This window comes from Schistocerca americana, chromosome 6 (assembly GCF_021461395.2).
Source record: "Schistocerca americana isolate TAMUIC-IGC-003095 chromosome 6, iqSchAmer2.1, whole genome shotgun sequence".
In the NCBI taxonomy this organism is placed as follows: Eukaryota; Metazoa; Arthropoda; class Insecta; order Orthoptera; family Acrididae; genus Schistocerca; species Schistocerca americana.
Window position 1 is genome coordinate 198829434 of NC_060124.1, and position 72089 is coordinate 198901522.

The following is a 72089-nucleotide window of genomic DNA, read 5'->3' on the forward strand; positions in this document are numbered from 1 at the left end:
TAAGACCGGCCTTTTCACTTTCGTCTTTCACCTTCAGCAAGATTGTTCTCAATTCTTCTTCACTTTCTGCCAACAGGATCGTATCATCTGTGTACCTGAGGTTGTTAACATTTATTCCAGCTATTTTAATTCCTGTTTCTCCTTAATCTAGTCTCGCATTCCTCATAACATGTTCTCCATACAGATCGAATACGTATGGTGACAGTATGCTGCCTTGCCGGACCCCTTTCTGAATCTTTATGCATTTCGTTGTTCCATACATAGTTCTCACCATGGCTTCTTGGTCAAGGTATAAACTCCGTATCAGATGAATGAGGTGATCTGGTACACCCACGTTTTTCAGTATGTTCCATAATTTGTTGTGATCGACGCAGTCAAAGGCTTTGGCATAGTCAATAAAGCAGAGGTACACATCTCTCTGGAATTCTCTTGCTTTTTCCATAATCCACTGAATGTTAGCAATTTGATCTCTAGTTCCTCTTCCTTTCCTAAATCCTGCTTGTTCTTCTGGTAGCTCTCGATCTAGATATTGGTGTAGTCTAGAGATAAGTGCGATTGTTCGGTAATCTGAGCATTCTTTAGAACTTCTCTTCTTTGGAATGGGGATGAATACTGATCTTTTCCAGTCTTCTGGCCACTGCTGCATGATCCATATTTTTTGACATATTGAGTGCAGCACTTTCACTGCATCCTTTCCAGTGACTTTAAACAATTCTACTGGTATTTCATCATGTCCACTAGTTTTGTTATCAGCCATATTTACAAGGGCCCACTGGATTTTGCTCTCCAAAATATCTGGCTCTAGTTCTAAATTAACATTAACATCATATTCTGCCCATCTTTCCTTAACATCCTCTGCTACACTCAGATCTTTCCTGTTTCTATCTGTTATCATTCCAATTTTTGCCTGGAATTTTCCTTTAATTTCTCTAATTTTCTAATAAAGATCTCTTGTCTTCCCCATTCTGTTACTATCATCAACTTCCTTGCACTGTTCATTAAAGAATGTATTTTTATCTCTTCAGCTAATTTCTGAAAATCTTTATTTAATTCAAACATGGCTGATCTATCTCCCTTGATTTTTGCTTTCCTTCATTCTTCTGCAACTTGCAGTGCCTCAACTGATAGCCATCTAGCCTTCTTGCTGTTCCTTTTCTTGGGAATGTGTTTCTCTGCGGCCTCCTTGACAGTATTAGCTACTTCTGTCCATATCTCTTGTGAGCTTTTGTCCTCCAGCTCTAATACATTAAATCTGTTTTGCGCCTCTACAGTGTAGTCAGAGGGTATAAGAGTTAAGGTCATATCTGCAAGTTGGGATACTTTTTGCTACATTCTGAAGTTTCAGCCGAAATTTTGCAATCAGGAGCTCATGATCTGACCTGCAGTCAGCCCCAGGTCTTGTTGTAGCTGACTGAATGGCGCTCATCCACCTCTGATTACAAAGTATGAGATCAATTTGGTTCCAGTGTTGGCCATCTGGTGAAGTCCAGGTATATAGGTGTCGTTTTGGTAGTTGAAACAGTGTATTAGTAATTATAAATGAATTTTCTTGGCAGAATTCTAGGAGTCTCTGCCCTGCTTCATTTGTTGTACCAAGACCATATTTCCCTGTTATACCTTCTACAGCTTGATTTCCCACTTTTGCATTCCAATCTCCAACTATGAAGACGATATACTTTTTTGGTGTTGACAGTAGTAATTCTTGTAAATCTCCATAGAACTGGTCAATAATTTCCTTTACAGCATCAGTTGTTGGCGCATAAACTCGAATTACTGTGATGTTGAAGGGCTGACCTAGAAGTCTGATGGACATCATTCTATCATTTTTATATTTGCATCCCATTACAGCTTTTCTCACTTTATCACTAACTATGAAGGCTACTCCATTACTTCTGTTGTTATCGTGCCCAGAGTAATACACCATATAGCCATCCGAAGCAAATTCTCCCATGCCAGTCCACCTCATTTCACTTATTCCCAATATGTCGATGTTAATTTTCTCCATTTCTCTTTTCACTATGTCTAGTTTTCCTTGATACATGGATCTTACATTCCATGTTCCTATGAAGTGCTTCTCTTTGCACCATCTTACTCTTCGTGAAGCTCCTCTCAACCTGGTTCCCCCCGGAGATCCGATCGGGGAACTTGAAACTCCGGAACATTTTGAGCTGAGCGAAGCCATGGGGTTTTCTTGGGATAGTTCAGTGGTGGTTTCCCGTTGTCTTCCACTGTCCTCCAACTCCTATCTGCTCACCAACTCAGTTTCCCGCTGGGGTTGGTTACCCAACCTTCCGCTGAGTTGCTCGGCTTAACAGGGGCACTACGTGTAGGTAGGAAGTTGGAGAATTGAGGTGACAGAGGCTGTGAGAACTCTCTTGCTGAGTTCTTGTAATCATGTATCATGCCCATTTTATGCCAGAGTCTCATGGTGTCTGCATAGATCCCCCCCCCCCCCCCCAGGTCATTTCCTTGGCCCCCTATTTTCTCTACAACACTTAAAAATAATTATTAAAAATGTTTTCTAATTCTGACTTCTTGTTAACTAATTTTTCATTGTGTTTGATAGAAATACAGTCTTCCTGTGCCCTCGGTTGCCCTGTTTCCCTTTTAACAATATTCCAAATTGTTTTAATTTTATTATCAGATGTGCTAATCTCAGACATAATGTACATACTTCTGGACTTTTTAATAACTTTTCTAACACAGTGCAGTAGTTTTTATAATGTTTCACTGTTTTGGGATCATTACCCCTCCCAGCTATAAGATACATTTCCCTTTTCTGTTTACAAGAAATGTTTATCCCTTTAGTATGCCACGGCCTTTTACATGGTTTCTTACGATTATATTTCACTGTTTTCTTAGGGAAACTGTTTCCAAATATACTCACAAAGGTATCATGAAACAGGTTAAATTTTAAATTAGCATCATTTTCCCTGTACACCTCATCCCAGTCTAACTGTTGCAAGCTTTCCCTAAAATATTTAATTGTTAACTGAACACATTATTTTGGAGGACTGTTTTGCATTACTGTATGGAGCTATGTCATATACTGTAACTAGTTGTGCATATGATCAGACAGACCTTTCTTAACATGAAAAGTTTTTATTTGATTGAATTTATCTTGGTCTATGAAAACGTTATCTATCAGTGTGCTGCTTTCCTGTACCACCTGTGTAGGAAAATCAATAACTGATGTCAAATTTAAAGAACCAAGTAATACTTCAAGGTCAAGCTTCCTATTAGACTCTTTCAGAAAATCTACATTGAAATCCCCACAAACAATAACTTGCTTTCCTCTGTCTGACAGATAGCACAACAAAGAGTCCAAGTTTTTAAAAAATTGTTGAAAATTTCCCATTCGGGACCTTTACACGGCTACAATTATAAAAGTGCCATTATTTAGTTTAAGCTCACACGCACATGCTTCTATATGTTGCTCTATGCAAAATTTTTTAGTTTCCATATTTTTCACACTGTGACAGATTTTGACACATATGGCAACTCCTCCTCTCTCCATAGTGTCTCTATTTACATGTGCTGAAAGCTTATATCCACCTACTTTTACCATTTCCCTACCTTTGACTATATGATGTTCAGACAGGCATAGTACATCTGTTCCAAACAAGAAGCTCATCTACTTTGTTTTTTAATCCCCTGATATTCTGATGCAATATACTAACATTATTTTTCACTGTGCTTTTATATAAACACCCCCCCCCCCCCCCCCCCGTAAAGATTTTGCAATCATCCCAGCCAGTTTACCCTTCCCATTCCTACTGAGATGCAAGCCATGTCTTGTGAGTCCCACCTACCAATACCACCAACAGGTACCAAATCTATGCCTGACAAAGTAACTGCTGAGGCAGCTGATGTAGCTCCATATTGACCCTCCTGATAGAGCTGTTCAATTGGGGCTGATCATATTGCATGAAAGCAGGAAACAAGGATCATTTATAGTGTTGTCCTCACTTTTAATAACAATGTTGATGTTTTTTGCTTTGCTTTAGCCTAAGTTTGTATTTATCACATTCGAAATTGATTGTAACTTTTTTGTTGCCCTTGTTTGTAATGATGTATGAATCACTGAATTTTGTTTACTGCTGTAATGACTTTCTTGTAAGCTTTTCTGTAACGTAGTACCGACTTATGTTTGTAACAATCTATACATGACTCAAACTTCATATCTGCATTGTCATATTTATCCAAATTGACAACTTGAATTTCTTAACAAAGAATCAAAAATCATAAAGTTGTCCACATTTAAACATCTTCTATAGTATTTCTCACTTTTCCTAGAATTTGTTCTGAATACGCTATTTACACTAAATTTTATTGCTTCATGATCTGAGTATCCGGTGTCAATTACTTCTACATTATTATCATGTGTTTGCGACTCAAAAGATATTTTATCAATTGTAGTTTTAGAAGTCTCTCCAAATCTACCATATTCACAGACAATTGGCGATAAAGTATGTGAATATAACAAATTATTCAGTTTAGATATGTTTTGACAGATTATTTTAAAATTTACACAAAAATCTCCAACTACAATTACGTTTTCTTTGAAATTCCTTAATCCACTAAAGAGTATTTCTACACTGTCTAAAAACGCCATAAAGGATAGGGAATGGCCTACTATGACTCGAAGACAAATATGGAGGACTTTAAACCACCTAATACGAAAATATGAGAAAGGATCGATAAACCTGCAGTGCTCCAAGTTGACTTGCAGTAGAAAAAGGGCAAGTCATGAGAAGTCCTTATCAGTTTCATCCCCCTGGTTCTCATATAAAGGTCACCTTTGGCCATGCACAAAATTGGTTGAAATTATCCATCCCTTTTCTTATTGATCGTTTTGCTTTATCGGCTTTCTTTTGTGTGGTTAAAGTTACTGTAATTGATTTCTCTTTTAGAAATTACCAGTACACCCTTATTCTTTAAACAATTGAAAGCATCCATGTATAGAACAGCTTCAAACTTCTGTTTACATTATAAATGAGTCAACGTTTGAAATATTTGCCATTAAGCGTGTAAGTGTGAAAAAGTTCAGAAAAGGTTGGAAATAAAATTTAACTTTTGTTGGATGTTGCTAAGTTCTCTCATTGTCAAACAGTGGTTGAGTATCAGCATAGTCTGGGTAACTTGCACTCTATTTTAAGAAAAAGCCAGTTTTTCATGCATCTCAATGTGTACGGTGCTGTATCGCTTAAACTGTTTGTTGTAGAATGATATAATTTTGCAGGTAGATTCAGTGGTATATGTGGATGTCTGCTAAATGTGTTGCAAGTAGAATTAGTAGTAAAGAAGCAATAAATTAAAATGTCACGTCTGATGTTGAAGTTGTAGTGCTTGAAAAGCGAAAATGTAGTAAGCAATAAACTTTTTTCCTTTCAGTCAGTGAGGAATATTTCTGCAAAGTTTTCAAATTATGTCTTAAGTTTGTTGGAAGTGTCCATGTGTTCTCATTCTCAAATAGTCTGGGTAACTTGCAGACTGCAAGTTACTCTGCATCAAGATATATACAGATATAAACAAAGATTTTACATTGATTAGCACTGTCAGCTTCAGAGATGATAAGGACAAAGTAAGAAACAAAGGCAGATTTGAGGGAAGAGAAAGGTATAGTGCAATTAAGAGTTATGGGAGGAAAAAAGTCATAATATGTAACTGCTACTCAGAATGGCATCAAACCTGAATGGAATATTACCAAAGAAGTGGGGAAATGTTATACAAACAAACAAAATTTAGAAAAGAAAATTCCCACTTGACGGCACTGTAAGCATCGTAACATAAATGGGTTCATCTACAAAAGACGGGTGAATCTCAATAGACAGCTATGGTGTGAGTTGCATCTTAAATCACTATGCAATGTGAATGGCCACACAAGTTTGTCACTCAACAACTGTGGCACAGTTAGGTAAGCCCATGCACCGCAGCATTACCATACTACACTAGATGGGAAAAATAAGGGCAAAATTGGTTGTTAATTGTGCTGAAGCCGAAAAGCAACAATGAAACCAGTTTCTAATTGGCCAGAGGCCAAAACCCGCATAAAAAGTAACAATGAAATCAGTTTTTAATTGTCGTGAAACTGGTGCAAGATGGGTTCAATATGCTGGCCACCATTCACTGCTGCAAGTTGAAACTGAGATGTGGCATGTTCTACAACAGATCCGAGTGTCTCAGGGGTCACGTTTTACATTTACATCTACAGACATACTCCACAACAATGGTGCCCACAAGTTGATAGTTTGTAGGGGGAAAAGGAGGAACAGGCTCTACCTGAGGGTATGGAGTATTTTTAATATTTTGGAAGACCAACAACTAGCAAGCAGCTAACTAAAAGCTCCTGTTCTGACCCCATTAAAAACTTGCATAATATCAGCTTTTAAATTATTTTCTTGAAAGAAAAACACCTGACTACACTATATTTTTTCCTTTACCTGAGAATGTGGGGGGGAGAGAGGGGAGGGGTTTACAACCCCCTCTTGCCAATGGGTAGGGGTGCCCACATTCGCAAGCCACCATATGGTGGACGATACAACGCACCACTACTAGTCATATCCTTTCCAGTTTGACTTGCAAATAAAACGAGGGAAAAATGACTGTCTAAAAGCCTCTGTACGAGCCCTTATTTCTCAGATCTTATCTTCATTGTCCTTAGGTAAAATGAACACTAGCGGCAGTAGAATTGTTCTGCAGTCACCCTCAAATGCCAGGTCTCTAAATCTTCACAATAATGCCTCATGAAAATTACATTGTCTTGTCTCCAGGGATTTATATTTGAATTCACAAAGCTTCTGCATAGTACTTGTGTGCTGATCGAACCTACTGGTAAGAAATGTAGCAGCACACCTGTATTGATACATCCCATTCCCTGAACGAGAGGGATAATGTCCTTAAATACATATGTCAGAGAAAAGATGTTCAAGTTAGAGTAGTTGATAAGTTGTGAGCACCCCAGTGTCAGAAGGTGTTTTAAATTGTAGGTGCTGATACCAGAGCTAATGATCCAGTGACTGCACGGAAGTGGATAGCAGTCAGATGACCCTACCTGCCTGAGTTGGTGGCAAGAGTTCATGGAGTGGGTGGTGTGGAGGAAAAAGCTCCATGAAATCCAAGAACGCAAAATTTCAAAGATAATAAATGTATTGTAATTTTTAGTTATGAAGTTGAATAGCAGATCTGTTATGTACTGGGTGATCAAAAAGTCAGTATAAATTTGAAAACTTAATAAACCACGGAATAATGTAGATAGAGAGGTAAAAATTGATACCCATGCTTGGAATGACATGGGGTTTTATTAAAAAAAAAAAAAAATTCACAAAATGTCTGACAGATGGCGCTGGACAGTAAAATGTCAGTGACTGCGCATGACAATCTTGTATAAAAGGAGCTGTAATGAGAGAGAGAATCAGATGTGCCAGCAGTCGCAGCATGTTGACGTTACCTGAAGAGGCGCTTTTAGTGAAGCTGTATTATTAGAATGGGGAATGTGCTAGTTCAGCGTTACGATCCTATCGTCATAGGAAGGGGATTCGACCGGGTAAAGGTCAGTTATATGCAGCTGTGGCGAGAATAATTTCAAAGTCCGAAGCCATGGGTTGTTTAGACGATAGACCCCTTAGTGGCCGACTGAGCACAAGGCGTGATGCTGCTGAGACAGTTGAGGAGGAAATGGGAGACTATAGCGGGTTTGTCTATGCACGGGGAAGTCAGCGCTCGTGCAGTCTCACGTCACACCGGCATTCCATACACTACTGTTTGGGTGGCACTTAGGCGTACCCTGTGATGCTATCCGTACAAAATCCATTGGCATCATGAACTGTTATCTGGCGATTTAGTGAAGCGGAGGGCATTTGCGGTGTGGGCATTTGAAAAGATGGCGGAAGATGACAATTGGTTGAGTAACGTGTTGTGGACCGACGAAGCTCATTTCACGCTCCGAGGGCCTGTCAACGCCCACAACTGCAGAATTAGGGCAACCGAAAATCCTAGAACTGTCGTGGAAACTCCATTGCACGACGAGAAAGTCACGGTATGGATTGGATTTACTACATCTACCATTATCAGGCCTTTTTTCTTCGAGGAAATGCGTGATTCTGGTTTTGTAACTGCTACTGTGACGGGCGAGAGGTACGCTGATATGTTACAGAATCGCATCATCCCCAGCCTGGCTGATAAACACCTGCTGGAATGTATGATGTTCATGCAGGATGGCGCTCCACCCCATATTGCTCGACACGTGAAAGATCTCTCGCGGAAGTCATTTGGTGATGCTCTTGTGCTCAGCCGCCACTTTCGTCATGCTTGGCCTCCAAGGTCCCCAGGCCTCAGTCTGTGTGATTATTGGCTTTGGGGTTACCTGAAGTCGCAAGTGTATCGTGATCGACCGACATCTCTAGGGATGCTGAAAGACAACATCCCACGCCAATGCCTCACCATAACTCCAGACATGCTTTACAGTGCTGTTCACAACATTATTCCTTGATTACAGCTATTGTTGAGGAATGATGGTGGACATATTGAGCATTTCCTGTAAAGAACATCATCTTTGCTTTGTCTTACTTTGTTACGCTAATTATTGCTATTCTGATCAGATGAAGCGTCATCTGACGGACATTTTTTGAACTTTGGTATTTTTTTTTTATTTTTTTTTTTGTTCTAATAAAACCCCATGTCATTCCAAGCATGTGTGTCAATTTGGACCTCTCTATCTACATTATTCCGTGATTTATTCAGTTTTCAAATTTATACTGACTTTTTGATCACCCGGTACATAGCACTCAGAGGCAGTATACAAAAGTTGGTAGTTAACCCTTATTTATCATGTAGGCCTATTGGATTGTAATTTTGTAGATAATATAAGAAGGTGAATTTCAGCTTCATCTGCAGCCTGCAAGGAGGCGAAGTCTGAGCTAAGTTGGAGAAAGAAGGCACACGGATTCGGGGCAAAGACTAGCTGGACCCTGATTAATTATACTTAATGGTGGCCAAATATTCAGTAAGCAACATTCATGATACATAAAAGGAGTGTTCAGGTGGCAACTTATTTAAGTGTTTGGTGTAACAAACAACTGTGCAGAGCAAGCCAATGTGAAACACTTCACACCTCCGAATTGCTCCGATGTCTTCCTTTAATTCAACCTAGTGAAGATCCCAAACACTCAAATGGTACTCAAGAATGGGCTGCAGTAGCATTCAGTATGCCACCTCCTTTATCGATGAGATACACTTCCCCAAAATTCTCCCAATAAAATGATGTTCAGCATTCGGCTTCCCTATTGCCAACCTGACATGCTCATTGCACTTCATATCACTTTGAAACATTATGCCTAAATAGTTAATAGGTGTGACTGTGTCGAGCAGCACTCTACTAATGCTGTATTCAAATATTACAGGAGTGTTTCTCCTACTCATCTGCATTAACTTACTCCTACAGTTACTCACTCACTGATGGCACCTTCCCATATACTGCAAACTCATGTTAAGGATGATGTAGGTCTGCAGTTTTGTGCGCCTGTTCTTTTACCTTTATTGTATACACGAGTAACTTTTACTTTTTTCAGTCACATGGGACTTTGGACAAGCGATTCATGATAAACGCAAGCTAAGCAAGGGGCCAATGCCACAGAGGACTCTCTACAATACTGAATTTGGATTTCATGTGGATCAGGCAACTTACTTATTTTCATCTCTTTCAGTTACTCGTCTACACCACAGATGTCTATTTCTACGTCCTCCAGGCTGCAGTCTGTACGACTGTATTTTGTATGATCCTCCTATGTGAAAAATTTCTTAAATGTGAAATTTAAAACTTCAGCTTTCCATTTGCTGTCTTCCACTGCCACCCCAGACTGGACAAAGCAATTTTGTATATGACCACAATTTTCTTGGCTAGATCATTCATTAAGGTAAGATGGCAGACATACTTGTATTTTTACATATTGATCATCTTGCCGATGCACAAGTTTCTACTCAATTTTGCCATCAACATTTGCACATTCTTTTTTATCTGGGAGTCTAACAATCTCTGTTTCCTCAGAATCTTCCAAATTTGATTATTGACCTACTTACTTGCCACACACATCTCCAGATTGTGATTTACAATCAGTTTAAACTTTTCCCCAAATCATCTATATCTGTCATATTGCAACTCCATGATGTCCGTTCATTGTCTAAGTGGGATGCTAACAACTGCTTATCTGCTTTCTTTGGCATAAATTCTCTCCTAGCCTTCTTGATGAATTTATCAACTTAAGTGACCAGCATCACTATGATGACATCATGATCACTAATCCCTGACGCTACACTTACACTGTCAGTAAGGTCAGGCCTGTTTGTAGCATTCAGAATTGTAGCGCAATGTGTGGCTTTGGTTCACCTATATTTGTATTTGGAGCACTGAACACAACATCTTTCAGATAAGCCCACAGCCAGGAGTCACACTGATTAAGATCGGGTGATTTGGATGGCCAGGCTGTAAGGAAATGATGGCTGATAATTCTAGCATTTCCAGAATGCCTCTGCAAAAGCTGCTTCACTGGCTGTGCAGTGTGAGGAAGAACACCATCTTGCATAAAACTGATCCTACCCCACATTCACGCTGTTGAAGGGTTGGACTAACACTGTGCACAAAAGACTCTCATTATGTTTCCCAGTAATGGTACAGATAATAGAACCTCCAGGATCTGTCTCCTTGAGAAAATATGGCCCTATGGTAAACAGTGCTGTCAACCTCCACCACACAGTTACCTCAGCAGAATGGAGAGATATTAGTTGAAGTGGGGGCAGATTTTCCATTGCCCATATTCTAATATTCTGTGTATTGACATGCCCTTGGAGATGGAAATGGGCTTCGTTTGTCCACCTCCATGTGATTAATAAATTGTAGAGCAAACATTTTTCTTAAGGGCAGGTCAGCATGAAGCAGCTCCTGAACATGGGTACTTTTGTATGGGAAATAATGCAGAATGTTCCATAGAATTTTATGCACCGTGCTCACAGACATGTCCAAAGTTCAGTCTATTCTCCATGCACTGTATGTTTGCAGACCACCACTTGACCCCTCCTGCAATATTGTGGCCATATCTACTGACGTCAGATCAATTGTTTCCCTCCCTCTGCCACACTGCACTTCAAAAGAACCAGTCTTTTCAAATTTCATAAAAGATGAACATCAACAAAAGCAAAATGAGGATAATGGAATGTAGTCAAATTAATTCGGGTGATGCTGAGGGAATTAGATTAGGAAATGAAACACTTAAAGTAGTGAAGGAGTTTTACTATTTGGGGAGCAAAATAACTGATGATGGTCGAAGTAGAGAGGATATAAAATGTAGACTGGTAATGGCAAGGAAAGCGTTTCTGAAAAAGATAAATTTGTTAGCATCGAGTATAGATTTAAGTGTCAGGAAGTCCTTTCTGAAAGTATTTGTATAGAGTGTACCCATGTACGGAAGTGAAACATGGACGATAAATAGCTTGGACAAGAAGAGAATAGAAGCTTTTGAAATGTGGTGCTACAGAAGAATGCTGAAGATTAGATGGGTAGATCACATAACTAATGAGGAGGTATTGAATAGGATTGGGGAGAAGAGGAGTTTGTGGCACAACTTGACTAGAAGAAGGGATCGGTTGGTAGGACATGTTCTGATGCATCAAGGGATCACCAATTTAGTATTGGAGGGCAGCATGGAGGGTAAAAATCGTAGAGGGAGACCAAGAGATGAATACACTAAGCAGATTCAGACAGATGTAGGTTGCAGTAGGTACTGGGAGATGAAGAAGCTTGCACAGGTTAGAGTAGCATGGATAGCTGCATCGAACCAGTCTCAAGACTGAAGACCACAGCAACAATCATTTTCTCCAGATCCTTGGCAGACATCGGACAAATACCTCTTTTTTTTTTTTTTTTTTTCTTCATACCCATGAGAGTCCACAGAGCTACTGGTGTGCACTCACCGCTCTTGTAAAAGAGCTTTACCAACAGTGAGCGATCCTGCATTGAGATGGTTATACCAAGCATCTCTGACACAAACTGAGGAACAGCCGTGTAGTGCACCCCACTTCTCATTTCGCATATTCTGCCAGTTGCAGTGCTATCTAGTGGTAACATTTTCATTTTTTGTTTTGTTTTTTGTTTCCATAACATTTCCCCCTTCTTTGTTAACGTAATGTTCAAATTTGACATCATTCTGAGCAGTGGTTGTTCTTTTCTGACACTGTTTTGAAACTGAAACTTTAATTATAATCAGCCTGTATAAAATAAGAGAGGGTATGTGTGAACCAGAATTTAGTCCAGTAGGGCGTCCAGATGTAAGAATGTGTTGGAGAGCACATTCCCATCTCTGCAGTTCAGGGAACTAGTACTGGGTGGGAAGGTCCAAACAGCCTGTGTGGTGTAGAAAGCACTCAAGTCCCTTGAGTCATGCTGTAGAGAGTAGAGCATGTTCAGCAACTGGGTAATGGGTGGCAGTTTTTTTATGCCTATTCATGCGCACAGGCATTTTTGTGGTGGTCCTGACCATATAGAATGCTGTGCAGTGTACACGAGCTAGTTGCTAACCAATACGCATGGTTTCACAAGCCATTGAAACGGTAGGATATATCAGTTGTGGTCTGGAGTGAGTTGTATTGGGCGGGTACATGGAGCAGGTTTTACGGCAGGGGTGAGAGCATAGGTAGGAATACTGTGGTAGGGATAATGGTTTGAAAAGTCATATCTCGTTTCAGGGCTTGACTTTAAAAGATCATAGTCTTGGCACAGTCACATTTTGAGATATTCAAGGTCTGGGGAGTACTGCGTGACAGAGGAGGGCAACTGTGATTCTGGGGAACAGTATTTGTCAGAGGGTGAGACAAGGATGCTGCTCATTAGATTTCTTTGTGGAGTGCGACCAAAATTTTTGATCACTTATCCAGTGATACAAAATGTCTGACAGACAGGAAAGTAAAATTTGAAAACAAACTGAAGAGGTTTCTCCTTGATAACTCCTATTCCATAGAAGAATTTCTATTATTACAATGTGTACAAGGCAGCGGGCAGGAGTTACCAGTTCACATCAGTACTTAAATAAAAAGAAGTTATACATGATCAGCATGCAGACGCATTTAGAAAGCAATTTACGATGCAACTCTAAAATAACTTGTTCCAAATCATTATGATTAATCTTGCAAATGATCCATGGAACCTGAAACTAACTAATTAACATCTGTAAGGTAGATGGAGGAGAGGAAAGGCTGAGAGAGTGATTGCTGTAGTTGTTGAGGTATATGCTTGATTGAGGCTGAGTTCAACAACATCAAGGAAGATGGCTTTGTGTTTAAAGAAGGACCAGACAAATTCGAGCTAGGAAAAGGCATTAAGTTTTTACAGGAAGTAGAGGAATTCTTCTTTGCCCCGAGTCCAGACCACAAAGATGTAATTGATACCAAGCCAACAGGGCTTAGTTTTTGGGTTGCGAGTAATGACTGTTCTGTGTGAAAATGCTGACACGGGTTAGAATCATCCCCCTGATTTGTTTGTAAGTCTGGCACACAAACATAGAACAGTTATGGGTAAGAATGAAGTTAATAGGTTGACAATAAATGTGGTTTTAGAAAGGCTTTGAAGTGGCCATTTAGAAAAGTAGTGTTCTGAGGCTGAGTGGCTGTGTGTATGTCTTTGTAAAGCATGGTTGCACTGAAGGTGAGAAGGAGGGTTCGAGGTGGGTGAGAGTGGAAGGAATCTGAGCTGTTCCAGGAAGTGATTGGTGTGTTCTGTCTACTTTATGGGGCTGCATACGTGGGGATGGAGGTGCTGGTCAACCATGGTTGAAGTGTGTATAGTGGGTACTTTCAAGCCACCTACCATGGGATGGCCACGATGGTTGCATATGTGTATTTTGGGAAGTAGGTAGAAAGTGCAGGGGGGGGGGGGGGGGGGTATACAGTACTAAGGAAGCAGTTGAGAGTCCTTTTGAGGGGCCAAGGCTCTTCAGGGTTTCCTGCAGCTCAGTGTGAATGGAAGAAAAACAAAATAATTCTTTATGACCCTATTTTTTCCGTCCAGACTGAGCTGCAGAAAATCTTGACGATCCTAGGACCCTCGAAAAGGCTTATAGCTACTTCACAGAACTCAGGTCCCTCGTTTCAAATTAAGTCTTTCAGTACTGACAGGCTTTTTTCCAGTATTGCATCCTCCATCTTGTCTTCATCTACTTCCTCTTTGCTTTTAATAATGTTGCATTCCAACTGTCGAGCAACTAAGACGGGCCAACCAAAATATACACAGAAAGAGTAAATATATCAAGGCACAGTTTTTACTAAATTATAGTTGACAACATGACTACTTTTCTGTTATACATAAGTAATTAAAACATCTATAGGTGCCAAATTATGACACCAGATTTTCTTTGAATGCAGTATACTACATTGTGCTAATACATGTTTTCTCACATTGTGCAGTATATTTTACCAGACATTAATCATTCTTGCACAGTGTGCGCTCGTTGCATTATATACTGCATTGGAAGTTGAACTTTATAAACTATTCACTTTATAGCAAGCAAATGTCTATTGAAATTACCTGCTGATAACTCAATTGGTTACCTAGGAACTACCATTGCCTTTCAATTCTAAATGATGCGAGGTGCTGTTAGGTGAACTTTTTGATACCGTAGAGCTGGTTTCAGTTCTATTCCTCTTCAAGTTATACAAAAACTAGTTATTTTACAGCAAAGTTGTTGAGATGTCAGGAACTGGACAGCAGACCATAAGTAAAATGTTTTTTGGCTATTCTCTAGTTACCATCAAAAGTTTTGTCCCACTAGCCCTTGTGTGGAGAGAGAGAGAGAGAGAGAGAGAGAGAGAGAGAGAGAGAGAGAGAGAGGTGTGTGTGTGTGTGTGTGTGTGTGTGTGTGTGTGTGTGTGTGTGTGTGTGTGAGAGAGAGAGAGAGAGAGAGAGAGAGAGAGAGAGAGAGAGAGAGAGAGAGAGTCAGTCTTACTCAAAAGGTCCTCATTTTCAAAGCATGTGTACCCAAATTTCATGATCCAAGTTTATCTGTCTTGACTCAGAATGTTGAGTGGTATGGGCCTATTAACCAGTCACTGGCTAAAATTAAAATAAATTTGTATCTGACATGTCAGTGAACTGAGTGTATGGGATCAGCCACCAGCCAATCACAAGTTTTTGCTGTGTGGCATGTGCTCATTGTGATTATGTTTTTAGCTACATGCAGAGCCTTGCAAAGCTGAAGACTGCACCTAACTGTTTCCGACTGTCATTAACAAAGTTATTTTATTCTTGTTATACTCCCAGCCATGAATTCCCTGGAAGTCTGTGACAATGAGTCTTTTAAAAAGAAGTATCATGCGATTTTCAATTGCAGGTACAGGGCAATATTGATCATCACAATACTATTGAGCACGAATCATTCTATTCACGATTATATGGCAATTTCTCACCAGATAAGTTTCATAAAAACCAAACGTATATCTGAATCCTTTTTAGGTTAAAAAATACTTCTGTGTACCAAAAATGAATGCTTTATCTATTACAACGTGTAATCTTTTTTTTTCTTTCTATTTTTATGTTCATGACACTAGAGAATTCCTCCATTCCCTGCTCACCACTTTTGCGGACAAGCGCTTTTATAACATCCAGGTACATAATATAACTCGATACTCTATAATATTTCCTCACGGCAATATTATTTTCAAATGAATTATTGTTTTGAAGTCAATGTCAATTCCCATTTTTTTTACAAACTGGAAATACACAGATTTCTTTGTTTGATCAACTACTTCTGCGCCACTTGTTTTTAATAGCACTGATAACAGCTGCTGCTTAAAGTAATGAAACTGGAAAAAAACCACCACTTTTACTATCCCCACCTTGTGTTCATTCTTAGAATGAGCGTCACTGAAGTTAGTTTTGATAAAGGTACTCAACTTTTTGCTACCTTATCTGGCTATCCTGGGCCAGAAAAGAATATAAGACATAAAAGTTTTTTGGGTGTGGAACCGCATCATTGGTATAAAACTACTGCTGCTGGAGAAAAAAACAATGTTTCAGCCACAGTTGCAGTAGCCTTCTTCTGCATCTACTGGTGCGTTCTAGCTATGCAGTGGCCCTTATATTTGTTGTTATTGTTCACTGCGCATGCCATAACGTCATAATATTAAAAAGATAGTTTGTTTTATTGGTCACTTTTATGTCGACTGACTCTGGCCGCGGAAGCCTACGCAATTATATTATAGAATATAATACTTTTACATGACATCTTTTATACTTTTACATTGAATCAAACAATGGAAACTCCAGGTAGGAATATCAACGATGCAGGAAAAGACAGATTGCTACTCACCGTAAAGAAGACACGTCAGGTTGCAGACAGGCACAATTAAAGCGGTAATCTTGAAAGGGGGGAGGAGGGGGTAGTGATAGTAGTGTAGGGGCAGGGAGAAAAACTAATGCTGTCTGGTGTAGTGTGCAGGGACTATACTGTGAACACGCACAGCATCAGGAAGTTGTGGGGCACGGAGATGGGAAAAAAAGAGCAATAAAAGGGGAGGAGTGGGAAAAGATGGGCAGATGCGTTGGCAGAGGCCTGCAAATAAACAGTCTCCACTCAATCCATTTCCCTCCTCACCCCTATGACACCCCGCACCCCCACCTCCTACATGCTCCATAAAATCGCAAACTCAACAATTCTCATTTGAAGGGATGGTATACAAACGAATCTGCTGAAAAGACATGGGCACCTGCATGGAACCCTCCTATGCCAGCCTTTTTATGGGCCATCTAGAGGAGTCCTCCATAGACTTCCAAAACACCAAATCCCTAGTCTGGTTCAGGTTCATTGATGATATCTTCATGATCTAGATTCAGGGCCAAGACACCTTATCTTTGTTCCTTCAGAACCTCAACATCTCCCCCCCCCCCCCCCCTTCGGCTTCACGTGGTCCACCTCAACAAAAAAATCCCTCTCCTGGCTACCCAGGGACAGTTTATCTGCAGTGACAAAAACTAACTTGCTCAATATGCTCAGGGTCTCACCAATGCCTTCACAGACAAGAACTATCCTCCAGACTAGTCTGCAAACAGATCGTCTGTGCCATTTCCCCTCAAACTCCTAATACCCTCAAGAACCAACCACAAAGGAGTGTCCCCTTCATCATTCAGTACCAACCCAGACTGGAACAACTAAACCACACCCTTCATCATGCCGAGAAGTGAGGGAAATCCTACCCAAGATACTTTCCACCCTTCCAAAAGTGGTGTTTCGTCACCCACCCAACCTCCACAACATCCAAGTTCATCCCTAAGCCACTCCCAATCCCAACCCCTTTCTACAGGGATCATATCCCTGTGGAAGGTCCAGATGCAAAACCTGCCCAATCCACCCACTCAGCACTTCCTATTCCAGTCCTATCACAGGTTTGTCCTAAACCATCAACGGCCAGGCCACTTGTGAAAGCAGCTGTGTCATTTACCAGCTCTGCTGCAATCATTGCACAGCTTTTTATATTGGTATGACTACCAACCAGCTGTCCACCTGGATGAACGGCCACTGCTGAACTGTGGCCAAGAGCAAAATAGACCACCCTGTAGCACAACATGCAGCTGAAGATAATACACTTGATTTCAATGAGCGCTTCATTACCCGAGTGATCTGGATCCTTCCCTTCACTACCAGCTTTTTTTAACTGCACAAATGGGAGTTATCCTTATAACAAATTCTCTGCTCCCATAATTATCCCAGCCTCGACTTACGGTAGTTATACTATCCTCACACCCTCCACTCAATAGTTTCCACCCCCTCTGTCCCCATTCTCATATCCCACCCGTTTATTTGCAGCGCTCTGCCAATGCATCTGCCTGTCTTTCCTTGGTCCTCTCCCTTTTTGCTCTTTTTTTCCACTTTCCTGCCCCACGACCTCCTGACACTACACCTGTTGGCAGTCTAGTCCCTGCACACTCCTCCAGACAATGTTCGTCTCTCTTCCCACCTGTACACTACTATCGCTTCCCCTTCCTCACCCACTCCAGATTGCTGCTTGCACCCTAAGTGTGATGTTGCATGCTGGCCCGAGATGCTGGAGTTAGCAGTTGTGTGTCCATGAGGTTTTGTGTGTGGTGTTTTTTTTTGCAGACAAAGGCTGTGGCCAAAAACTATATATGAGTTTCTTAATTGTGCCCGACTGCAACTTGACAAGTCTTCTTTGCGTTAAGCTGCAATCTGTCTTTTCCTACATTGTTGACACTTTTACATTGGATGTAAGTGAATGAAACAAGGTGAAACAAAGATCAACTGCATTAACAAATTTATTCCCAAAGTGAAATAACAAATTTATATACATATAAACTTTAACAAGATTTTAAACAAACATTTTCTTTCCAATGTTTAACATCATTTTAAAACAAAAATATGGAACTGATTCTACCTGAGTATTCATATTACCTAGGTGTATCTCACTAGCTACAGCTCATAACTAGCTTGCACAATGGACCCTGGAAAGGTGTGATGTGAGGCTGTCAGCGAGTACATTAACACAAGAATAACACAGTAGGGAAACACACAGCCTCTGGCAGTGGGTGAGAATTGTCAAAACGAGTATCACAATCTTCAGTTATATAACAGCTTCTTAATCTAGTGAAGAACCTAGGAACCTTTGTAAAATCTCATACAAATTGCACCATGTTTTATGAAAGGAAGTTCATTTTATATACATAAAAATAGTTTCTAATCTGTAACATAACAGGTGGTTATTTTTCCTCTGACATTTATAAAACAACATTACATTTTCATCCATCAAAATGGGGGGGGTGGGAGGTTAAGCTACACTGATTCGCACAGCAATAATTAAAAGGCAAAAAAAAAAAACTGGAGTATAAAAGAGAAAGCAATGTGAAATCGTATTACCGATGCACATAAAAAGTAACCATATAAGCAAGTTTTTCAGCACTGGAATGCCCACTGAACTGCAAATATATACTGATAAAGCAGTGTCAATCTTATTAAAAGCTGCGAGTATAGTATCACTGATGTAACACTACCTTAGTTTACTCTTCCTTGAGCCAATAAGCTGGGAATGAGAAACAAGAAAATGCAATAACTTACATATTCCTTTCACTATCTTTGGCACTAAATATAATGAAAAGCAATGTAATCCTTTTACTAGTGGTCTGACTCACTGATCCAGAGACCTCACTGCGCTTCCCTCATTACTAATTCGTCCTGCAATTCCCTACAGATTGCAAGATTCACATACGGCAAGTGCTTCAGTGCGTTCCTCCAGTAGCTCCTTGCCAGTAATCGCCAATTTTTCTTTACCAAAATCATCCAGTGGCAGTCCCTGTATCATAAATACAAACATTTAAATTTGCATTTGAATGGACTACAACTCTTACATTAAGGTAAATTGCACAATAAATAAAATATACCTACAGGAACTGTTTTGTGCCTCCTTAGATGACAATCTGACAGTCAAAACTACAACAGTAACATCTCATATCTAGGCATCCAGTCATTTATTTCTAAAATTGCAATTTATCTTAAAGTGCCATTGATTTTAATCTTAGATATGCGACTTTCTACATTAGAACTGTACACAAAGGCAACACATTTTCTAAAAGTATTTCATTCTTTGAATAAACAGCACTTCTCTATAAAAAGTTACTTTCTTTGTTGCCTGAAACCACAGATGGGAATGGTTTACAGCAGTTTCTTATCAAACAGAGTTCTGTATCATAAATGTTTTTTGAAGTGAAAATTGTATCTATTAATAAAGGTTTTCTTGCACTCTTATTTTTGAAGAAATTCCTAAGTTGTATTACAACAAGATCCAAACAGTGACAAATCCCAGCATCTCATCTCAATCTTATTCTAAATTCAGATGTGAGATACTGAAATATAACGTTCTGTCACATGATTCCCTAAATAGAATTATAAATATGAAGTGTCTGAAGTTTGTTGCTCAAAATCTCAGGTGTGTTTTAACTCACTGCCTTGATTTATTAAGTTTTCCCTTGAATCTGATGGTAAGAGTTTGGTTACAGTGTACAAAGTAATGTGTTCAGAACACACACACACCCACAATTCACTCTGTAAATGGTCCAAATCTGATCAGAATGAAAATCGAATAAATAAAGATGTTATCTCGGGAATTTGGCACCTGCTAGGGAATAATGATTTTTTAAGTCATTTGGTAGCATTAGCAGCATTCAGTTACTGCTCAAGTGTGATTCACTGTTCTTTCATCTCTTCTTGACAGTTTGTTTAAAAATGACAAGCCACGATCAAAACAAAACTGCAATTTCTTTTGATACATTCACCAAATCTTTTGAAAAACTAGTGTCAACAAAATATGCATACATACAGTTTGAAGTTATAGAGAGAGTACTCAAATAGTTTATAGCGTAATGGAAACTCCAGGTTGGAGTATCAACAATATCTTCTCCGTTTCTCCCCCCCCCCCCCCCCCCAGGCCCCCACCTCCTAATACCTAGGCCCTGAATGGCCTGGCAGACAGTGCTTTTCTCTTCCCCTATCTGTACTCTGCTATCCCTCTCCCTTACCCCAACCACTCCAGATTGCTACTTACTTGACAGTCACATTCCGGTTGGAGATGCTGGTGGTAGTGGTTGTATGAATGTGTGCACATTTTCTTTGCTGAAAAAGGCTTTGGCTGAAAGCTCTAACGTGTAGCAGTCTTTTCATTGTGCCTGTCTGCAACTTGAGGCGTCATCTTTATGGTAAGTAGCGCTATCATTTTTGTAGTACAGTTTATAAGTATAGTAAGTGGGAGTGAGAATGAAAGATTGGGAAAGTAACTTTTTTATACTTCATCTAGCATTAATGTGTTCAAGCAAGTATTAAAGTGGGAGATTCATAGTAACCAACAGCACTGTTTCACGGTCCAGTGCAATCTCGTGACAATCACAGAAATGAAATACAAACAATGGTAGAGTATGTGGGAGAGCACATGTGTGAAGACTTTCTTGTATATAATTTTGTCACACATTAATAAACTGTTTTAAAGGAATTGTAACCACTCTGATAAAATGATTAATTTTTTTCCCATTTCTTTATTAAAAGAAATGAATGCACTGCATTAATAGAATTTTAAAAATCAATAAAATCTGGAAGTTAATTTTGTGCAGCAAACATACAATGCAATTTTATTCACTAAACTATACACAGACCAGGAATACCAAATGCATAATATGCTTAACTTGATAAAATACTTCTATGTATAAACATATCCCTAATGATCAAATGAATATGAGCCAACTACTCAACTTTCAATGATTTCTATGGATTCTTCTGAATGTGGAAAGTCACCATTTCATTTCAGCCAACTGTGTAAAGCTATAGTAATGACAACAGAGGGAAGCGAAGATGGTATATTTATTACCAGCTTCCTCAAAATAAAATAAGTATCTAGCTCTGCAAATTTATGGAAACCTACTTTTCACAATTATAAATGCATCTAATAATATTTATTCATCTCGATTTCAGTTTTAGTCGAAGTTGTTAACTAAGTGTGTTTCTCTACAAACAGTGCCAAATTGCAAGATATGATATTAACTCTTTCGCTGCTACAGATGTGCGCTCGGCATTTCGTGCTGAGGCATCTTTGGCTATGGCTGCACTGCTTGCCAAATGCTGGTGCCTGTGCTGAGAGATGGCATTGTGGCAATATGAAATACTTAATCTGTTATTTCAAAAACTATTAGACAAAAAAATGATTTTTGCACATCTTGCAGTCCAATACCTTCACTCATAAATAATTGAATTTCTTTTGTTATCTGCCAAAATTAAAGCAGTACATCAAATTAGGTAAAACACTGCACAGAAAGTTGAAGAGTTTGCAAAGGTAAAAAAAAAAAGCACCACAAACTTTGCATATGGTTGATTTTAGCTCATACATTGGACGGAATGAAATGTAGCTAACATATCGAAATTTCAGTTAAAATTGAGAGTAGAAGAGTATCTCATTTCAGTCTCAAGTTACTGGATTTTGTATCTGATGGACGATCGCACGTGATATGCCCAGTTCTGTCAATGTGGACTTGCTCGCTGCTTCGATATACGTATCAGATTTGAACCTCCATTGTATGCAATTGGCCTGACAGGCACAGCTGACATGGTCTTACACCCACCTCCCCAATTAGGTTGTGTGGGTTGCAGAAGGATGTCAAACTATGAATGTAAAAGCTGGGACTTTTGAGTGAGTGCAAAAGACACCAGCAAAAAATAGTGACTTAAAATTGGAGTTTTCTTGCACAAATTTACTGCTCAGTAAAATTTATGTACTGGAAACCAACCATTCAGTAATGGTTTCAAAATTTCTATCCTTTACATTTTGTTTCCTGTGTGTTTGTGAGAAGGTGCTTTAAGCATCCATTTTGATATCTTCTGTTTTTACACATTCCCATGAAAGCCACTGATTATATTTAGGGCACTAAAGTTGGAAATATGAGATATAACAGGCGATTTCAAAATCTGTGCCCGTAAGGCTTGTTGCGCTCTCTCAGAGGATTCTCAGAAATGGGTTAAGAAAACTATTAGGTCGAAAAATTTCCTTTTTCTGTACATCTTACAGTCTGATATCTTTGCTTGATAAAGGACCATTTCTTTTCGTTATACACCATAGTTAGTGTGCTGCATCAAATTAACTGAAACACTGCACGAACGTTTATAAAGATTTTGCAGAGGTATAAACACATTGCGTAAACTTTGTGTATGGTTGTTACTAGCTCATACAGTGCACGAGATGCAGGTAAGATATCGAAAGTTTATTTAAAACAGAGCAGAACAATATCTCATTTGCACTTGAGTTATTGGGTTTTATATTCAAATGAGGGTCGTGCGCTACGCACCCATTCCTGTCCTTGCACATCAGAAATCACATTATCACAATCTTCATACCTAATAAATGATTCAAGATATCTAAATGACACTTCTTGGACATGATAGAATGCAATGAGGCACATACATTGCATGATAAATACTCTAAGCTTTAACTCGTCTGTAGCAGTGACAGGTCGGCAGCTCAGAAAGCATACAGACATTCATAGCACTGTAGGGAAACCAAACCGACACGCTTATATATATCCATAGCACCTGAGGAATGGTGGAGCAGGATGTGTACAAATGCCCACAGCAGCCAAAGGGTAAATCCAAATTCTTCAATTCTTTAATTATTACCTCTACCACCCCCATTATATCTGTTTTATTTTTAGCCATAATTGAGAAAAGAAAGTGTATTATCAAACAAAGGTACACTGTTCAAGCTTGGTAAGAAAGACACAGATAACTTAACCCTAGCACCACTAACGGGTGGCAAAAATTGCCCGCAGTATTTGTTTTATTTGTGTACTATATCTATTTGTTGGAGTGAAGAAGCAAGAATTTAGGTAGTTTTAGAAAAATATCTAGAGTATGTGCTGTCATGGTTTTATAATTTTTGCAAATTATTGAAATCTGCCCATTATATTTTATTTAAGTATGGGCAGTTTTTGTATGCACTATTTTATCAGTTAATTTCTACTGTTCCCTTTTCGTGTCAAGTCAGAAGAATGACAATACAGTTCTTCAGACTGGACCTGTGATACATACCTGAGCAATTTCCCATTGTTTGTTTTTTATAGTAACAGGAAAGGAGAAAACAACATCTGGTGGAGCTCCATATGATCCATCGCTGATAACACCCATGGATACAACTTCGCCAGGTGCTGTGCCAAACCACAAGTCATGCATGTGGTCAGCAGCAGCTTTTGCAGCAGACATTGCAGAGGACATCTTACGAGCTGAAATGACAGCTGCTCCACGCTTCTGAACTGTCTAAAATACCAAAAGCAGAAATTCAGAACAAGGGATGCAATTCGTTGTAGAATATATAAAACAAACAGGTAAAAATTTTAAATCACTGAAAAAAAAAAAAAAATTATATATGTACATAATTCAGCAACAAATAATTTGTCTAGATTGACTCACAAAGCCTACAGTGATGAAGGAAAGGATAACAGACTGGATGGATGTGAAAATGAAACAGAATTTCCTTAAATACAAATGCTGTACATTCAAGTGTTTGTCACAAAGGTTAACATATTTAAGATATCTCAAAATAATACCTCACAGGCTTTAACAACAATGACAACAACAAACAAACACCATGAAGTGGTAATTTTATTTGAATAAAAATAGGAATGGGAAAACAGCCACTAAAAACAATTTTGCACTTTACCCACTTTAGAGGTTTAAATGAAATTTGGATATTCCTACAGAGTGCAGGAGTCTGTCAAGAACAAAGCCTTCAACTTTGGTTTGAAATTTCAGTTTCAATTTTTGCAGCAGTGAGTTGAAATGGACATGCTCCCTATATGTATATCATTTCTAATACTCATTTCTAATACTCATCATCGTCAGTATCTATATCTTTCAAATACAGGCATGTTGTTAAATAATATCAAGAAATAGATGCATGTCAGTGTCAACATAAGAATCCTCAACTTCTTACACAGTGGAATACATGACATTCACAAATGACAACTACATATTTATCTATTGGTCCTTTTTATCTACAACTAGCTTTTGTCTGCAACTTTGTTCCCATGGATTTTGAATCCATACAAATTTTTAAAAATCCTGAAGCTTATTATTGGTGAGATACACGGATATAAGAAAACTGAAGATGAAGCTATCAAATGGGCACATCGGTTAACAACTGATGTGTTTGTATATTCGAAGTATGAAATACCAAGGAAGGCATTACTACTCCTCGACAAACTTATCTATGATAATAGTTGCATTTATTCAAGAATGAATTCAAGAATGTTTATGGATCACAGGATTTAGCTGTTAACATCATTATCATGATAAAAAATATCCTGATTTATTTAGTTTAGTTTTATAAAACTTCTGCTGTTCCAATTTTTTCTTCGCCTATAATGAAATGATTCTTACACAAAACTGAGTCGATTTGTATAGAAATTTTTTTGCCAGTTTTCTCATTTTCATGGACAACTCATGCTTGACCAAAAATTTGATTATGGTCAAATTACTTTTCACAGAAAAGCACCTAAAGATTCCTAAGACAGTTTCCCTGTATCTCCTAGGATTCTGATTTCCCCTTACTGACCCAAGTTAAAGGAAACACACTGTATGTAAAGATAAATTGGCTTCTAGGTGCCATATCAAGATGGAACATACAAGATTTTAAGTTAATACCTCCAACAATACAACTGTGAAAACCACATCCAATTTCGTGCAGTAGTTTATGTCTGATGCATGTAAAAATATACATACATACACACACAAACAGACAAAAATTCTTAAAAATAATTGTCTTGGCTCCCATTCCTATTGTGAAGATCCCTCATATTAAGTTTGCTTAAATATCTCCTATGTACAGACATTAGTAGGTTACAATTTTATTAACTGTAGAGATTACTATTCCATATACCAGACAAGTCAATAACGGCATTTACATAATTAATTCATTTAAGAACTGTATGTATTAAGCTTAGCACAAAAAATGCTCCTGTTGGAGTATGAAACAGGCAAATATGTTCCTCTGTAGAAGGCTCTGACAGAAAAGTCAGTAACCAGCTGCCTCCATACTCATTCCACCTTCACCAAAATTTTTGACATGCAGATATATTCACGTTCTTAAAACAGAACACTCTAGTCTCTCATTGTAGTTACGCTTTCACACTCAGCATCTCCCTCTCACTGCCACTGTCTATGTGTGTCTCTGTACCACTGTCTCCTTTGTATCCATTGATTTACAGTATATGCCACTGCCATTGTCTCCCCTCTCACACTGTCTCCTTTTGTCTTCTTTCCTATTGCCCCTGTCTCTACCACAACTCGGCAGCTGAAAAATTCTAGAGGTTCCAACTTACTTTTTCCTCTACACCAAAGTGTTTAAAATTTTGGTCAAAAACGCATCCTCCACCATACCTGTGTGTTAAAGTTCGCCGATCTGGGATGATGCAGAACATACCTCCCCCACCTACATATGGTCTCCACTCATTCATATTTTTCATTTCCATGGTCTTCTCTTTCGTTAGCTCTCACTGCTACTATCCCTTTATCTCTCACTCTCTTGGTATTTTCTCTCTCCCACCAGCACTGTCTCTCTGCTTCTCTCTTTCAGCACAAGAAAGTGTGAACATGTTCGCATTGCAAAATTTTTGGCAAGAAAGGCAGAGTGAGGACTGAGGCAGCTGATTCCCCACTTTCCTGTCCAAGACTTTTAAAGAGGAACATATCTGCCTTTTCTGTGCTCCAATAGGAGCATTTTCTCCCGGCTACCTTCTTTTTCACAGCTGAAGCAGGGTGTGCTGCTTATATATAAAATAGTTCTATAGATCTGTTAAGTTCTGATAGTTTGTTTATATACTTCACAACATTCACACGTATCAAAAGAAGTTTTGCATCACCCCGGTTCCCAGAACTCCTAAAGATAGATGTTGACTGTGGATACTGTATCACAGACACGTCCCTTTAACTGTGCAGAGATGTCACTAAACCCGCCCAAAGATGTAAACAACCATGAATAAGCAGCACCTACTAGATGGAGGGGGTATGACAGCCAATCAGTTCCAGTCATGCCACCAGGAAGGAGGTACACTGCTCGTATTGTCTGTAGTTCAACCGTACCTAGACGGTCAATACTGCAGTTCGATCGCGTCCGCATTGTTACTTTGTGCCAGGAAGGACTCTCAACAAGGGAATTGTCCAGGGGTCTCTGAGTGAACCAAAGCAATGTTGTTCGGACAGAGGAGATACAGTGAGACAGGAACTGTCTATGACGTGCCTTGCTCAGGCCGCCAAAGGGCTACTAATGCATTGGATGACCACTACCTACAGATTGTGGCTCTGAAGAACCCTGACAGCAAGGCCACCATGTTGAATAATGCTTTTTGCACAGCCACAGGACATCGTGTTACGACTCAAACTGTGCGCAATAGGCTGCATGACGCGCAACTTCACTCTCGACATCCATGGCGAGGTCCATCTTTGCAACCAAACACCATGCAGTGTGGTACAGATGGACCCAACAACATGCCGAATGGACCACTCAGAATTGGCATCACATTCTCTTAACCAATGAGTGTCGCATTTGCCTTCAACCAGACAATCGTCGGAGACGTGTTTGGAGGCAACCCGGCAGGCTGGACGCCTTAGGCACAATGTCCAGTGAGTGCAGCAGGGTGGAGGTTCCCTGACGTTTTGGGATGGCATTAAGTGAGGCTGACATACACCGCTGGTGGTCATGGAAGGCACCTTAATGGCTGCATGATACGTGAATGCCATCCTCCGACATAGTGCGACCACATCAGCAGCATATTGGCGAGGCATTCGTTTTCATGGGTGACAATTCGTGCCCCCATTGTGCACATCTCGTGAATGACTTTCTTCAGGATAACGACATCACTAGACTAGAGTGGTCAACATGTTCTCCAGATATGACCCATATCAAACATGCCTGGGATAGATTGAAAATGGCCGTTTACTGACAACGTGATCCACAAACCACTCTGAGGGATCTATGCCGAATCACCTTCAAGGAGTGGGACAATCTGGACCAATAGTGCCCTGATGAACTTGTGGATAGTATGCCACGATGAATGCAGGCATGTATCAATGCAAGACGACATGCTACTGGGTATTAGAGGTACTGGTGTGTACAGCAATCTGGACCACCACCTCTGAAGGTCTTGCTGTATGGTGGTACAACATGCAATGTGTGGTTTTGACGAGCAATAAAAAGGACAGAAATGATGTTTATATTGATCTCTATTCCAATTTTCTGTAGAGGTTCTGGATCTCTTGGAACTGAGGTGACGCAAAACTTTTTTTGAAGTGTGTACTTTGACACATACACACAACAAGTATGCCTCAGACAAGGTTAACACAAAACCATTTGCTTTATGTTGTCTTGGAAACTTTGCTCATTGATCACAATTCACCAAAAATGACCGGCTAATGATTTGTGTCTTAAGCGAAAGTTATTGGACTTTTTTTTGAATTTGCCAAAAATTATGTAAAACTGGAAAGACTGCAGCCATTTTAAATTCTTTTCAGGCACGTTAAGACCCTTTCTAGCCCATTTTTTGACACTGTAGTACCACTTTGGATGTATTTGTTGAATCGTCATTTTTATCTGTTTTCCATCTTTCCCTTAATTGCTCTAAATTCGTGGAGGTATGTACCGCCTATGCAACTAAATAAAGGCAGTTTGTTTGTTGCCATACTCATTTCACTTCTTTTATTATGGGAAGCATCAGTTCCCATTATACAGAGAGGGTACGTCAAAATTTTACTGGTAAAAAAAGTGGTTACATCACAACCCCTACAATAACCTTACAACCTTGCCAAGTGTTCACTATGACAGTTAAAATTACATTTACACCCCAGACTGAATATTACATGCATATATTAGCTGCTGAAGTACAGTAACTATGAACCTATGGAAGGGATAATGATATAAAAAAAAAGTTTCAAAGTTCCTCAAGAACATTGTCTAAAGAGCATATGGTAAAAATTTTGATGATTTGCCACAATCAGAAGTAACAGATGTGACCACACCGCACAATTGGTACTTTTCGTACCTAAAAGTGTAGTTTTTCTGAGTTTTCTCGGGATGCCCTTTTATAAGCTCCCGAAGGTCCACGCTAAACCACATCTAATGCAAAAGAACCAATAGATTTCTTCAACTTCCTGGGCTGGAGGAAATGTGTGGTGTTCAAATTTTGACTATGTACTATAGGATAGTTACAGTATGCCCGTTGTTCTGATACGCATACAAATGGCTGCTAAGACCAGGGTTAGCCAAAACACTTTACCTTTTCTCTCTGATCAATAGAAATCAAGATATGACCTGACAAATCACATTTTTGGATGCAGCTTTTTGGACAATGATCCCCCCCTTGCACAGAAAATTTGATATTTCTAAAGTGATTTCATTCGGAAGACAAGGTACACGTGCATTTGGTCGAGGAACAGTTGATACCAAAATTAGACAAAGGAACAAATGGTACACTGTTTAAGTGCAAAACTGTTTTGTGTGTGTCTGCTGCAGGGGGTCATTTCTTTTCAGGCAGAGCAGCTGCATATAATAGCTGCAATTTAATGTTTGACTATAAAAGCGCCAGGATTCGGGAAAAGTCAGTGGTACCACAGATGTGACAAGCTACATAGAAAACGGGCTGTACTTGTTGTTAGGCCAGACAAGAGCAATCTATGAAAAATTTGGTAATCAAAATAAACAACACATCAAGAAAATCTTGAAGAAACTGATATAAGAACAGAAGATCGAAATGACGAATTTTACAATGGAAAGAGACACAAAATACCATTCAAACAACAAGTAAACTACTCCATGGTTACTGGCGACTTAATCCATGCATATGTCAATGTACTGTTGAGTCTAGAGTTGCCTGGAGGTGCTCGATATTAAATTTTTTAAAACATGATTTAATTAAAATTTGTCGAATTTTCTTTCCTAAATATGTTATGCTGAAATAATTTTTTAACGAAGCTCAAACTAATGGACATGCTGTTAACATTTTAGATGTGATGGAGGCAAAGAATTCAATAACAAGGGTATTAAGAAACTGTTCATTGATGATTGACCAAACTTACTGATTTCTTCACTCTACATCCCTGAACAAAATGGTGTGAGAAAACGTGAACTTTAACAATTGCTGAGGTTACACATTTGATGGTAAATGCAAGTAACATGCAGAGAGTATTACGGAAATGATAGATTGCAAAGCACCATATAGTAGATATGTTGAGTTGCAGATAGACAACGAAAAGATTGTCAAATAAGCTTGCGACCAAATAGGCTTTCATTGGAATTAAACACACACACACACACATGCGCGCACACACACACACACACACACACACACACACACACACACACACACACACACACACACACACACACACACAAAAGAAGGCGACTAGGGCAGGGGAGGGCGTGGAATAGCAGGGTATGGTTGACAGACCGTAAAGCACTGCTTGTGAGAGCATACAGGGATGAGATGAAGAGAGGGTAGGGCAGCTAGGTGCAGTTGGGCGGTTAGACATTTGGGGGAGTGGCCGTGGAAAAGGAGGAAGTAAAAAGACTGTGGGTACATTGGTGAAATAAAGGGCTGTACTATTATGGAGTGGGGATAGGTGGATATAGGACGATGACTAACGAATGTTGAGGCCAGAAGGATTACAGGAATGTACGATATACTGCAACTGGGTGGTCCGCTATTTCTTGGTCACAGTTTGTCGGTGGCCATTCATGCAGGCAGACAGCTTGTTGGTTGTCATGCACAGTGGTTGCAGCTTAGCTTGTAGACCACACGATTGGTTTCACAGGTAACCCTGTGTCCGATGAGATAGGAGATGCTTGTGACCGCTGGAGTACGTGGTGGTGGGAGGATGTATGCGACAGGTCTTGCGCCTAGGTCTATTACAGGGATATGAGTCATAAGGCAAGGGGGTGGAAGCAGTGGTTGTGTAGGGAAGGATGAAGATATTGTGCAAGTTCAGTGGGTGGTGGAATACCACTGTGGGAAGGGTGAGAAGGATAGTGGTAGGGCATTCTTTACCCCTATCCTTCCCACACCTCCTGCAGTGTGGAGAGGGATACACTCAGAACCAATCCCCGAGAGACCAAAGTTCCGTATACATATTGGTAGCTGCAGGTTGAACCTGCCCAGACGTGGAACACTGCAAGGGATAGGTAATTGTAGATAAAAATTGTAAGCTGCTCTGGGAGCCCTATCATAGTGTTCTTGCATTGAAAAAGCTTTGGGAGGTAATAAAGATAACCATTGTCAGTTTCTTTGATCAAGAACTGCTGCCCCTTACAAGAAAGTGATGAACTGTTGTCAACTGATGAGCCATTCCCAAAGCTATACTTTGAATCTTAATACTTACAGTTGAAACAAGTAGTGTATCTACTTAACATGATCTTTACAAAGAATAGAAAGGGAGGGAGAGATGTACATGATTAGTGGTTGATGAATAAATACACTTTTCATGTAAGGTGCACAGACCCTTCCTATGACGCCTAATATCCAATGTTAACCAAAGTAGTCACAGTAACATGTACTGCAGGAAAATTGCATATGTGCATGTGATCATATTTATAATAGCACGTGTTTCAACAGCTTTCTCCTGTGATGCTTACATGTTTATCATAAGTTTCAAAAAAAAAAAAAAAACAGCAATAAATACATTACGTAGACTGTACCACTACAATTTATTCATTTCTTGTACAAAGATTTTTGTGCTGAGTATTCTGTTGTATTTAAGTGTCGCAAAACATCGAAATTCATCCGTTTTTGCTTTAGGAATTTCGTTTTGGTACACGTCTGTGTGAGTACAGATTTCAAGTAGTTCTACGATATTTGTTATGTCCTTTGTATACCTTATGTAGAGTATCTACTGAATGTTCTATTTTTGCTGCTTTCTGTTTTTGGTTTTGTGGGTACATGTAAAATGAAGCCTGATTGCTCCAACAGTCCCAGATGTGTTACTCAAACCTTATTCTGAGATTTCTACCCATCTGTCCAATGTAAAATTTCCAGCAACTGAGGCCAGAGATTTTGTAAATCCATGCATTAAAAAAAATAAAGACTTTGGCTTTTCCTGATCGAATTTTTGTTTTCAAATTATTATTGGTACGGGCTAGTTTTTCTCATCTTTTTGAATAGATTGTTCAGTTCTCTTCAAATTTGACCGATGCATGGTGCTGTGATGTACGTAGGTTTATTTTTGATTCCTTCCTCTTTTTTAGGATTATTTCTTTATATATGAAGCATGTTTTTGCTTGTGTGTACTGCTCGTATAGTCTGAGCACCACTGTGTGGTTGAAAGCATTCTGCTGTGCTATGCATCGCAATGTTTTTTTTTTTCCTTTTGTATGGTATCTGTATCAAGTGATAATTTTGTGATTCTATTAATTATGGACCTGAAGAACGCATATTTAAGCAAATCTGGATGATGGGAGTGATTGTTTATGATAATGCCTGCTGTGATGGGTTCCTTACATATCTGAAACCTCTGATAGTTGATATCATGTCTCACTGTTAAGTCTAGAGAGTTTATTAACTTGTTTTGTTCTCCTTTGACTGCACTTTAGGGTGTGTGCGCGCTACTTAATTGTTGTAAACTATTTGTATGTTATTGTCATTACCATTTACCAGTAATAGTGTGCCATTCATTCACATATAGATAGATAATTTTGTCTAAAGTGGGCAAACTCAAACTGAAAAATTTCTCTTCTGATGCATCAATTAATATTTCTGCAATTGTGTCTACAATTGACAATTGCTACTTCATCATACGGTCTGTAAATTTTATTCCAGAATTGAAAATAATTGTGTGACAAGGTGTGTCCTTAATAGTTCTAATGTCTCATATGCTTTGATGATAGATATTTCCCATTGTGTATAAGGATTTTCTTTATAATCTCTATTTTTCCTGTTAATGTGTATCTGTGTAGAAGGTGGTTATATGGAACGAAACAAATTTTCCTTCCTGGGGGGCTAATATATATTAGGAGAGCTATTTTATTGTTTATTTTTTATTATTTGTATAAATCTGGTTATCAGTGTACTTAGTTTTCTAACTTAGAAAAATAGGTGGGGCTTTCTATACAATTAATACACACAGAAAAATTACCAATAATACAAAAACAGAGATAATCAAAAATAATCTCTAGGAAGCAATATGGTGACATACATCGTAACATCAGGGACATAAAGCAAACTATTAACATACTGTATATGTAAGCCATATACTTTAATATTATACTATACTGGAGCATAAACAAAACAACCATTAACATATACATATACTCATGTAGCACAATATATTGTGGCATAAGTTGTAGAACAAACTACTCACATAGACGTAAGCAATGTACTTTTAACATATAATATTACAAACAATTGTACCATCATTGCAGAATCGTTTCAACACGGCAATAATTGCCGAAACAAGTTTGTCACATAAATATGAGGTGTGTGAGAGAAGTAATAAGACTGATTTTTTTATCCACCAAAGTTTCCCTTCCGCAGCTATAAACCAGTGAAGTCATTGTTCCCAGACTTAGTAGCAGTACTGAACAGCTTCAACTGGTAGGGTCTTTAACATGACTGTCACATTCTTTTTTGGGGGAACAAGGGTTCAAAACTGCGTCTGGCCATCCTGATTTAGATTTTCAGTAATTTTCCTAAACTGCTTCAGGCAAATGCCAGGGTGGTTCCTTTGAAAGGGCACAGCAGATTTCCTTCCCGCATCCAATGGGATTGACAACCTCGCTGTTTGGTCCCCTCTCACAAATCTATCAGTCAACCAACCACATTCTTTTGAATGTTCCCTAGAGCCCCAAAATGATGTCCTTTTAAGACAATGTTCAATTTTTGGAAAAAGGAAATGTCACAAGGACTCAGATCAGGCGAACAGAAGGGATGTGGAACAACAGGAATGCCTTTTGAGGCCAAAAATTCCGTGGTGGATGTGGCTGCGTGACATGAGGTGTTATCATGACACAATATCCACTTGGCTCCAATATCTGATCTCACTCGATTCACCCTTTTCTTGGGCCTTTCCAGGACTTCATTGTGAAACACTTGTTGACAGTTTGTTCTGGAGCAACTAATTCTTTATGTGCAGTACTCATTGTCAAAAAAGCAAATCAACATTGTTATGATCTTTGATCTGCTCATTCGAGATTTGTTCAGTCAAGGAGATGTTCCAGTGTGCCACACCTCACGTTGCCACTTTGTCTGAGAATCATACTCAAAAATCCATGTTTCATCACCTGTGCTTACACAATTGAACCATTTGGTCACTGGTAATCCTCTCAAGATCAATGTATGCATTGCTTCAACCGTCCTTCTGCTCAGCTGCGAGTTTTTCGGCACCATTTTGGCACAAACGTTTCGCAGGTGCAAAATTTCAGTCAAAATTTGATGTATGGTGGAAGTATTTACGTTTAACTGGTTACCCATCATCCTTATTGTTGTCTACCTGATCTCAAGAGCACACACACACATTCAATGTTTTTGCTGGTTTTTAAAATTGAAGATCTCCCTGAAGGAGGTTCATCTCCCAAGTATTCTTGGCCTTCCGACAATGATTTGTGCCACTGAAAAACTTGTGCTAGTGATAAGGAATGTTCCCCCACAGGCCTGTTTCAACTTTTCAAATGTCACAGTTGCACATTCCCCAAGTTTAACATAAAATTTGGTTCCATAATGGTGCTCTAAATTCTGCTGCTCCATTTTAGTAATAACAGCAAAAACAGAATTTCACTGATGACTCTCTCAGAAATACTGTGATGGCTGTACAGAGCTGAAACTTTGAGCGAGCATCTGGTAGGGATAACCACATCTGCCTACACAAGTAGAACACAGCATTGCATCGGTCGCAGTGTTGTTAGTCTCATTACTTTTCTCACGCACCTCGTATAACGAGTTAATAGAGTGTCAGTTCCAGCGAAATCTTGGCAGAATATATATAAAATTAAATATGCTCTACCCATAACAAAACCATAAGAAATGGAATTCATTTGCCAAGAACTGTTAAGTTTTCTTCATTACTGACTAATACACTGGTGGCAGTGCCAGATTTCTCACAGTTAACATGAAGATTTTGTGAGAGCCTCAGTAATTAATGATGCAGGCAATCATCCAAAATTATTCACACAAGTTTAAACAAAGCTTAATGATGGTAATAGGTTCAACTCACTTGGATCAGAGCCCTATCGATGTACCGCCACCAGGTATTACAATTGTGCTGTATTTGTTATGCAGTTGTCATGGGATTCTGATATGCTAATACACAGATGGTGGTAGCACCACACACACACAGGGTATAAAAGGGCATTGCACTGGCAGAGCTGTCCTTTGTATACTCAGTTGATTCATGCGAAAACATTTCTGACGTGGTTAATGGCCACACGACAGGAATGGTAGTTGGAGCTAGGATGCACGAGACATTCCAGTAATTCAATATTCTTAAGACCCAGTGTCAAATGTGTGCCGAGAACACCAAATTTCAGGCACCACCTCTCATCACGGACAATGGCCTTCACTTAATGACAGAGCAGAGACGTTTACATAGAGTTGTCTGTGCTAATAGGCAAGCAAGACCATGTGACATAACAATAGAAATCAATGTGGGACATACGATAAACATATCCATCAGGACAGTGTGGCAAAATCTGGCATTAATGGGCTATGGCAGCAAACAACTAGATCGAGTGTCTTTGCTAACAGCATGACATTGCATGCAGTGTCTCTCCTGGGCTCATGACAATATCAGTTGGACCCTAGACTGGAAAACTGTGGCCTGGGCAAATGAGTCCCAATTTCAATTGGTAAGAGCTGTGGTGCGGACCCCATGAAGCCATGGACTTGAGTTGTCAACAAGGCACTGTGTAAGCTGGTGGTGGCCCCATAATGGTGTCTTTGGGTGGAATGAACTAAATTCTCTTGTCCAACTTAACCTATCACTGACTGGAAATGGTTATGTTCGGCTATTTGGAGACCATTTTCAGCCACTCATGGACTTTATATTCCCAAACAACAATGAAATTTTTATGGATACAATACGCCATGTCACCAGGCCACAATTTTTTGCGACTGGTTTGAACATTCTGGACAATTTGAGCAAATGATTTGGTCACCCAGACCACCCAACATGGGACGTAATCAAGAAGTCAGTTCGTGCACAAAATCCTACTCCAGCAACACTTTCACAATCATGCAAGGCTATAGTGGCAGCAGGGCTCAATATTTTTGCACGGGACTTCCAACAACTTGCTAAGTCCATGGTGCAAGTTGCTGCACTGTGCTGGGCATAAGGTGGTCTGACATGATTTTAGAGCGTATCCTATGACTTATCTCACTGTATACTGGATATGCTCAAGGGGGTCTTTAACAAAATCAAAACTAACTGAAAAATACCTTAAAACACGAACTACTTACAGCTTTCATATTCTGGATGATAAATGAAAATCTAAACTCTTTTAATCCTGTGCAGCAGGCTGTTGTTGTATATAAAGCCAGAAATAACAGCAAGCTCTAACTGTCAAAATAGTAATCTTACCGTCACAAAGTCTCCTTGCAGCCAAGCATCGTCTTTGACAGCTTCATAGACAGGCACAGGTGCACCTTTTCCAATGTCAGCTGTGGCATTACGTGCATCAGGAAACTGTGTGGATGAATGATTTCCCCAAATAATAACATTGCGAACAGCTGATACACCAATCCCAAGGCGTGCTGCAATCTGGGCTTTTGCACGGTTTTGATCTAATCTTGTCATAGCTGAGAAATTCTGGCGTGGGATACTTGGAGCATATTTTGAGCAGATTAACGCGTTAGTGTTAGCTGGATTACCGACCACAAGCACCTTAACTGACTTTTTGGCATATTTGTCGAGTGCTTCACCCTGTACTTTGAAGATACGCACATTTGCAGACAGTAGATCTGAAAATAAAAAAAAAATGAAAAAAAATAAAATAAAAAAAAATAAAAAAAAATAATTTAACACTAAGTCTGTGCAGGTATCACATTTTTAAGGAAATTTCAGTCTTTACACTTATATAATATAAAGCCTTGGAACACTTTTTAAAACGTGTTTCAGGAAATGATCACATTTAATTTTTAAGATAAAATAACTCCTTCATTCACTAGATCACATTGTCTTATTACTAACTACTGATAGGGTAAAGCGTTAAACATAAAGTAAATTCAGGAGTTATATCATCGTGACACCAGGTATTATTACTAAGTGACTATCCTGGATCCTGCTACTAGTTAGTTGCAGCCTATGTAATGGCTTTCAAGGGCAATAAAAATTTGATTTTAAATATCTCTTGAAATTATGGCCAAATTTAAACTGCTGTAATAATCCATTCATTAAAAGGTACAATCCGATGTTAAAAGTTGAATGCAATAAGACAAGTTTCACAGCTGGAAACAGTGTGTTTTGAGGCAGCATAACACACTGCATGTTAATATCCGGACTTTATTCTCAAGTATTTGACAGTGAGAGCACTTCAAGAGTTCCAACAAATTTTAAGCATAATTTCACACCTTTTTTTGAACTTTTTCTCACTTACATGTTTTACATAAAATATGCAACACAATAAGTTGTTTATAAAGTAATCAGAAGATAGAATCTTTGTACATGAGAATTTGATTTTTTAAAGAACTCAGGATTTACTAACACTAATCTACACTATCACAAATATAAGACTACAGTATATATCTCTAAATCCAAGATGAGATTTTTTTCACAAAATTTCAAGTCCAGGAGTAGGGGGTCATCTTGCATTTATGGCATAAAATGTGGAGTTTTTCTTTTCTTTACCAAACAGAACCTCGAGCTTTCATTAAGCTGTAATTCTTATCGCTGCCATGATTACCGTTTTAACCCTGAACATATACTTGCACATGCACTTTGAACATTGTTGTACAATAGCAGGAAGTGTTTGCTGTGGTAATATTTTTATCAGTTGTTTGACTTTGGGATCCTACATCTAAACTGTACGGTAAAGTGCGTAATGGATCATGATGTGGAACAATGTTGTTTAACGTTAAATGTTTCAGCAGAATCACGAATTTCAAAATCATGGTTGTTCAGTATGCAGAAGCAACAGACAACTGTGTGGCTATGAGGAAATATCGAGTCACAGAAGCCAATGTTCGGAGGTGGCAAGAGGACAAAATACAGGGTGATTCAAAAAGAATACCACAACTTTAGGAATTTAAAACTCTGCAACGACAAAAGGCAGAGCTAAGCACTATCTGTCGGCGAATTAAGGGAGCTATAAAGTTTCATTTAGTTGTACATTTGTTCGCTTGAGGCGCTGTTGACTAGGCGTCAGCGTCAGTTGATGCTAAGATGGCGACCGCTCAACAGAAAGCTTTTTGTGCTATTGAGTACGGCAGAAGGGAATCGACGACAGTTGTTCAGCGTGCATTTCGAATGAAGTACGGTGTTAAACCTCCTGATAGGTGGTATATTAAACGTTGGTATAAACAGTTTACAGAGGATGGGTGTTTGTGCAAAGGGAAAAGTTCTGGACGGCCGAGAACGAGTGATGAAAATGTAGCACGCATCCAGCAAGCATTTGTTCGCAGCCCAGGAAAATCGACTCGCAGAGCTAGCAGAGAGCTGCAAGTTCCACAATCAACTGTATGGAGAGTCCTACGAAAAAGGTTAGTTACGAAACCTTATCGTCTGAAATTGGTTCAAGCACTGTCTGCAGCTGATAAGATTAAAAGAATCTATTTCTGTGATTTTATCCTTGCTCAAATGGAAACAGATGAATCTTTCGTTTCAAAGATTGTGTTTAGTGATGAAGCAACTTTCCACACTAACGGGAAAGTCAACCGTCACAATGTCTGTATATGGGGCACTGAGAATCTGCGGGAAACAACTCAGTATGAACGTGACTCGCCTAAGGTGAACGTTTTCTGTTCCATTTCAGCCAATAAAGTTTTTGGTCCCTTTTTCTTCGAAGGTGCTACTGTAACTGGACTACAGTATCTGGAGATGTTAGAGAATTGGCTGTTCCCTCAGCTCGAACAAGAAGCACAACAATTCATATTTCAGCAGGATGGAGCGCCACCACATTGGCACTTATCTGTCCGTAACTACCTGAACGTCAACTACCCGAGGCGATGGATCGACCGCCAGGCAGCCCGTGACAGAGCACTTCATCACTGGCCTCCAAGAAGCCCTGGTCTTACCCCCTGCGATTTTTTCTTATGGGGGTATGTTAAGGATATGGTGTTTCGGCCACCTCTCCCAGCCACCATTGATGATTTGAAACGAGAAATAACAGCAGCTATCCAAACTGTTACGCCTGATATGCTACAGAGAGTGTGGAACGAGTTGGAGTATCGGGTTGATATTGGTCGTGTGTCTGGAGGGGGCCATATTGAACATCTCTGAACTTGTTTTTGAGTGAAAAAAAACCTTTTTAAATACTCTTTGTAATGATGTATAACAGAAGGTTATATTATGTTTCTTTCATTAAATACACATTTTTAAAGTTGTGGTATTCTTTTTGAATCACCCTGTACATCTAAGAAATGCGAAGTCTACCAAGAAAGCTTTAAGTGGCCAACAGAGAGGACATTGCATAAATAATGAAATGTAAGTGGTGGCATTTCTGTGTGAGAAATGTAAAGGAGAAACTGCAGTTTCCTGCGATGTCATACAAAATTAAGCATGTTATTTTGCACAGGAATGTGGGGTCCAATTTAAATCCAGCTCTAGGAGGTGCACAAGGATGATGCGATACAATGGACGTCTGCTACGATGTCCAACAGCCCTTGCTCAGCATCTTCCAGCATTCTATGTGGGGAAGTTGGTCGAGTATCAGAGACGCATTATAAGACTGAGAAAGTAACATGCTTATTTCTTAGGGCAAATCGTAAATGCTGACCAAGGCTCCTGTTTATTTCGACATGCCATCCAGGACAACAGTTGGGCATGAAGATGACCTACTATGGAAAGAAATGCACGACAACCATGACAGTGGAAATCTGTATCTGACTAAGGGAGGTCTTTACCTGATTTTTTTTTGTGTACCAGCACTTTTATTGTTTCCTTCAGTTACCAGTAATAAAATAACCATTCATAAGAAACTTCCTGGCAGATTAAAACTGTGTGCCGGACCGAGACTCGAACTCGGGACCTTTGCCTTTCGCAGGCAAGGTACTGGCGGAATTAAAGCTGTGAGGACGGGGCGTGAGTCGTGCTTGGGTAGCTCAGTCGGTAGAACACTTGCCCGTGAAAGGCAATAGGTCCTGACGTCGAGTCTCGATCCGGCACACAGTTTTAATCTGCCAGGAAGTTTCATATCAGCACACACACTACTGTAGAGTGAAAATTTCACTCTAGAACCATTCACAAGTTTTCAAAATAAACTTAGAATGTGTGCTTTCCTGCAGTCTTTAATTGAACAATGGGGGACCATTGTGCATTTGAAGTCATCTCTGATTCAGAGATACATGGTGTATTCAACATGAGGAAATGTGTCTGTAATGACAGACACTTTCCTCATAATCCCATCTAACATCTGAAAACAAGCATTGCAACTAAATTGCATGCCATCAATGGAAGTATTTACTAGTCACACAGGATTCCCTCAGCTACATCTACATCTATACTCTGAACCACTATCACATGCTTAGTAGAGGGTACATCCCATTGTACCAGTTACTGGGGCTCTTTCCCATTCCATTCACATATGGAGTACAGGAAAAATGATTGTTTAAATATTGTGTGTTCTGTAATTAATTTAATCTTGTCATCACAATCACTATGGGAGTGAAATGTAGGGGTTTGTAGTATATACCTGGAGTCATTTATAGCTGGTTATTGAAACTTCATTAGTAAACTTTCTTGGGATATTTTAAGTCTGTCTTCAAGAGACTGCCAGCTCAGTTCTTTCAACATCACAGTGATACTCTCTCAGGGTTCAAACAAACCTGTGACCATTCGTGCCATCCTATGTGTACGTTCCATGTTCCGTGCTACTGCTATTTGGTTCAGGTCCCACAAACTTCAGCAATTTTCAGGATGGGTCCAATGAGTGATTTGTAAGCTAATTATTTTGTAGACTGGTTGTATTTCCCTAGTGTTCTACCAATAAACTGAAGTCTGCTACCTGCTTTAACCCTGACTGACCCTGTGTGATCATACCACTTCATGTCGCTACTAAGTGTTACACCCAAGTATCTGCGCAAGTTAACAGATTCCGACTGTGACTCACTAACATTACATTCATAGTATATTATGCTTTTTCATTTTTGTGAAGTGCCCAAGTTTACATTTTTGAACATTTAAAGCAAGCTGCCTATCACTACACCACTTTTAAATCTTACAAAGGTCTGACTGAATATTTGTACAGCTTCATTCAGACAGTACTCTTTATAGATAACTGCATTATCTGTGAAAAGTCTGAGGTTACTATTAATATTGTCTGCAAGATCAATAAAATACAACATGAAAAGTATGGGGCCCAACACACTTCCCTGGGGTACATCCAAAGTTACTTCTACATCTGGCAGCGACTCTCCATCCAAGATAACATGATGCATCCCCCCTACCAAGAAATCCTCAATCCAGTCACATATTTCATTCGATACCCCATATGATCATACTTTCGATAAAATGCATGTGTGTGGTGCCAAGTCAACTGCTTTTTGGAAATTGAAAAATACTGCATCTACCTGACTCCTTGACCCATGGCATTCAGGATGCCATTTGAGAAAAGTACCATATCTTCAGTGTTTAATGTATCAGATATGATTCTTCCAGTTCTTATGCTTTTTCCATGTATCACTTGCTGTCATTCTCACTAGTCTTACCAATTTACTAGGGATTCCCAACTCAGCCAAGGCACAAAATAATTGTTCTCTATAAATCATGTGCCGCTTTACAGCATATAAAGAGAGGATTTGTACCGATGTAGAATTCTATTGTCTTCTCTAGGATTTGCCTTTGCGTATAGATCTGATCTACAACTGACTTTCCTGGGAGAAATTCAGGTTGATATCCCCTGATTGCTCTGAATTACTGGGAGGAGATGGTTGAATTGTACATTTGAGAATACTTTATATCACAATATAAGTAATATGATCCCTCCACAGTTCCCACGTTCTAAAATATACCCTTTTTTGTACATGGAGCATATAATTCCTTCTTTTCACTGCTGGGGCACTTTTCTCCTCTTCCCATACTAAAACAGTTGTCTTTAAGATCCATTCGAATTTGCTACCTCCTTGCTTAAGTATCTCTGCTGGAATATGGTCTGTTGCTGCTGTCTTGTTTTTCAGTTTCTTCTCAGCAAGTTTGGTGGATCTATGCTGTCTGAGAAATTTGTCAAAGTGTCTGCATTATCTTTCACACATCTCTTTTCCCTCACTTAAAATTATTCCTATTTTATTTTTATATGGCTTGTTTTACCACTAAAGGATTTCCTTGCTGCCTTTACTTATCTGTAAAATTTTCTTGCCTCATACTTACTCCTCAGAAGATCCATTTCTTCAATTTTTGTTTTCATCCACTCTCCCTTTCTTCTTTAATGGGCCCTCTTTTCAATTCTCCTCCTTTATAATCTTCCACCATCCTTGTACACTGTGATTGTAGTGTCCTCTTATATGCCTCATTCTTTTCTCCATTACTATTTCACATTCAGCATCAATCCACAGAGATCTTTTATGTCTTACTTCCCTTCCTAGCATTCCACTTGCTGCAGTCTCTGCTGCATCTATTTCCAGCTGATATTCAATGTTATTACATTCAGCACTTTTGAATATTCTTGTTATTCTCTCCTGGTACTGTTATCTAATTTAGGCATAGTGTGTCATGTTCCCTGCACTGCACTGGAGATCCCAGCCCTCACTCATGCCCAGAACAGAAAGTGATCAAAATCTATATTTAGACCTCCATGGCTCCTCACATCCAATAGAGCTGATTTGTGTCATGCATCTGCCCAGCACATGGCAATTTCATTTATTAAGTTTTCATCTGCTGATGTACATGTTCTTTCGGGTATGTCTTTATGTGGGAACATTGTTGAACCCACCACCATATTTCTAGCTGCTGCAAATAATGTAAGTCTTGTTTCACTGTCAGTGCTTATGATACATCTGCTGTGAAGCTATTGTTGATCTAAACATCTGTTCAGATACGTGAGGCACCCTGTTCTGTTGTACCTTTAAGTTATTGAAGATTGTGCTCACTGGGTTGCGAAAGAGAGAAAAGTTTTTGTTTTATGCTCATTAGGCAGCCTTATATGGCAGACAGCATGTGGTGGTGCCAAGTAGTGTCATACAGCTTTTCTAGATAGAAAAAATATGGCAACTAGGTGTTGAGAGTGGACAAAGCCCCTAGAATTACTGACTTAATATACTAAATGGCCAACAATGAGCAAGTATGCCAGAAACAATGGTGACTATGATTGACTATCAATTCAAGGGACCAACAATCCACTGAATATCCACTTATTTACTTTAAATAATTTATTCATAAGACTCATTACCCCATCATTTTAAAATGAATATAATAGTACTTTCCTGCCACTGGCAGGATATACCTTCAAACCAAACACGGTTAAATGTTTTGAGAATACATCTATAATTATTCTTGCTCATGTGCTCGTGCATTTGGTTGAAGATTTTGTGAAGTCCCGGTGCTGTCATGATACAAAGCTAAAGTTGTGGTGTTCCTTCACATACAATTACATTGTATGCTATTAGCTTCTGAGTCTCAAAATATAGTCTGGCACCTTCTGTGTGACATTTACTTATTCTGAAGGTGGGGCACTTGTTAAACACAAATGCTTCAGTGAAATATATGGCAGTGAGGTATCACTGGTATGTCCTCTCTTAAATGGCTGCAACAATTCCTTTGATGCACAACAGCATTGATCTTTTGGTAGAAAGGTCTAAGGATTACGAAATTAAACAGAGTATCAGCTGTATCCTTTCAATCATCATCAACATTGTTTTATTCAGAAGTTACAAATGATAATTTCGAGCTGAAAACTTGCTCTTTCTGTGAAATTTCAGTAAGCATTCTGTTTGTTGGTGATTTGGAAGCAACAGAATGCTTGTTGGGAGGTGAAGTGTCACAAAGCTCATTATGTACTGCTGCATGCTAACTTTATACAAGGCAACAAAACAGATGAAATCTTCGAAGCCCAGGCAGAGATTACATTATGGTGGTGTTGCCATGAGGCAGGCAGGAAGAATAACGTTTCACCACTGAGAGTGGGTCTGGGAAAACAACAGCAGTGCTTGTTGAGAGACAGACAGCGGACCTCAACAGAAATGTAGTACAGCACAGCATCGGGCCAGGATCAGGACACCTTTGTTGCAGCATGAAAGAAACTCTATTGCTAATCCAACAAGGCAGGCCAAGAGCATTTACGAACCAGTCCTTAACTACAACAAACTCAATAAGTAAGCACGAGAACTGCTGACACCTTCATAATAGCAAGACCTATGCAGTCATGACAAGTGATGTTGGGTAAATATTAGCCTTTACTTTGCTCCATAAACTCTACAGCATTTTAGCTTGTAAGATAGTCGGTCAGGCGGACCAATGGCATACATAACACTTACACTAGATCCCCTGATTGTGGTAAACTGATGTCTGGCACAAGTCTGTTATAGATTTCCTGCACAATACTGAGTAATGACAGCCACCACTGGGAGAAATGGCCACATAACCATAATCACCTATCACAGAGTTCAATACCACAGCCTGCCACTGTCACAGATGGGTGGAACCAGGGGTCCTCCCCATCGTATCCAGTACATCAGCAGGCCTGATATTTCGGCGGACTAACCAGGGTCTACCTGAACAGCAGGCCAAGACTGTCGTACTACATGGAAACCATCATTGTGGCTCAACAGATGCTAGTGAATGGCAGTGAGTGGGAGGGAAAAGAGCACCTCCCAAATCGCTGTGTACAAGTCCAACACACGTGCCACGGGATCACAATACAGCCAGCGCTGCTGCTACCACATGCAGCCAACCAGCGTAGCAGTATCTGGTCAGGAAAAGTGAGTGCAGCATCAGTTACCTTGAGCAGATTGAATGCCACTTACGATGAGGAACCTCGACAGGCATCGGCAGCCAGTGTCAACAGCGAGTCTAGTCACTGATTGTAGCTTATGGAAATAAACAATTTTGAATCATCTTTCACTGCACCTACTGATGGCAACAGGAGACCATCATCCTTCTGAGAAAAAATGGCAAGGAGTGAACTGGTCAAGTGCCTCCTGACACACAATCATCTCTACTCCCTCCCTCTCTCCCTCCCAACAGCCGCCTCTTGCAGTACTTTCACTGGATCGAACATGAGAACTTGCATTTCAAGGCCTATAGCAGTGTTTTCCCATAGCTACACTGAGGTACGTATGGGACGAGGGGGTGGGGAGGTCTCAATGTTAAGTAAACAGAGTATGGGCTTCAAGATTATTTGTCAATCTGACGGTTTGTTAAAGCTGCCTCACCGTCAGTTGTGGGCAGCAACCCAGTAAAAGAAATGCATCGATAGTTGTTCACTCAGGTCTACTAATTGGTAGAATTTTCTCTATCCTATCACAGGGAGACAAATACAGCACAAGGTGATCTCAGTAGGTACAAATTTTTTTTGAGGTAGAAAATATTTGATCAGGCAAAAACCCACAACTAAGAGACATATTTATACAATAACATTCCACTTCAGGTGATGCAAGTTTTGTAAATTTATTCCAGAACCACTTTTGAAGTTCGAAGTTTCATCTCCAGGTGCCACCCACTGAGAACAAGGGCAGGGGCTGGTAATATCCAAATACTATGGGGTAGACATACTAAAAAGAAAGCGTAAGTTGTGGAAAGTGGTGTACTCACACAATTATGAAAATGTGTGTGGCGGTCAGGCCAGTCAGTCATTGGGGATCACACCCACATCAAACACACACATGGGACTGGAAAAAAAAATGCTAACTTTGGGGAAAGTTCCAGACAGAAATGAACTGAATAACACTGTAAATAAAAAAGCAATACAACTCACGTGTAGGACCAGCGATCACAGCGCCTGCGTGGATAGCACGACACAGAAGTGTCTAGTGCAGATGGCCCAGATGCCAGCTGCCCGCGGCGGCGGAAGCAACCAATGTAGGAGCCAATGAGTTGGGGAACCGGAGTAAATAGCCGCAAGAGCGAGAAACTGACCGAAGAACAATTCCACTGCTGCCAACAAACATTTCACGTAACGACCGTGAAGGTAAGAGAAATTAGAGCTCATATGCAGGTACACACAGTCATTTTTCCCCTCACTATCTGCAAGTGGAAGAACAAAGGAAATGACTCGAAACTGTACAAGCTACCCTCTGCCACACACCATATGCTGGTTTACGAAGTATGTATTTAGACATAGACACGACTAACGGCAACAACATAAAAGATGGTTGGCTGCAACTTTACTCACTTTCCTATACAGCCACAATATCAGGATGGGTCATTTGTGAAAACAGTGAACATCATGCACCAGTTGCTGCAATTTAAATTACACTACTGTGGCCCAATGTAACCATGATCTTGGTCTACATTACATAGTCCAAGAAATGGCTGAGAGCACACAACGGACTCTAAATAATATCAAAAGATTTCAGTTTCACAACTTGAAAGACCTTTTCTTGCATCTCTTTCATTACCAAAAACTACCTTCCTATTTCTAGAATGAAATTTTCACTCTACAGCGGAGTGTGCGCTGATATGAAACTTCCTGGCAGGTCAAAACTGTGTGACGGACCAAGACTCGAACTTGGGAAGTTTCATATCAGCACACACTCCGCTGTAGAGTGAAAATTTCATTCTATAAACATCTCCCAGGCTGTGGCTAAGCCATGTCTCCGCAATATCCTTTCTTCCAGGAGTGCTAGTTCTGCAAGGTTCGCTTCTGTGAAGTTTGGAAGGTAGGAGATGAGGTACTGGCGGAATTAAAGCTGTGAGGACGGGCCATGAGTCGTGCTTGGGTAGCTCAGTCGGTAGAGCACTTGCCTGCGAAAGGCAATGGTCCCGAGTTTGAGTCTCGGTCCGGCACACAGTTTTAATCTGCCAGGAAGTATCTTCCTATTGGCGTCTCAAAACTGGTTGACTGCAAATTTAAGGTCAGGGGAGAAAATTTGCCCTGTGCAACACTTCTATTCTTAACTTCAGTCAAGGAAGAGTACTAACTCTGATGCCCATCAAATTTCAGTATTAGACACTATGCACAAAGCATTTTGCATTATGGAAAATCTCACTGTCACTATTTCAATAGTGCACTTCTCAAGAAGAATCCAGCAACATATTACTTTCTCCTACATATAACTCTGAACATAAATGAGGGGTGGGAGGCAATGGACGAAATTCAAACAAAGTCTAGTATTTGTCTATCGTGTACATCATTCACACAATGAGTAGGCGGAGGTGGCACTCTAGGTCTAGTTATAGGCAATATTATGCAATTTTTATCACACCCCCTAATGTAACTTCCAGAGTAAAAGTATAGATGTGAGAACTCTGTATGAGACCTGTGTCTTTATCTTTGCTCCAGTTTCCCTGATAACTTGGAACAAATACCAAAAGAGTGAAATACTCATCTGTAAAAAGATTGAAAACTTTCTGACAAGTAACATTTCTACTAAAAAAATTTCAAAATCAACATTAAAAACTGCATGGTTTTCAAATAAAACTAACTAGAACAAATTTGGGTTGAAGTGTGATATTGGAGCAGCCCCACCTCCCCTACCCCCTTCAAAATCTTTGTTGGCATGAAACTGTGGCACAACCAGAGTCTAACTTAGTTTGGGGTGACAGTATCATACTGAAAAATGAAAGGGGGGTCCAAAATTTAATTTTTACCCAAATTTGCAATAAATATATTTGCAAGACATTCACATAAATCATCAGCATGTTTCCTTAAAACTAAGCAAAACATTACTCTCTGAACCAGTTGGTCACATCATAATTACAGTACACTCTAGTTGAGTCATAGAACATGGAACCAATCAGCTGACACGATGTCTATGTAAATGCTGCAAATTGTCACACCTCTGGCAACTCTTAAGCACCCCTTCGTACATTTTGTGTGTGTGTGTGTGTGTGTGTGTGTGTGTGTGTGTGTGTGTGTGTGTGTGTCACTAAGTTCAGCATCTGGTTTTGCTTTAATTAGTTTATTGTTTCAATAAATGCCACAACAGTCGTTATCACTGAGCAGAAATTAATGCGTACGCAAGAAGGAAACCTTGTGAACTCCCTATCGACTACTTATTCATTATGCTAAGCTTTAATATTGGTTTATAGCTAGCTGCACACTTCGAAGCCTCACACACAACCATGAAATGCAGTGTCAAACGGGTTTCACCCACCTTTCCGCTCCATGCCCTCTTTACGTGGCATAGCACCTACAAGAAAAGCCGCTTCCACATCTTTGAATGCGACAGCTGGATCCGCTGTGGGTACTACCTCCTTCACGAGAGGAAGAGCGCAATCAGCTATTTCCATGACGACGCCTTCTAATACTGACATCATGGGTGGAATATCCAAAAGATGAAGGATAAGTGGTTGATCCTTGCCGAATACTTCGCCACTGCCAATCTGATACAGTAGCGAATATGCGATCTGTCCGGCTGCCCCAGTAACAACCACACGAATTGGTTCAGCCTATCAACAAATCAGTATCCTCCATCAGTCAACATATTTTACTAGGTATTAAATGTTAACTGAACTACGTTATAACGAGCGAAATTCTACAACCTATATAACATTTTATTTAAAGTTAATGCCATGAAGGTCATTAGGTCAATGCTGAAACCACGAATAAATGAACAGTTCAACATAATTAACAACGGCAAACTTTGGTATGTATTATTAACGATACCACTGCATTCAATCAAATGTTATAAATAACATTACCATCGTAAAAATTTTCACACACTGGAACACCACGTATAAAACAACCTCCCCACAAAGATTACACACAGCTGGTCAGATTTCCTTCTTTTTTACTATGCATAGATGTTACAAGTTGGCTACCACAGACATTATTCGTAGTCCGAGTGTTTGCGTATTTGTAAATATCACTTGTTGCTAAGAGTAAACATGTGCATCTCCACTTTTACATACACTTATCTTAAAAATATACCTTTTTCTATATGTCATGGTAAAACTACGTCACTGTATTATGCCACAAATTGAGACGTCACGAAAGTAGACGTGAGCTTTTCAAGATCGATTCACTCCCCAGGGGTCATCGCATACGGAACTTCAAAGTCGGGTTCACAACACGGAGGTAAAAAAAGAGGGGAGGTAGCTTTACGTCACAAACTTGAAACCGTGGCCGACTTCTCGTGCGACTCGTTGTAACCGATGTCCGCCATATTAACAAGCCCAAAACATCAGTTTCATACATAGATCACGAGTTCACCGCATTCGTACTCCTATAGTTCATCGCGGTGACACTTCCCCATGATGTCACTCTGTGTCTTATTACTAGAGCAAATACGCATTAAAGAAAAGAAGAACGTTAGAAATTGCCTTCTTGACACTATGTTATTCATTTTAGTATTTAAGACAGTTATTTTGCACACACAACAGAAATAATGAACAAGAAGTACTCGTAAACAGTAGTCTGCTACTGTTTTGGGCTACTTAAAATGGCACCCACTCTGGCCTTACCTCCATGGTTCACATACGCATCTAATTTTGCGCCACAGCTTGTGGCTCGCTGTAGTGACAGCGGAGCTACCTTTCACACAGGACGCCACAAATTCTATGCAGTTGCACAGCTTTCAGTCTGGTGTCAGTTGAAGTCATACGGCCGGGTATGAACATTATAGTGCAGCTGTTACAAGAATTAAACACAACGAAAACGAGAACAAAATGTTGGATCCAAAAATAGATTTTTCACATGGATAAATCAGGGGAAACAAACACATTTATGAAAGAACTAACACTCAGAGACGAAAAATCTGTCTGCATTGGCAAACTAACCAACAGCTGCCATGTAAATATCATCTGCAGACATGCCACTCTTCCAAGATTCTGGACTCTTGTTGTATTCATTGATATAGGCATTTGAAATGACAAATTTTTAGTTTAACAGCTGCAAAATTACACTCTGGAGTTATTTTCTGCATATAATCCACAGTTTATGCAATACTTGGTTTCACCAATTACGAAGTTCATACGACTCGCTTTTTTGACTACATGTGTTAATATGGATGACACTGACAACAATAAGGACCAAAAGGATGGACAAGGAAAGTGACAAACGAATAACTGGAATTAATTATGTGGGATTTTATCCTTGGAATATTTTGAGTTAGGTGAGTAATTATTTTTAAACTTTTGTACCACAGTGAAAGGCTGTGTTGCAGGTCATACGAAGAATTTTTTGTTTAGGATTGTGAAGTGTTCTGACAATAATTAAAATAGCAAACCAGGACGAATTAATTAATTAAGATGTAATTTCAAATGAAAAAAACCGACCTTCATGACAGCCTTAAGGAAGCCGAAGCAATTTTTAACAATAATGACAAACTAAACAAAAGTCATGACGAGGGAGAAGCGGACAAAAATGCTAGAAGTGTTTGCAGTCCATTCAGAGATTTAGGTCACAACAAACTGTTCAAGAAGCAAGATAAGACTTTTGAGAAAATAAGTAAAGACATGGGGGTAGAAATGATATGACAAAAAGTGAATTAAATCACAGTTTAGATGGTGAAACCTAAACAGCAAATAGTAAAAACAATTTTACAAACACGGAATTGATAGAATTAAGGAACGAAATTTTGAACACTAATTTTAAAGTTACCAAATTAATAAAGGAGCTCAATAAATATAACTTGGTAATAGAGAGAGAGAGAACACAAACTAATCGATGCACAAATAAGTGCTTTAGAAGGCAAATTACACAATGTTAAAAAGAATTTGATCGAAAGAATCCAGAAAATAAAAAAAGTCTGAATTGTCGTATCAGGCAATAAAGCAAGAAAGCCACTGTTAGGTTCAGAAATGGGCCATTATGGTCAAACTCTTGAATGGAAAATTAATAACTTAAAAAGAATAACTGGAAACTATTTATTAGTAACTAAAAATAAAGTAGCCGAGGTAGAAAAAAGATGTAAATACCAATGTGGATGCATGTAACAGTAATGTTGGAAATAGTTGCAACTAATTAGGTGAATTGGAAGGAAGTTTTGCTGCTAAAAGTTTCAATAGTAAGTGCAGTGGGATGAATCCATTAAGTGTTTTCCAGGAGATAACAAATTTCACACATCTATTACGAGAATGTCATTAGTGGAATGAATGATTTGCTTGAAATTAAGTTTGTATAGGAGTTTTTGGATGGAGAAGCACTCTCTTGGGCTAATCAGTAGGCTAATACAGAAATGAGTTATGGCATTTTTTAAAGAATTTTTTTGAATAAATTTTAGTCAGAAACAGAACAAGCTAGATTCAAAAGCGATTTTTTAAATGTAGCACATTATAGAGTACAAAATGGCAACGATTTCTGTGTGGAAGAACTGAGAAAGTTAATACATTTAGATAAACCATTCGAAGAGCTCACACAAACATTTGTGTTAAAGAGGAAACTACCAGAAAAAGTGTTCTGACGTTAAGCACATGTTCCAAATGATTGCATATAATAGTTTTAAAATATGTAGATAAACTAGATGAGCATTAGAAACAAAGGATGTGGAACGAAAACTGTAATGAAACACGTAATTGTGAAGGAAGAGAGAGAGGAAATTATAGAAATAATAATTGTCTGGGTAGAGATGAGAAAAGAGAACCACAATGGAATGACAGAAAGAGAAGTACTTGATAATAGAAGTAATAACCCAGTAAGTTGAAGATTATGCCATTGGGAGCCTGTCAGTTTTCTTATGAGGAGAAACTAAAGTAATCAGGGTGACTATAATAACAGGATGATGATAAGAACTTTGGGAGAGGAAGAAATTTCGAACCATGTTGGTATAGAAATATATATGGCATGAACAGATTACGTTTTGATTGGACATTTTGGAAAGCTATGAATATAGATATGTGTGAGAAAATCAGAAAAAGGTTACTGGTATTTTGGAAGTAGAACTAGATACAGAATGTATAACAACTCTTTACAAGGTATCAAGTAATGAAGTTTTAGTGTGAGAGGAGAAGAATGATGATGATGCTGATAAATTTGGTTTACATAAATTAATGACTGAAGATGTAGCAGATGTAGATGTACAAATTTACTGTTTCTAAAGTTGATGCTATTGAATCTGACAATTATGTTCCTAGGGATGAATAAATTATTTTAGATATTAATGGTAAGAAGAGTGGATAGTATGTCATAGTTGTTCATGATGCGATTAGTGAGGAATATGCAATGTTATTAGTAATAGTGTTGAAGAGAAGATAGGAAGCAAAATGGATTTATATAAAGCACCAGATGGGATGATGTTAAGTAAAAGAGGACGTATTAAAGGAAGGTAGTTATGCAGACAGTGGTTATTATACCTAGGGAAGCCTGATGTGTGAGAGGAAAGTACATGAAAGTGAGTTTTGACGTTACTAACGCTGTGAATTGTAGTGACTATGAAATGGAGTGTGAAAAATGCATAAATAATGAAGTTTCAAAAGTAGTTTAGGATAATTATGATAATGCAAGTAGTAATCATTATGTGAAAGTTTGCACCCAGAATAGTAGGAAGAAACAAGCAGTAATTCAGAGAGCCTAGAAGAAACAACTTGTGAGTACCATGCAACATACATAATGAAAGATGAAATAAAAGAGATTGAGAACGATCTTTTGTATAAGTCGGGAAATAAACGTGTTAGCGGTGTATTGGGTAGTCCATAGATTTATTTTGAAACTGATAAGTGGGCAGCTAACTGCTTAATAGATACAGGGAGTCCAGTTTGTGATGTGTCTGAAAATGATACAAAAAGCACAGTCAAGATTTTGTTGAGTTGTATGTGTTAGGAGTTACGATTAGAGGAGCTACAGAGAGATGCAGTAAAGTTGTGAACAAGTAAATATTGCTGTCATTTAGTATCAATAACACATCAATTATCCAGAGATGTTTTGTGGTACCCGATCCAAGTGAGGAAATTATTTTAGGTATGAACTGTATGGTAAAACTTTAAGTAGGATTTTGTTAGACAATTAAGGAATCAATTTTTAGTGAACCAACAGTGGTATTTCCCATCTAATGGAACTGATCATAGTAAATGGGAATGGCAGGAATTGTATCAGGAAGGTTAAGTGTTTCAATCACAGAGGATACACTAAAGACGAGAATAATTGTTCAAATGAGAAGGAAGATTTGGATCATTGTCCTACTTCACTTGAAAACAAAACAGAAGATACTGAGAAATTTAGTGAAGGTCAGAAGGAGGTTTTAAGGAAATTTTTATCAGAATAGTATGATGTGTTTAATGAGAAACCAGGAACAGTGAAGAATTACCAGTCCACACTTAATCTAAGACCACGTAAACTATTTTTCAATAAACCTTATAGAATACCAATGTGTAGAAGGAAAGATGTAGAAAGGAAATTACAAAAGATGGAAATTTGGGTACTTCAAAGAGAAATTGCACAGAAATAATAACCCACTCATTGTAGTATGCAAATGAGGTGGAGTCATAAAACTTGGATTAGATTGCAGACACTTAAATAAAATATTAGAGAGAGAAATTGACCATCCTGGAATGTAGACGAACTATTGTACAAATTTAAATATATAACCTCAGGTTTTCACCAGATATCATTGGAAGCCAATTTTAGGAAGTACTATGCTTTTCTATACAATGGCAGATCTTATCAGTATTAAGTTGTACCATTGGGATTAAACGTTTATGTAGTAAAGTTTTTACAATGCTTAGATTTTATCTGTGAAAGGAATTACTTGATAGATTGATAACATATGTAAATGGTCTTAGTTACTGGTATGATTGTGGAAGAGCACTTGAAATTATTAAAAGAATTAGGGAAGAGGTTAAGAAAAGGAGTCATGTCATGTAAACTGGAAAAGTGTAAATTCACTGTGAAACAGTTGAAATTTCTTGGCCATAGCATTACCTAGAAATGAATTTTGATTGACAGTGATAAAGTATTAGCTGTAGCAAAATTTCCTGTCCCCAACTGTCTCTTTTTGGAAAAGTGGGATTCTATGGAAAATTCACAGGAAATTAAGCTTGTTTAAATCCCATTGAATGATATATAAGAGAAACTGGTAGACTATGTAGGCCCTGTTTCAGTAAAGAGCGCTCAAGTTGGACTGAGCATATAAGTAGTTTTGAATATATACTAAATAGTTTAAAAGATTCAGCCACTTGATTTTCACCATATGAGATAATGTATGACAAGAAACCTGCTTATTTAATAAATGAATTGATGGAATTCCCTGCATGCAGGTGTAACTGCACAGGAGAAAGAGGAGGTAGAGAAGACGAACACAGAGGAACAGTGTAATATTACAAAGCAGTAACATGATATTAGGGTAGAAGCTACATAATTTATGGTAGAAGATCTGGTTTTTCTGAAAACCAATGAAAAATCAAAGGCAAATAGTGGAGAAATAAATTTTTTTACATTTATATTGGACCATCTGAAATACTAGTGATTTCACATCTAAATGCCCATGTGCTAATTTATCCTAAGCGAAGAAAGTAATTTGGGTTAAGAAACATTGTATAGCTGAAGCCATACCAGTATGTAACTAACACCAGTAAACAACTTCCATCATTAAAAATACTAACATAACCTAAATGAAGTAAGGATTTTTACATGGTCTAGTGAAAATTCACCCATACTTTCAGGGAGGTGCATATTCTTCATGCATCAAGTTTGTCCACTACACTAGTTCCCTAGCCGTGTGATTCTTACTTCAAGATTATCAGTTCCTAGAGTCACATTAATCTTTATTCTGTCATGTAAAATACAAATCTCTTACTATCTTCACACTTCAATGATACACTGCATCATACTGAGTTTGCTTTGTCATGTATGTGAGAAGGGATGATACAGGATAAGCTAGAATAACATTATTCATTATATATATATATATATATATATATATATATATATATATATATATATATATATATATATATATATATAGGGTGGTCCATTGATAGTGACTTGGCCAAATATCTCGCAACGTTAGCATCAAATCTGTTTGAGCATAATGGGGAGAAAACAGATGGTGCTTTGGGTGGCTCACTAGATGATTGATAGAAACTGCATTTTTTAAACTAGGTACCCCCATTTTTATTACATATTCTCATAGTATGTAAATAAGTAGGAATGTTTGATTTGGAACATTTGTTCCATTTTGTGATGGGTGGCGCTTAATATTCCAACCCTTATAATATAATATAATATGCCTCACCCATTTAGATGAACAGTTTGTAACAATGTGGTTTTTAAATTAAAACACAAAAGTAGTTACGCTTTAACTTTATTTCTGTTGTTCCAATGTGATGCATTTACTTTTGTGACCTTATTATAAATTATGGGAACACATGCTGTTACTGCGTGAGCAACCACAGTAACCTCATTAATGTAATAAATGTTCAAAATGATGACCTTCAGCTTCAATGGATTTGTTAATATGCTAACGAAATTCCTCTCAACAGCGAGTAGATCACCTTCAGTAACTGTCGCACATGCATTGACAATGCGCTGACACATGTTGTCAGGCATTGTTGGTGGATCACGATAACAAATATCTTTCAATTATCCCCAAAGAAAGAAGTCCCAATATGTAAGGTCTGGTGAACATGCAGGCCATGGTATGGTGCTTCTACTACCAACCCACCTGTCATTAAATCTTCTATTTAATGCTGCTTCAACTGCATGCCTGCTATGTGCCGACATCCATCATGTTGGAAGTACATCGCCATTCTGTCGTGCAGTGAAACATCCTGTAGTAACATCGGTAGAACATTACATAGGAAATCAGCATACATTGCACCATTTAGATTGCCATCGATAAAATGGGGGTCAATTACCCTTCCCACCGTAATTCCGCACCATACATTAACCCGCCAAGGTCGCTGATGTTCCACTTGTCGCAGCCATCGTGGATTTTCCATTGCCCAATAGTGCATATTATGCCGGTTTACGTTACCGCTGTTGGTGAATGACGCTTCGTCGCTAAATAGAAAGCGTGCAAAAAATCTGTCACCGTCCCGTAATTTCTCTTGTGCCCAGTGGCAGAAATGTACACGACTTTCAAAGTCATCGCCAGCGCAATTCCTGGTGCATAGAAATATGGTATGGGTACAATCGATGTTGATGTAGCATCCTCAACACCGACGTTTTTGATATTCCCAATTCCCGCTAAATTTGTCTGCTGCTGATGTGCTGATTAGCCTCAACTGCATCTAAATCACTTATGGGTACCTTCATTTGTTACAGTTGTTGATTGCGTCTTCTTCTTTGGCTGAACAGTTTTGGTTTCTTTGAGTACATTGACCATCTGATGAAAGATCCAGACACTTGGATATTGTCTGTCAGGATAATGACCAACATACATTCATAGCACAAGGTTGTTGGGCATCTTGATCACAATAGCCATAAATAAACAACATACCTACCTTTCCAACGACTGTTAATCATTTTCACAAGATTATGTCTTCTGCATAATTATTATGACTAGACAAGCATATTATCATACCTAATTTAAGTAATGAATTACAAACAGCACAATCGGGTGCATTGCTACATTTGTGAGAATATTACAACGCCATCCATCACAAAGTGAAACAAATGTTCCAAGTGAAATATTCCTATTTATTTATGAACTATACATATACATAATAAAAATGGTACCTATTTTAAAAAATGCAGTTTCCATCAATTTGACATATGGCAGGGCTATCTAGTGGGCCATGTATATATATATATATGCATGTGTATATGTGTGTGTGTGTGTGTGTGCACATGCACTCACATATATATATATATATATATATATATATATATATATATATATATATATTTGAAATGAAAAAAGGAATTGTATTGTAACCTAATTATAATAATAATGAATTATGGAAAGATATTGGCACTGTTTTTGAACAAATACTTATTCGTCTATGATAGAAATGTATGATACAATATTGACTAGATTTGCTACTTGTAATTTTATCACACACTGTTTCTTATTGAAAGTTGTATACAATGACTTCAGACCACTAACAAATACGCCTACATTCAAAGCAATAACAACCTACAATATTATTCATATTGTGGTTTGCTGCACAATACTTGTAATGATTATCAGAAAACAGATATTTATGACTAACCATTTCCCTGTCATAATACAATGGTTGATACCAGATTACTATATTATTTTAGTATGGGTCTACTTCCCATCTCTTTTAGACTCTACATTGCTAGCTAACTGATTCATGATTTTCCACATTAACTGTTACTGTATGTTTTATATTTATGAACAGAATGATTACAATTCAAACTAACTCTATGTTCTAAAAATGATATATTACATTGAACCTACTATGATGTCAGACTATAAGAATTATGAAAAGTTTCTAACTGGTGAAAAATATTTATCTAGCCAAACACCATTCTAGCAAAGAGAATATGTCAGTATACCAAACAACTGGTCTGATCCCCTGTAAACAGAAATATGATGTTTTATTCTGCTTGTACACCTGCTGTTTATACTACGGATACTTGAAAATGTTATTTGAGATATGGAGGAGAAACATTTACATACACACTAAATCCACTTAAAACTATGGAATTATAAACCTCAAATATACACTACAAATGATACACATTTACAACTGATAATGTTTCTCTCTTTCTTTGTCCAAACCTAATAAGGAATGGTAGTGATCATAATATATAAGCCCCTAATGTATACACCCAGCTACGAAAGTATAGTAGTCGAGATCCGAGCATCTCATGTTACTGAAAGATTCAGATGCCTAAATTTCAAACTACATACAAAGGGTATTTCTAGTCATTTCTAGATGATCTACAGCTGCTTACGATGTTGAATTTATACATTTTGAAAAATTTTGTTGAACATGTATATTGATTACTGTAACTTATTCTGAAATATATTGTACATACACAAGATCCTTATATGTTGTGCACACAAAGAGACCTAAGGAATTTATAATACACTTATTCAATTAATGTCTTTATTTCTTGTAAACACATTTAGTAAGAAATGCTGTGTGCTGTTAACATTTTGACACTTACGATAGTACGTCTATGTAAGATAAACATGAATTTAATACAGAGGTTTATATGCTTACATGAAATCATGAAACATACTATATGATTATTTTGGTTGTCACTACAGCAACTACTCATGTTATGTACATTATATACTTTGAAATTACTGTGCCAATGACATGCTGTAAAAACACATTACTAGCTTACTGGATTGTAGTTTAAATAAGAAAACATCAATATGCATCAAAGAATATCTGAGAGCTTTCTCTTATTAGTTATCACCAGCTCACTAATTCCCATGTCAAACAAATGAAAGAAATGTGAAACACTTTAAACCCTAATACAACAGTTTTTTACATTTGAAGGGTTATATTGTTATAATTATTGATTATACCTTGTCCAAGCAGCACTTACAAGAGTTTACACCACATGAAATGGATCTGATTTATAATTTACTTGTACACACATCTGACAAAATACCTGAAATGATTTGTATCTTCACTGATGGAGATGAAATTTAGTATAAAACTATGAAATGAAGATTATGCGACAAGACCTTTCTTGAATAAACTATGGAACTTACGAACATCGAAAGTTACACACATTTATCAGGTATGAGCTACCTATTTTTGAAGAATATTCACAAGAATGGAACTATTTACACTTTCTCAAGAGAAACTACAACTCATACCTTTTTCTGATGATAGATGGTTAGTATAATTATAAATACATGATTTTCCTGATGATGGCTTATAAGTGGAAGTTACAACCACATCAAGTACATACTAACTACACATCAAAGTGAATTATCAATATAGTTTGATGAATTCGGAGAGCTGTGGGCATTCCTCGGGCACATGAATTATCAGTTTGCTTGTAATAATAGCTTTTTTTATGAACTGCACATAACTTTTATTTGCTTCTCAATAAGCACAAGAAACTGCCACATGTCCACAGCAGAATAAAAAATAATAGCACAGAGTTGTCACCAAAAAGAAAAACGGAACATACTGGAAAAAAATCTAAAATTTGTTATACAGCTGTGCTTCAGTAAATGTGTGTGAAAGAACTTCAGTCGATTGGAAATAACAACCAGCTAATTTCTTGCTGTGGCCGCAGTACTTTATTTTGCAAGAAGCAGCTTGATACACGTGAAGTAGCATATGGTACAAAAATGAAGCGAGGTACAAGCGACAGATGGCACAATATGTACCAGTCCTGTGGGAGAGTCAACCAGATGTACTGAACTTGCTTCTGATTGGTCACCATGTTCGGGTGCTAGAGGCCAAAATGCCTAACTTCTCTTATTAATTATTTGTATACCTTTCATTGTATTTGACCCACTTTTTAGTATGACAATCTCTCATGGTTACCCTATGAGTCTATCGTTTTTGTTTGTTGAATTTCACTAGTTTTGAGAAACATAAGAGTAATGATATTACAGCCACCTATCATTAAATATTCTATTTAATACTGCTTCAGCTGCATGCCTGCTATGTACCAGACATCCATCATGTTAAAAGTACATCGCCATTCTGTCATGAAGTGATACATCTTGTAGTAGAATCGGTAAAACATTAATTAAGAAATTGGTATACATTAAGATTTCCATTGATAAAATAAGGGCCAATTAGATGTTCTTTCATGATTCCACACCATACCTTAGCCTGACAGGGTCGCTGATGTTTCACTTATCGCAGCCATTGTGGATTTTCTGTTGCCTAAAAGTGCATATTATGCTGGTTTACGTTACCTCTGTTTGTGAATGATGCTTCGTCACAAAATAGAACTCTTGAAAAAAACCCGTTATCATGTCGTAACATAAGAGTAACGATATTGCAGCCAAAGTGCTACGTACAGCTTTAGGTCGCTTTGGCGTGTCTGGGAGATAAGTACTTTGGCTGCACTAGTCACTCTGTTTTGGACTTTCTGGAGGGCCAGACACATATCTCTGAAGCAACCCCACCTAGCAACTAAAAACCAGCATCATATTATAGCAACCTTTGTCCTATGCAACTTCTGTCCCACAAACTTTTCAGCTCCTATCATACTTTCAGAGTTATTCTTGGTGGTAATAGTTAGTGACACACCCTGTACAAATATGGACTAGTTAAATAAATAAAACAACAAAGTCTTGCGGAGATAGTTCACAACATCTTTATTCACAGTTTGAACAAATGGTAGCCCACAGTTTGGTCTTTGCAACACAAGGGATAGCATCATCCATAGGCAAAACAAGTTTGTGACGTTGGAGTGTTGCAGATAAATGGATCGACCTCCATATCTCACCATAAGTGTCACTTTGTTTTACAATTATGTCATAGATAGCCACAGAGCAGCACAGTAAATCTCTGGGGATGAAGATCACTCGGAGGTCATCTGCTGGTTGAGTTTGGGTTCTGCACTACACAGTTCATCCCATTTCAACTGCGTAAACCACACTTTAACACTTCTTGATGCATTTTAAATCTCTAACACAACATGCCAGTCACTGTCCACTGATGCTTCTGAATCATTATTTGAGCTCTTTGAGCTGCTAGCTGTTAAATTATAAGTTGAAGTGAAAAGCAGTAGCGCACTGGCAAGAATCAGCAGCTTCTCATCCACCACATCAACACTTTCTCCTTGCAGTAACACCGGAATGTACTGGGGTGGTGCGTATCGTGGAGACCAGTACTGATCTGCGCCACATGGTATAGGGCCCCCAGTACAGTTCTTCTGAGAGTTGGGGACTGGCTGGGTGTCTTCACCAATGATAACAGCAGCTTGTTGTCCTGCTCCAACATGGTGGTCAGATGCACTACAGATTCCATCGTACTTCTGCAGCTGCTGTGCCTGACACGCCAGAGGTCACTGCAGGTCCCAACGAGCCAATGTGACTGCTGCTGGTACAGGCAAGCTGGTCACTGCCGGTCTGGGCACATTGGAGGCCATTGACCAAAGTAGAAGAAAGAATAAAGACATCCACAGACAAAGACATGGAGTTGAAAAAAGGAATGGAACTTGACACAGAACTGCAGACATGTAATGAGTACTTACTTTTACACTTCTTCTGCGATGCAGAAGCAGATGAATACCTTGGCTGCTGTTGATACTCCATGGTTCTTCTACTGATTGACTATGACTAAGAGCATGTCCATCTTACAAACCACTGATGTCGCGATCACGTGACCAGATGCAGTGTTCCACACATTCCTATGGTCTCCTGCCAGTTTTCATGTGGGGGAGGAGGTGAACGCTATGTTTCTATTGCTTCCCAAGGGAAGTGGTGGGGGAGGAAAAAAAACTGTTTGAAGCTTCTGTCGCAATTCTGTGAACTAGCTCTGTCAAGTCCATACACCAAGATGAATACCTCTGGTTATTCTTTCTGAGGTAGAGGGATATGACAAAGTTGTCTTCTGCTCTGTGATTTGTCAGGCCATTTCAAAAAACAAGAACAGCTCCAGTCCAGGCAGTAGTCTATATGAGTTGCGTAATGCATCTTGAGCCCATCCCACTGCATGGTCATTATTTGCTGAAAAGTATTCTCCACTTGTTCATCCCTTATCACCTCCTTCCATTCCTCTTGTAGGAGGCTATGGATGCACTCCTCAGCTATGTACTTACAGGTAATACACGTATTAAACTTCTCTCTCAACATGTCCTTAGGTGAACCCATTATGACAATACCTTCCCAAGAGGACACTATATATTAAGACACTGGAGTAATATGGTTCTGAACTTTTTTCATCACACAAACGTACTATTGTGAGTACTTCCTGTCTGACATCTCAATACAGACTCATCAGTATAGGGATGGGAGCCAATTGGAACGTTGCTGCACGCCCAGTGCCCTGATGACAGACATACGTGCAAGCCACTACAAATGGTGGCTAATATACTGCACTTCATTCCACTCCTCGCTGCCTACATTTATTGCATTATGGGAGATTGCAGATGAGAGTCCTACCCAAGTGGGGGAGCCCTGTCTCCCACAAACTGATTAAATGAAGAATATGCATAAATATACACATATCACAAAACGTTTTGCATCTCTCCAGTTCCCAGAACTCCTGGAGACAGACGTTGACTGTGGATATAGTATCACAAACACAGTCCCTTTGATTGTTCAGAGATGTCACTAAACCCATCCAAAGATGTAAACAACTTTGCATGAGCAGCGCCTATTAGACGGAGGGGGTCCGACAGCCGATCAGTTCCAGTCATTCCCCCAGGAAGGAGGTATACAGCTCGTGTTATATGTAGTTCAACCATGCCTAGACGTTCTATACCGTGGTTCGATCGCGTCTGCGTTGTTACTTTGTGCTAGGAAGGGTCTCAAAAAGGGAAGTGTCCAGGCGTCCCGGAGTGAACCAAAGCAATGTTGTCCGAACATGGAGGAGATATAGAGAGACAGGAACTGTCGACGACATTCCTCGTTCAGGCTGCCCAAGGGCTACTACTGCAGTGGATGACCGCCACCTACGTATTATGGCTCGGAGGAGCCCTGACAGCAATGCAACCATGTTGAATAATGCTTTTCATGCAGCCACAGGACGTCGAGTTACGACTCAAATTGTGCGCAATAAGCTGCATGATGCACAACTTCACTCTCAACGTCCATGGAGAGGCCCATCTTGGCAACCACTACGCCATGCAGCGTGGTGCAGATGGGCCCAACAACATGCCGAATGGACCGCTCATGATTGGCATCAAGTTCTCTTCATCAGTGAGTGTCGCATATGCCTTCAACCAGACAGTCGTCGGAGACTTGTTTGGCGGCAACCCAGTCAGACTGAAAGCTTTAGACACAACGTCCAGCGAGTGTTGCAAGGTGGAGGTTCCCTGCTATTTTGGGGTGACATTATGTGGGGCCGAGGTACCCCGCTGGTGGTCATGGAAGGCGCCGTAATGGCTGTACTATACGTGAATCCCAACTTCCGACCGACAATGCAACCATATTGGCAGCATATTAGCGAGGCGTTCGTCTTCACAGACGACAATTCGCTCCCCAATCGCGCACATCGTGTAAATGACTTCCTTCAGGATAATGACATCGCTCGACTAGGGTGGCCAGCATGTTCTCCAGACATGAACCCTAGCGAACATGTCTGGGATAGATTGAAAAGGCCCGTTCATGGACGATGTGACCCGCCAACCACTCTGATGGATCTACACTGAATCGCCTTTGAGGAGTGGGACAATCCGGACTGACAGTGCCTTGATGAACTTGTGGATAGTATGCCATGACAAATACAAGCAGGCATGAATGCAAGAGTACATGCTACTGGGTATTAGAGGTACTGGTGTGTACAGCAATCTGGACCACCACCTCTGAAGGTCTCGCTATATGGTGGTACAACATGCAATGTGTGGTTTTTATGAGTAATAAAAAGGGCGGAAATGATGTGTATGTTGATTTCTATTCCAATTTCCTGTAGAGGTTCCGGAACTCTCGGAACCGAGGTGATGAAAAACTTTTTTTGATGTATTATTAACACTGATTTGAATTTCATCTCGTGAAATCCTTTCTCTCCAGCACAGAGCCTTTTCCCCACGAATTTTCAGGTAGAAGGGGAGGAGGGAAATGGGGTAGAGGAGGGCTAGAGAACTTCCCAGAGGATGAGGGATCAACTAATTTATCGATTTAATTAATATGTCAATTAATTTGACATTTAAACTGTGTTTGTGTCAGTGAGGGGAAGTGGGACAGGACAGGGATTTACCAGAGGGGTGGAGAGGAGAAGGGGAAGGGGGATTGGGTGGGGGATTAAAAAATTGGTTAAGTGGAGGAGGAGGGGTGGGGAGTTTCTGAGAAGGATTGATTATCCACAGAGGGTCATAAATCAATTAGAATAACAATAGGTTAAGGTCATAAATCAATCAGCTGCCTCAATTTCATTAATTTGCATATCAATTTGATATCAAAGCTGTCGCAGAACCTACTTTGCAGTTAACATCTGTGTCAGCATGCAATGATGTGGAAATGTTAATTAATATTTCCCACCTGTCTTAATGTTGCAGTGGTGTGGGCTGGTAGTTGAAGAAATTAATATATTCTCATATGACGTTCCACCAGTCATGAGCAGTAATGCCAATACACAGTGATGGAGGTAAAAAAAAGGTTAAGCTATAATGTCTCAATGCAATGTGAGTGTGACATTATTAAGCATTCGCCATCGCAGTTGTGTGTGTCCTTCTGTGCAGGCAGCAGTAGCCTCGAATTACTAGCAGCTATAACTGTTCTAAAAATAGGTTGCCCTGGAGTAGGGCAGCATAAGGAGAGGATCAGCCTGTACCCATAATAAATTACTTGAGTTCTGCTACGTCAGTTGAAGCACCAGCCGGATATTTAAGTTCTCTCGCCACAATTTTTAGCGTATTTATCCATAGCAGAATTCTATAATAACTATTTTCATCATTCAATCGCAATACAGCTGAGCCAGTAACGATCCGCTGGCCACAACTTGAAAACTCTCACGCCAGAATGTAATGGTGCGACAGGTAGCAGGAAACTATGATAGCAGTGTATTTAAACAGTTCGACAAATTTTTGGCAAGGTCAGTTGTATGTTACCCTTTCATGAACAGGTAGTTCAGAAAACCAGTTTATCCTCTTACCAAAAAGTATGAAAAAGACGTTGAATGTTTTTATTCTGAAGTTCTGCAATTGTATGACAAGGAGCCGACATATGCATCCTGACAAAATTTCCAGGGATACCCCAGATTCACATAGGGGAACTCGGGGCAGAACAGGATAGCGGGGCACAATGGGAAATTGCTCTTTTCTAGACTACACAGTGCTGCAACCTGTTGTATGGGCATGTAACTATTTCTCCAAATGGAAGGGAAGTTAGGGCAGCCATTTTTATTTAGTTTGAAGTGCGAGATCTAAGTGAATTGTTGTCCGTCACGTTACCACTTGCGTTGTTCTAACGTTTGGTGAATTTCAACGCCAGGTAAGCTGTTAATTGCCGGTCGCAGTGGCCGAGCGGTTCTAGGCGCTACAGTCTGGAACCGCGCGACCGCTACGGTCGCAGGTTCGAATCCTGCCTCGGGCATGGATGTGTGTGATGTCCTTAGGTTAGTTAGGTTTAAGTAGTTCTAAGTTCTAGGGGACTGATGACCTCAGAAGTTAAGTCCCATAGTGCTCAGAGCCATTTTTAAGCTGTTAATTGTTAATTGTATACCCTAAAATGACACATTCCCTTAAAGTGTATGGCATTTGTTATACTTTAGTTATTTAATGCATTTAAATACGTCAGTTATTACACTCCATAAAAGTTGTTAACCTCAAAAGTGCTCTTGGGGCGGAACGGGACGGGGCAGAATGGGATAATGTCCCGTTCTACCCCGTCATATTTTGATGCAAGGAGAAAGCAAACTATATTCTTTTTTCTCTCCCTCTTGCTGTTCCAGATGGTGCTAACGTACATGAAAAAGACTCTTAGACGGCAATGGGACGTAAAAGCGATGGAAATGGCAGTTTCAGCCATTTCATGTTCCCAAATGGGATTTTTAAAGCATCTAAGCAGTTCAACGCACCGAAACCAACATTGTAAAGATATGTGCCTAAAGCTATGAATAATCCTGACTACATAATTGACAAACCATATTGGAAATTTAAAAAGGTGTTCACTGCAGAACATGAGCTGATAACATATCTCAAGTCAGTGGAAAGCAGACTTTTTGGTCTAACAATGAAAGATCTCAGATCACTAGCCTCCCAACTACCCGAAAGAAATGGCTTACCACACAGATTTGACAAACAAACTTGTCTAGCTGAAGAAGACTGGGTTAAAGGATTTATTACGAGGCATCCTACACTGTCTATTCGCAAGCCAGAAAATACTTCTGGTGCTCGAGCAATGGGATTCAACAAAGTAGCAGTTTCACAGTTTAACTCTCCCAACCAGCTATGTTCAGTGAACAACTCAGCTTTCCAGCTATCGCTCGAGGATGTCATTCCAATCCCACTAATCTGTCAAAATATTCGGCGGACTACAAGACGAAAAGGAAAAACCGTCATATTAACAGATTCTTCTTATAAGAAGGAACTGCAGAATGCTGTCGCACGTGAAGTAGGCCTACAGAAAAGAGGAGGGTGCATAAATATGAACAATGTCAGGACAGAGACGTCACGTGCAATGCAACTTACTACAAAAATATCAAACTGTACCCCTAAAAAAACCAAAACAGAGGACATCAAAGACCATAAGAAAAATGAAAGGGAGAAGATGATGGAGAAGAGAGAATCAGAGTGAGAGGGTGCTGAGTGTCTCTACTGTGGGGACTTCTACTCTGTTTCTAATGAGGGCTGGGTCGCATGCCAGAGGTGTTTCAAGTGGGCACACAATTCATGTGCTGGCATAGACAGTGAAGATGAAGCGGAAATACTGACCTGTGACTATTCTCGAAAGGACTAGTAGTTAGTGGTTTGGTGGTTATTAAGCATTGTATATTTTTCAGAATGACATTAAAATATTTTCTTTATTTTGAAGAATGACTTTTCAATTGTTTAAATTACACATTCCTTACTCTGAATTGCCTTTTATACAACATTTTGTCATAGTTTAAAACGATATTCGTCATTCAAATTCAACGTTTATGCAATAATTTAACAAAAAATAACCTTATCCCATTCCGCCCCGTGGGTGGGGCGGAACGGGAAATATGCTAGACTTTCTTTGTAAAATTGTAAAAAATGCAAAACGTATTGTTTTAAGTGATTTTAAAATAAGGTACATTAGGTTACACTACAAGGTGTTTTTAATAACTTTAAGAAGTGGTTCCTTGTGTTCCCTCATTTTACACAAATTGTTAAACATTAAGTATCTCTTTCTGCCCCGAGTTCCTCTACATATTTATAGTAATTGCTAGTACACTTACAAAAGCATTAATACTCTAAGACGAAAATTCGTTCGTAAACAATGTCTGAAAGAGGGAAACAGATTTCGAATTCTCAGTGAGTCGAATATCGAGCTCCATTCAAAGGTTGGATTCAAATATGGCAGAAGTGTTGCTTCAAGCAACAATAGCCACATAAATTCGCGGTATTCCATAAAAAGTCATTTTGAGCTGTAGCAGCAGCCACCTAGCAAGTATTTGTCAAACGCACAGGAAGTTCAGAAGTTCTCATTACAAACTTCTAAGATTTGCTGAGAGGAGTAAGTACATAATATTCTGAATAAGGAACCATTTCACGAAACGTACTGTTTCCGTTCTACGACGATTTCAATTCAGATGTTCAACTCATCCATTTCTGCTTCAGGAATTGAATTAGGCGTGATGCAATACAATTATTAAGTAAAACAATTCGAAAAGAAGCATAACGAAACATCCATTTATCACTGAAGCACATTTGTTTAACATTTAAACATTATGTGTTTACATAGTTCCAAAACAAAAGTGAACTCAGTATACAATGTACACAACAGTACTGATGCATTAGAACAGCGGCTCGATGTGGCGCCCACCAGCATTATTACAGACATTGAAGCTACGAAACATGTTCTGATACACTCCATCCCACCTGGTGTCTCTTCAGTTCCTAATGCAGCCGCTAGAAATCGTGCCAGCAAATCTTTCTTCGTCTGTACAGAGTCTCGTAAATTAAAGTTTGCGTACTGTTCGGTAGCTACACTCGCCCGAGTCATTGGAGAGTGCTGCCCTATCTCAAGTTATTTGTGCATGAGAGGCATTGGTCAGGACGCCACCCCTCTAAAGGGGCTAATGGGTCACGTCACGGCGAGAGGGAAGACAGTTACGAATGGACACTCGGTAGGGCGGCTGTCATAGGTCGGCGCCCACGTGCCTCTTATGCTAAAGGGCGATTATGTATATTTTCTTGGGGTGTTGACTGTTTTCAGTAATAAGTGCTGCTCTGCATATGGTGTCGTTCATTGTAATCCGAATGAATCCGAACCAGTATACACTCCTTTAAATTCCTGGTCCTCTAGTAAAATTGATCACTAAAATTTCCGTCTGTGGACGGTAACATTTTGATCCACCTGGGCCGCATTGTGATGGATTCGATGAAGTGGCGAGCAGCGGCAACCATCCATGGATGGAATGGCAGCGGCGAGCTTCAATGGAGCAGCACGCGGACGCAGCCAGCGGTATCGAAACCGCGCATCTGTAAGCTAAATACTGGTTATCCTATTCCTATAAATTCCCACTCGTCCTAACTGCAGCTCCTGCTCTTGCATGTTACTGCTAATCCCTCATGATGGATGAAGTATTACGAAAGAAATTTGTTACTACACGGTCGGTGGCGAAAGGAGTTGCTAAAGTCTGCAAACGAATTTGACGTAGCAGGGAAATCGAACGCTTTGGATATTACTGTCAGGCTAGAACTGTTGTCAAAGCTCGTGGAGAAGTACGAAGAGGCACAGCCACAGCCCGCATTGTTTGAAGACATAGATGCACATGCTGACGACAGTGAAACCTTCGAAAATGTGGTCTTCGATGTTTCAAGAAAACTGAGAGCAATTGAGATGAACCATGCCAACTCAGTTGACAAGGTTTCATCAGATCCTGGATCTGCCTTGCGTACATCTAAACGTAGCATCAAGTTGCCCACAGTAAAACTGCTGATGTAATGCAGTTGAGCATTTGTATGACACATTTGTGGGTCACGTGGTACATAAAGAGGAATTAGAGGACATTGCTAAATATCGACGTTTGCTTAGTTCATTAGATTAGATTAGTACTTCCATAGATCATGAATACGGCACTTCGTAATGATGTGGAATGTGTCAGGTTAATAAAAGGTGTCTATACAAGATATTACATTACACAAAATATTACATGACACTTAATATTTTTAATTTTTGTTGTGTGGTTGGGGAAATTACCCACTTACTATATCCAAAAATTCATCTAATGAGTAGATGGAGTTGACGTTAAGAAATTCTTTTAATTTCCTTTTAAATCCTTTTAAATGATACATGGCTATCTGTCAGACTTTTGATGCTATTAGGTAAGTGACCAAAGACTTTCGTGGCAGCATAATTTATCCCCTTCTGAGCAAAAGTTAGATTTAACCTTGAGTAGTGAAGATCCTTCTTTCTCCTAGTGTTGTAGCCATGTACAGTGCTATTACTTTTGAATAAGTTTGGATTGTTAATAACAAATTTCAAAAATGAATATATATATTGTGAGGCTACAGTGAACATCTCTAGCTCTTTAAATAAGCATCTGCAGGATGATCTTGGATGAGCTCCAGCAATTATTCTGATTACACACTTTTGTGCAATGAACACTCTTTTACTCAATGGTGAGTTACCCCAGAATATGATGCCATACGAAAGCAGAGAATGAAAATAGGTGTGGTCAGCTAATTTACTCAGATGTATATCGCCAAAATTTGCAATGACCCTAATAGCATAAATAGTTGAACTCAAACGTTTTAGCAGATCCTCAGTGTGTTTTTTCCAGTTCAATCCTTCATCAATGCATACACCTAGTAATTTTGAATATTCTACCTTAGCTACCGATTTCTGATCGAAGTCTATATTTATTAATGGTGTCATTCCATTTACTGTGTGGAACTGTATATACTGTGTTGTGTCAAAGTTTAATGAGAGCCCATTTGCAGAGAACCACTTAATGATTTTCTGAAAGACATCGTTTACAATTTCACCAGTTAATTCTTGTCTGTTGGGTGTGGTAGCTATACTATCATTGGCAAAAAGTACCATCTTTGCATTTTTGTGAATATCGAATGGCAAGTCATTAATATATATTAAGAACAGCAGAGGACCCAAGACCGAACCTTGCGGCACCCCATTCTTGATTGTTCCCCAGTTTGAGAAATCATCAGTTTTTTGCATATTATGTGAACTGCTTATTTCAACTTTCTGCACTCTTCCAGTTAGGTATGATTTAATCCATTGGAGCACTGTCTCATTCATACCACAGTACTTGAGCTTATCTAGAAGTATTTCATGATTTACACAATCAAAAGCCTTTGACAGATCACTAAAAATCCCAACGGGTGACTCCCGGTTACTCAGAGTATTTAATATTTCATTAGTGAAAGTATATATAGCATTTTCCGTTGAAAAACCCTTCTGGAAACCAAACTGACATTTTGTTAAAACTTTATTTTTACAAAGGTGTGAAGCTACTCTACAATTTTGGATAAGGTAGTCAGAAGAGAGATTGGGCAGTAGATGTTGACATCAGACGTATCCCCTTTTGTATGCAGTGGTTTAACAATGGCATACTTCAGTCTATCTGGGAACATACCCTGCTTCAGAGAGCTATTACATATGTGGCTAAGAATTCCAATTATTTCTTGGGAACAAGCTTTTATTATCCTACTGGAAATGCCATCAATTCCATGTGAGCTTTTATTCTTGAGAGAGTTTATTATCTTCCTAATTTCAGCAGGAGAGGTGGGTGGAATTTCAATTGTATCAAGTGGTGTGGGTAAGGCCTCTTCCATTAACTGCCTTGCTTCTTCTAATGAGCATTTAGATCCTATTTTCTCTACAACATTTAAAAAATGGTTATTCAAAATCTTTGCGACTTCCGGCTTGTTGTTTATCAAGTTTCCACTTGCTTTGATGGTGATGCCATCATCCTGTACTCCTGGTTGCCCTGTCTCCCTTGTAATAATATTCCAAATTGTTTTGATTTTGTTATCAAAGGTGTTAATCTCAGACATGATGCACATGCTTGTGGACTTTTTAATAACCTTTCTTAATGTAGCACGGTAGTCTTTGTAATATTTGGCTTTTCTGGGTCGTTACTCTTGCTTGTTGTTAGACACAGTTCCCTTTTGTGGTTACAAGATATTTTTATTCCTTTAGTAAGCCAAGGTTTTTGCTTGGTTTCTTATAATTAGATTTAACTACTTTCTTGGGGAAACAGTTTTCAAATTCTCTTACAAGTGTATCATGAAATAAGTTATATTTTAAATTAGCATCGGGTCCTTGTACACCTCATCCCAATCTAACTGCTGAAGATTTTCTCTGAAATTTCTAATTGTTGAGTCATTAATTGAACACACAACTTTGGAGGGTAGTTTTGAATTACTGAATGGAGCTATGTAATATACTGTAAATAGCTGAGCATCATGATCAGAAAGCCCATTCTCAACAGGACAAGAATTTATGTTTTTAAACCTGTCTTGGTCTATAAAAGTGTTATCTACCAATGTGCTGCTCTCCTTTACTACCCGAGTAGGAAAATGAATGACAGATGTCAAATTAAAAGAACCGAGCAAGACTTCCAGGTAATTCTTCCTATTACACTCTTTCAGTGAATCAACACTGAAGTCCCCACAAATAATAATTTGTTTTTCCCTATCTGACAGAGACCACAACAAGGCATCCAAGTTTTCCAGGAATAAATGAAAGTTCCCTGAAGGGGACCTATATACTGTTACAATTATGAAAAGGCCCTCCTTCAGTTTAAGTAGACAGGCACATGCTTCTATATGCTGCTCTAGACAAAACGTTTTTGTATCTAAGCTTACTACACAGTGATAACTTTTGACATATATGGCAACTCCTCCTCTCACCTTATTCATTAACAAGTAAAGCTCACAACGTAATTGTTCATCTTACTTTCCGTAACTAGTACTAATTTTAAGGTATCTTTTGATACGGTTTGCAAAAGATACAGTAACCCTCGACTGATTGCATCGGCACATCTGAAGAAACTGCTAACGCTGCCAACGACAAGGGCATGTGCAAGCGAACTTCGTGCATTACTTAACGAGGCTGCAGGCAACGAGCTTGCGCCGATGGCGTTACCACTAGATGTATCCTTGCAGGACGTAATTACGTCACAGCTCCTGATAGAAAAGGTTGACCGGTCTTTATGAACAGAGTTTGAAGCCAGTGAGTTCCAATAACTTTCCGACATTCAAAGAGACGTGTGCTTTTCTCGAAAATAAATGCAAATCATTGGAAATCGTCAAGGCTACAATACCACAACGGCACAGCACGTCTGGGAAATAACAGTAGAACGCCTCCAACGTCAAGCACTTTTTCCATTCGAGATAAACGTACGTTGTTACTTGTACTGCATGTGTCATCTGCAACCTGCCTCACACATCGCACAAGTGCAGCAAATTGAGGCAAGCTACATGTAGCGAACGCAAAGCTATTGTGAGGTCCAATAATTTGTGCTACAACTGTCTGAAGAGTGATCATAACGCTTCTAATTGTAAATGTGTTTGTTGTCATGCTTGTCGAAAACAACTTCACACGTTACTACACACATGCAAGATGGAACAAGGAATTGTCCAAATGACGCAGCACAAGCACAATGGGATACGTCCGGCAAGCACCTCTAGTTATTTCTCAT

At 39.1% G+C, this 72089-nt stretch overlaps 1 protein-coding gene across 1 annotated transcript; it reads right to left on the minus strand.

The window, feature by feature from the left end:
• Window positions 1–18292: 18292 nt before the first annotated feature.
• Window positions 18293–48658, minus strand: LOC124619488 (malate dehydrogenase, cytoplasmic). Its single transcript, XM_047145902.1, has 5 exons — window positions 48498–48658; window positions 47951–48245; window positions 36129–36508; window positions 23610–23834; window positions 18293–19341 (listed from the first exon to the last, which is right to left on the minus strand). Exons 1-5 carry the CDS (start codon window positions 48498–48500, stop codon window positions 19234–19236), a joined length of 1011 nt encoding a protein of 336 aa, XP_047001858.1. The 5' UTR covers window positions 48501–48658; the 3' UTR covers window positions 18293–19233.
• Between the last annotated feature and the right edge of the window lie 23431 nt (window positions 48659–72089).

What these genes read in the sequence shown, in the direction of transcription:
- LOC124619488 (XM_047145902.1), bottom strand. An exon ending in AGAGGGCATGGAGCGGAAAG is followed by an intron (nt 36,509 to 47,950) that starts GTGGGTGAAACC and finishes TTTTATTTTCAG; the next exon opens with ATCTACTGTCTGCAAATGTG. An exon ending in AACAATGGGAAATTGCTCAG is followed by an intron (nt 19,342 to 23,609) that starts GTATGTATCACA and finishes TTTATGATACAG; the next exon opens with GGACTGCCACTGGATGATTT.